The 61,708-nt window shown below is 36.5% G+C and overlaps 3 protein-coding genes and 1 long non-coding RNA gene across 4 annotated transcripts; 2 read left to right on the forward strand and 2 right to left on the reverse strand.

Annotated features, from left to right (window-relative positions):
• The first annotated feature begins 15,809 nt into the window (after positions 1-15,809).
• On the forward strand, positions 15,810-18,474 carry LOC139148664 (uncharacterized). The gene is made up of 3 exons (XM_070720158.1): positions 15,810-16,142; positions 16,630-16,728; positions 17,390-18,474. Exons 1-3 carry the CDS (start codon positions 15,831-15,833, stop codon positions 17,549-17,551), a joined length of 573 nt encoding a protein of 190 aa, XP_070576259.1. The 5' UTR covers positions 15,810-15,830; the 3' UTR covers positions 17,552-18,474.
• Positions 18,475-34,536: 16,062 nt separating this feature from the next.
• On the reverse strand, positions 34,537-38,775 carry LOC139148665 (uncharacterized). The gene is made up of 4 exons (XM_070720159.1): positions 38,659-38,775; positions 37,480-37,815; positions 36,836-36,934; positions 34,537-34,767 (listed from the first exon to the last, which is right to left on the reverse strand). Exons 2-4 carry the CDS (start codon positions 37,789-37,791, stop codon positions 34,606-34,608), a joined length of 573 nt encoding a protein of 190 aa, XP_070576260.1. The 5' UTR covers positions 37,792-37,815; positions 38,659-38,775; the 3' UTR covers positions 34,537-34,605.
• A 1,749-nt stretch (positions 38,776-40,524) lies between these two features.
• Positions 40,525-44,142, reverse strand: LOC139148666 (uncharacterized). The gene is made up of 4 exons (XR_011555960.1): positions 44,026-44,142; positions 42,867-43,202; positions 42,196-42,294; positions 40,525-40,831 (listed from the first exon to the last, which is right to left on the reverse strand). It is a non-coding gene; the product is annotated as an uncharacterized lncRNA (long non-coding RNA).
• Positions 44,143-51,218: 7,076 nt separating this feature from the next.
• LOC139148667 (GLIPR1-like protein 1) lies at positions 51,219-56,248 on the forward strand. The gene is made up of 5 exons (XM_070720160.1): positions 51,219-51,520; positions 53,612-53,854; positions 54,044-54,153; positions 55,307-55,395; positions 55,770-56,248. Exons 1-5 carry the CDS (start codon positions 51,254-51,256, stop codon positions 55,850-55,852), a joined length of 792 nt encoding a protein of 263 aa, XP_070576261.1. The 5' UTR covers positions 51,219-51,253; the 3' UTR covers positions 55,853-56,248.
• Positions 56,249-61,708: the final 5,460 nt, after the last annotated feature.

The following is a 61,708-nucleotide window of genomic DNA, read 5'->3' on the forward strand; positions in this document are numbered from 1 at the left end:
TTTTAGGCGGAAAACGTAAACGCAAACTGATAGGAAGCAAACGAATGTTTTGGTGTACAATACATATGGATAGGACATGATAAAATTTGGGCACTTTACATCAAACATCTGTTGCTTGAATAAATATGAAATAAATCGTGGTGTTTTGAACTTTTGGCCGAATAGTTATTTAATGACAAAATATTGCATGCAACAGAAAAAAATGAAAAAATTGCAATGTTTCAATGATGGTTACTTTAGGATTAATGTACTCCTGCCAAGGACACTTGGTTTAGTTTTAGCTTTTACCAGAACCCAAGCGTAATAGCCAGTATAACAAACAACTTAGATAACGTAAAATAGTTCGGTACCAACATGGTTTGCATAGTTATTAAGAGGCACTGTCTGTAAAACCTGCAGAGCGCCTATATGAGGTGGCCAAGGGTAAATTTCAAAAACATATAAATTATATACCAAAAGATAGGCCGTGACCTAACTAAAGTACCAGTATAATAATTTTGTTGTGCTACCTTCTGTTACCATAGTAACAGCGTTTGAAAAATAAGACGTCAATGGCGCAAATTTTACATCAAATGGTCAAAAACAACATTTCTATATAACAAATATACCAATATTTCACCAATCATTACTTGTCTTGTCTAATTTTCCAATTGTACAGGTACAGTAAAATAATTACGCGAATGGTCAAGTCAATTAAGACAATGGCTATTATTTGACCTTTGACCCCATCTTAAGTTCGTGATAGCGCCCTCAAGTGGCATGTTTTTCGGATTTGTGGAAAGAGAGGAAACTTCTCAAATTCAAACGTATTAAACTCAAAAAGGAAGCGGGACCGTAATAAGCAGATATAATATTTACTTTAACCCATGACCGATGTCTAATAGTCCAATTAAAAACGTGCGGGCACTCATTGTTTTTTTGCTTTAATTTTACTTTAAAATTATGGAAAATTAGAAATATTTGCTAAGCCTTCCCGTTTTTTAAAAAACTGTTTAGTGGAGAAAAACTAAATTGAATTAAGATATCTTGTATACTATGAAACATCATTTTCAGTTCTATCAAAAATATTAAAAATCATATTAATTTGGCAAAGTTTGTTGCCATGGCAACACTTCTAAAAATGGCGTTTTCTCGTCATTTTCAATGATTTTCACTGATTCTAGCACAATCCCGCGTGTCCCTGTCGGAATGGATAGTGCTCATATGTTATTATTCTTAAAATACGTACAATTTAGTTGTTAAATTTCCTTGTACTGCCTTTATTTCTGTTTCCATTGATATCGATCAGAGTAGTATAAATGATTGAAATTATTAATGTTTTTGTAAATTCTTGCAATAATTATACAATTAGTTAAATTATATTATACCAATTATTCTGCTGCATGCATAGTTGTTAATATGAATAAATATTACACACGTCACAAAAATAATATAAATGTTGTGTTATTTATTCGATATGGCACCAAATTTCGGTTAAGGTCAAAGGTCAAAGGTCACTGTTAAACCAACAGAAATGCTTGATTTTATTGGGGATCTATGGGGAAACGAGTATTTGGCGAACAGGAGTATTTTAGTGTTCACAAACATACAACCTTATGTCATCGAACACATACAAAATTATAACACGTTTTGGAAGAATCCAATGTGTATTAAGTCTTAATAAAGTATACTGCGCCTCTGTTATTTTTGAATTTTGCGCATAGTTCTGCGCATGCGCAGTATGTCACAGCTCATTTCCGGTATGCCAAAACAACCCTTTCTTTCGATGTTTGTGTACACATTTCTATCGCCACCATTTATCACTTGCAAATATGATTCAATCAGTCCAATTATGGAAGACTAAATCATATAAAGAAGTCATGGCTGCATTTGAAGTGTTTATCATAAAGACAGTGAGTGCATAGAAGCAGAATATGCCCTATGCTGTGAAATAACGCACTAACAGTGGAACTTTTAGAGTAATTTGGCATTTGAATAGTAGCCTTTAATTCCGTTCTGTTGTTTATGATGCGGTTATAATAAGACATTATTGTTTGTTATGTACACCCATGATATTCCCATACCATATAATCATTTGTTACCATAGCAACCGAACAAACAGGCATCATTAAACGCTGACTTAGATCAACTTAAAAGTTCAGCAAATGGCCTTATGTGAAGAGACTTGACTTCCTATAGACAAAATCTAATCCAAATGCCACTATATCGGAAATGCTTTGAACAATAATGCTAAGGAAAGGCTAGACGCTATTATCGCTAAAGAAAGACTGGATAACCATGAACACGAAACTACGTCTAGACTTCGGCTGCGATCTTCATCGTCTGTGAACGTAAATGATGAAACCAATGGAAAAATAACTAAAATGGAAAAAGCGCAGCAATCGTGTTCAGGAGAAAGATACCGATCCACCATTGTGTACGGAATTCTGTAGATTCGACCGCAGTAGTACGGGTAATATGGTAAGATGTAGTCTGTGCTTTATTTGGTTTCATCTTCGCTGTGTGAATGCTACTGAGGATGAAACGCAGCGGTACTTCTGGCCGTGTCCTGAATGTAGAACTATCACAAAAGTGTTGAAGTCCACTGAATTGAAACTAACTGAAATGTTGAACGAACAGGCCAAGTTCAGAGTTGAACTTTCTTCACTTCAGGCCGTAAACTTTGATTTAATAACACAGCTCTCTATGAAAACGACTGAAAATGAACAACTACGAAATAGATGTCATGAACTTGAATCTAACTGCGAGTCCATGCGACATCAATACGCCATGCAATACGAATACCGATGTGAACAATGACTCCATTTCTAATTACAGCGCAGATAACGGACAAGCTCTGCCCAATCTCCATCAATTCGATCGCGTACAAATTCCTCAACAGCCTACGAGGACCACTCTGCAGCTGGCCGCCAGAAAAATGTAAATAAGGTACTGTTCATCGGTGATTCGTTATTACGCAATTTTTCAAGCAATTCAACTGACACTATTGTCAAGTGTCTGCCAGGTGCTACCATAAACAGAATGCGTCACTTCATCGCCACGAAATACTCTGGCAACGATCCTTTCAAGGAGGTTATTTTTAGAAGTAGGTGGAAATGACTGCAGTTCACAAGACCTCACTGTTGAAAACTTGACTGCTGACTATTATCTACTTTTAAATGAAACAAAGAAGATTGTGCTTGAGAAAACTAGTATTCTCAGCATCTGTCCCAGGATTGACCAGTCAAATCCTGACCTTCTGGTCTGAAAATGGGGACCTTGCCGCTGCATTTATTGATAATGAGGCAACATTTTACAAGTGGTATAGCCACAAACTGATGACGTCAAATCGCCGTACACAAAACACAGATGCCTTGTAATTGCGGCACTGTGTATTGTGTATGTGATTTGACGTCATCAGTTTGTGGCTATACCACTTGTAAAATGGTGCCCTCGCATTATCCACATGTAACTTCTCATCTCATGGTCAAATTTCGTTCGTTTACCAACATTAACTATAGTCTTTTTCTCCGTGACCTTCATCATGCGCCGTGGTGTTTAGATGATTCTGCGACTGATGTAAATATTGTAATGAGGATTTGGGTTACCATTTTTAACAAAATTTGTGACATTCACGCTCCATTTATTGAAAAACGTTTTCGACGTGTTAGACAACCGCCATGGATGAACGACGATATTTTGAATGCCATGCATGAGAGAGATGCTTTTCTTAACCAAGCAAACTCTGATGCTAGCAAACTACCTCTTTATAGGTAATAAAGGAATAAAGTTGTCCATATGATTGAAAAGTCAAAACAAGAGTATTTTAGAGATTAAACAGAAAGGTTCGAATGCAAAATCTCTCTGGGATATTTTTAACAGCATTGTCAAACCTTCAAAAAAAAATACTACTCCGATTTTAGTTAATGGTATTCTTGTTTCTGACCCTTCTGTTATTGTGAACGCTTTCAATTCTTTCTTTTCTAATATTTCAAATACTTTAAATGTTACCGTCAACAAAGACACCGATATCTCACTGCTAGAAGATCATCTTCGTGGAAAACTTGATGATGCAGTTTTTAACATTCCGCACTTGTCTTCTGACTCAGAGTTTGTTACAAGGGCACTATCACAGGCGAAATCCACAGGTGTCGATAACGTTAATGCTAAGTTATTACGTGTGAGTGCTCCAGTTATTTCTTTTTATCTCACCAAAGTGTTAAATCTTAGTATCGATAATGCAACCTTTCCTGAAATTTTCAAGTGTGCAAGAATTGTTCCGATTTATAAGGGCACTGGTAATGTAAATGAAATATCGACTTTGGTAAAAGTGATTCGTTCACGATGGGTTCATTCTATAATGACCTGAAAACATGACAGCACAACCAAAACAATTATATTTAAAGTCATTCTGAAAGCGCATTGGGAAATTTGAGATGTGCAGTGATGTCTCGAGTACACAATTTCAAGGGCTGTTAGCGATCCATGGCATTCACTTGCTTTTCCGGCAGCAATGCCGACATCACAACCCACAGCTATGACAGAGATATCCATTTCATGACAACAGGTAGATCTGAAATTATTGTGAATTGAGAATAAAACAAAATTACGTTCCTAATGATTATTTGCTTGTACCTCTCTCAGACACTTGTACACACTCGCCTATTTAGAATCATGAACGGCTAAGCTCTCATACGCAGCATTTGATAATGTGATGCGACGGTAGGTCTAATCATTCGACACTCAGGGCATTGCTAGCAAGAGTTTCTCCTACTGCCTCCATGTTTCCAGGTAAAGCGATTGCTGATAATGTCACAGCAATTCAAGATAGCAGTACATTGCTAGGATTCATCAAGTCACCAAGCTGAAATATGACATTGACTGACATTGACTCATATTTTGATAAATAAACGTCAAGTCAACACACGGGATCGCTATCACCAATTTTAAAATACTCGCTGTTTCGACCGATGCAGGTTGCCTGGATTTATCACTGAATTTCACTTCCGATGTTTGTAAAACTAAAGAAACAAAACTGTTTGGTGTGTCGAATTTATTTTCGTTGATAATATCATGGATAAAAATGCCAATACTCACAAATTTTCTCGGAGTGCACCGGCGGCTGCTTCCGGATTGCGGCAAGTGCGTCTATTGTTTACGTTGGACTGCGTGTTGCAGCTATGGTTACGTAATGTCATTAACCTTTGACCCCACAGTGACAGAAACCTTTGGATTATTTGCTTTTTATGTCTTCACTTAGGGACCGTCTCAGATTGTCGCAGAAGTTCAAAAAGCGAAATTTATTCGTTTAGGGGGGGGGGGGAGGGGGTTTGACCTCCATTCAATTAGTGAACTTCACTTTCGCACTTTTATTTTGTGATCACAAGTTTTCGTGTGTTTATTTTAAATTAGGCCTAAAGAAAAACTGCACACTCGTGCCAACAAATTTGTAACTGTTTCCATCTCGTTTGTGCCCCAAACATAATTTACTGATAGGAACATTGTATTCTAAACATTTCATTCATCAAATTATGTACATAGACAAAAAGTATAATCTTTTAAAAATGTGCTATTTATAAGCGTCTGCTCTAACCACTAGATGTCTTTATTCTCACTTATTATGCACCTGGGCATAGTCGTTCAATATGATTGAACATGCCTGGGCCCGCTTGTCAAAGTTTCTCGCTTATTTACCGCCCCTACCAAGTACAAATTGCGTGTTCACAAAGACAAAGAACAGCACAAGAGATGCAAAAAGGGAAAGTAAAATAAAATGAAACTTTTATGCGGTAAAATGCCCTGTTAGTACTCAAATCTGATCGATTACTTTAATTATAATGTGGCAAGGGGAATACGTCTTTAGTAGCTATAGCAAAATGCAACATTGTACTCTCAGGCAGACATGAACATTTCGCACTTTTGAAGTTTCGTTTAGGGGGAGGGGGGAGGGGGTTTTGATCTAAACGAAGAAATTTCGTTTCTTGAACTTCTGCGACAATCTGAGACGGTCCCTTACAAACGTCAAGGAATCCCATAGCAGTTCCAATGACGGTAAATATTTTTATAATTGTAGAAGAAGCAGTGCTTACTTGTTTGCTGTATCTAAACACTTCCTAATGTCAAATATTTTCCAAGGCGACAGACTTTCAGTAAATACATACAAGAAGTCTAACCATTATTTGTAGTACTCACAGCTACTTCAAGCTTACAAGGAAATGTGTCATCGTATTTTGTTTAGTTTGGACTTTGAAATTTTTCAAACTATTTTTTTTGGTGTGTGTTAAATGTCATATTCCATTTTTTCGAAAGTAAACTGTTAGCAATAAACCGATGATGAAGATAATAACAAAGAAATTAATTTATGAATTCGTCACCCTTACACCCGGAGTATATGTATTCGTATGGTACAAAAAAAAAAACGTGTCACGAAGTTGCTACTTGTGTTGTTGTTGTTATTTTTGTTGTTTGTAAATTTGAAATCATGTTTTTTAGCTTTATTTTTTTGTGAATGGTATAAAAAATGAACTTGTTGATAAATGATTAAGACAGGCTTTAGCAAAAATCAAAATAAGAAAGTAGCAATATTTCATCACTTTTCATGACAGCATAACATAAAAAATAACTGTTTGCCCGCAAGTTTTAAAAGTGATTCACAAAACATTAGTCATGTTACGTAACATGATGTACATGTCACTACGGGATCTCGCACAAGGGTTACCATTTTTAATTTATAAATTGGAAGTTTTTAATGCTGAAATTTGCTCAGATTTCACTTCTCCGGCATTAGAGCGCCCTCTACGGCAGAGAAGGGTCAAAGGTCAATATAAGGTTACGGACGTACTGAGGGGACCTTACTCATGACAAATATATATACTGATACCGTCACTTTTTGTTAGATAATAATCTACAATATAGTGAATATGTTGCATTTTTACAGAATTTTCAACTTTTTAAAGGGGAAATCGTAAGGAAATATTAGGTCCTCACCATATCACGTGACATGGCCTGTAACATCAAAATGGGTCCGTTTAAACAAAAATTAAAATTCATTCCTTCTTAGTTAAACTATGCCCTATCATATGTGATATGTTTCGTCTTAATTTAAATTTTGACCTTGGCCACCTTTTGCAGGTTTTACAGACAGTGCCTCTTAAACTGTCTTCCCTGGCTCATTCTAGCAACCACAGTGACTATTTTGGCCCCGCCAATGCTTCTTGCAGCTTAAATGTTGATTTTTTGAAGCACTTCCTCATTCAAAGGGGGCTAAATTTCACATTTTGCCATATCTATGCTATGCCGCTTCATATAAGTATTGAGAGTTATTGGAGATAATGAATTATGATGTGTAAAATTTGGTTTGATGACTATACTGACAAATTATTTCAAGGAATGGTGTTTAATATTTACTTGACATTAACATTTTTCAGAAAATGGAACTTTAGTAACAACGTGTTTTCCTCAATCTACCGAATCAACACCATGACTGAAAGCGCCTATGAGTATTTGCATTTACCATGGCTGTTTTTTACTCTTTTTTCTCCCTTAATTTTATTTTTCTTTGCATTTTTATTTTAGTTTGAAGCACTTCCTCACGCTCGAGTGGATATCACACATCTCCTTACCAAGAAACCAACGCAATAGGCATGAGACTGAGGTCCAAACAGATAGGTACAATGTTACAACGCATATATTGTTGTTGTAGAAATTAAGATGGAATATTAAAAACATACGAAGACGCTGTATGACGAACATTTTATCCAAGTGATAGTTTGTAAGAAGTGCACATTATCACGCAAAAGTATTGGAATGTGTTTTACGATGAAATGAAATGGCCATCGACTCGGATTATTTTTGAACTTCACCGAATCTTTCTTCTTATGCTTTTTTGGCTGTGTAAGATTCAACATTACGTCTCATTAAGTACGTGTTTCATTTTTGAATTCAACAAAGCTAAGTTACCGCTGAAAATCAAACACAGTGACATTATAGCAGAAACAGAATATTTTAAACGGCCGAAACAGTTATAGTGCCATAACCCTAATTTGACTGTGCTAAACGCCTGTGGATTCTTTGCGAATTTCTATATGTGGCAGAAATAATGGCAATTCACCGAATTTGTACAAATTTATACAGAAAGAGAAAACAAATGATGATTTGTGTATATTCGACTACCTTTATTAAATAATGCCTTTCGTTGCCCTCTTTTGTTGCTTTTTTGGCATTATTGACGAAGATAAAAGAAACCTGAAAGCGGACCTCAAATGTTTTTAGTTTAGGTAGCAGAAAATGAATGACTAAGAGTTGCTACATGTCGTGAAAACGTGATCATAAAAGAGCCGTGCCGTTCTTGGAGAATAATAAGGTGACGACGATATCTGTGCCCTAGTTTAGTATAAATGTTTAATTTTGTCATAGATCTAGGTGACCATGCAAAACAGCTAAAGAGAATGCGCAACCCGTTTGAGAGTCCTCCTTCTGTATCCAGTTAACTAGACATCGTCGTAACATAGTCATAATTAATCGGGGAATGTTTCTTAAAATAATATACCCTATACAGCAAACTAATCCGCACTTGTGTTGATATAGTGTCAAAGCGCTTTCTTATCGAGTAAAAATATCACGCTTATTTTGAACAACAATCTTGATTGACAGGAAAATTGAAACGCAAAGTTTCAACATTTGTTACAATGTGTACATGTTTCGTCATTATTACACTGGAGGAAAATTAATTTACATCGATAATTCAACATATAATAATCATGATATATTTCATTAGCCTTATTGGATATTAAGGGTTTATTATTATTCGGGTTGCTAGTCATGACGGGCCCAAGCTAGACTGGGGTGCCTTTGGTGCTTCGTAATGGCCACGAAAAAATCAAAATCATACTAAAGTGGACACCATGTACAAATGAACGCAAATGAATCAAGGTATGGAATAAAGAGAACAAAAATATTCAATTTGATATTTTTATACAAGTTCGTGCATGCTATGCGCACTTGGTGCTTCTGATCCTGCTTCTAATGTTTGCAGTAAAGACAGGTCATTAATCATTTTTGTACAAGATTAAATTCAGAGTATTTCGCTTTGATATTTGGCCTAGAAACAGTGAGTCATTTATAAATTCGCAAATAAGCTACACATGATATGTTACACTCATCAAACGTCCAGCATGACCAAATGTAAGGATAATATAAATATGTCATCATCATCAAACTTTCCACATAGCAGAAGTAAGTATGTCAAATGTACTTTGGAAATCTGATCAAATCCACTGCTTTGATACCTGTCAACTTCAAGTATGACCATCAACATCAAGTATTACTTAAGGTAAGTAAAACTTCTGTAACCAAAGTCCAAGATCAGTAGATTTGCATTGATATATAGCTTTATTTAATATTCAAGTAAGCTATTTATCAGTTGTCATGGCCAGCAAACTTTCATCATTAGTATACTAAGTATGAAAGTGTACCATAGAAGTCTAATAAAAATCAGTTCAATCAGTATAAGACATTAATGAGCATGTCAGTGATGTCATACTGACCAAAGGTTCAGTAGAGTTAAAATAAATAATGCTTGTAATATACCCTTTAAGTCTGATTGGTTTCAGTGCATTCAACCTTGATATCTAAAGAAAATATATATGTTCACTTAATGTGTAAATGTGCTAATTATGAATGTCACACTAATCAAACGAAAAGCAGAAATAAATCTGAGGGAAACCGACGTATCTCAGAAGTTCAATCAAATGCATATCATTAAGTTTTTACATATGGTGTTATTACAGAATTTCATTAAAGATGAAAATTAGCTGGTCATTAGAGTGCCATGCTGATTAAAACTTACAAAATTAGGAGACCTAGTATGATCTAGGAATGACAGAGGTCTGGTCCAATTCGGTGAACAGAGCAATGATGTGAGGCTTATTGCAGAATTTCATAAGTATGCAAATTAGCTATTAATAAGAATCTCCTGTTCATAAAAGTTACAACTGAAGTAGACCTATGTATGATCAATATGTGGCAGAGAGCAAATCAGAATCAATGGTCTCAGTATTTATAAAAAAGCCTCATTACAAAAATTTATCAAAGATCCAAATGAGCTATTAATTAGAATTGGTGCTCACTACTACTTAAAAAATAATTAGCCCTACATATGATTAAGGAATCGCATAGGTCCGGTGAAAATCTGTGAACTCATTATTGATATAAAGCCTAATTATAGAAATGCATTTTATATGCAAATTACCTTATATGAGGTAAGGGAAATGTTTGATGTCTTCAAAACACGTAAAACTCTAGCAACGTGTCCACATTTTGACTCGTTTGACTTATTCTGACACAGCACTTAAATACGACGGGGAATTGATCAAATGTCGAGTAATAACCCCTAAGGAGCTCAATCGTCAGTATTTAAAGACTCGGATATGTCTTTTTCATTTTGAAGACGGAAGGCATGCCTAGAAATAGTCATAACTTCTGTATTTACAGTGCAGTAACAAACCTTTGGCAGGAGATAGGCAATTGTGTCTACAATGTTAATGTTGTATTTATATCTTAGAATTGGTTGTGTACACAGAGAGTTTCTCGCAGGAGTGCAAATTATCTGGATATGGTTTTGCATTCAAGTTCTATTACATGATATTTTATCCACAAATGGTTTTCGTTTCTTCAAAATGCAGCCGTGCTGTAATGGTAGTGAAAAGAAATATCTGGAATTGATTAATAGCGCACAAGAATAAAGCTACAGAAAAATGCAACGTGTTATTAACAAGATGGCACTAAATTGTACAATCTTCCATTCTGTTTCGCAGTATGATCAGTGTTTAGCACAGATATGTTTAATGAACTGTCCACACTGCTCCCTTGTTACTTCTAGACACGATCAGCCGTTACTATTAATATTTAGATTCGATGATTTTAAGAGCTATAGTATCCTTTACTTCAAGACGTTCAATGAGCAAATTAACTAACAGAATAAAATTTTAAATGGACAACGTCAACAAGACTTAATCCAACAACCATGAATTGTGGACTGCCCCTCTTACTCACTTGTGTTGATAGTAAGCTTGCCAAGATAAACAGCTGTCTTGTATTTTTTATTTCAGACATCTGGCAAGAATACCTATATTGTTTGGTGATCAATCTTCTCTATTTTGAGCAAAGAATGGTGCTTAGAAGAAAACCTTGATGCGAAAGTTCAGTGAAAGATGAATGTAGCATAGATTTTCCATCCTTTGAGACCGATCACAAAATTAGTATTTAAAACTTATAACGTATTTCCTGCATTGCTTGTAAGAATTACTTTAACAATGCATTTCATGTCATGAGAAATCTCTGGAGTTAAAATTGATTTGCGAAATTTCGACTTGTAGAAAGACACTTGATAATCCGCACATAAGTATCTCACATGCTAATATATCAAGCAATGGTACTGTTGACTGCTGGGTAGATGTATAATGGAATACTTAAGGAAAAATAACTGAATAGACAAACGCGCGAAAGAATGAATGAAAACCACACAAACAAATAAACAAACAATTGACTAAATTGACGATGATTAAATAAATAAATAAATAAATAAATAAATAAATAAACAGAAAAATCATCAAATGAACTACTATAACTCTTTCGATTGAAAAATAGAGAAACCTTTTACATTGATTTCCAAAATAGCTTGGAATTACAACGTGCTTAGGTGATTAGAAAAGCGTGTCTGATCATGACGCCAACCGCATCCATTGCAAACGTTCTCCTTTGATAAATTTTGCAACAATTTAACCCAATACGACGTCCACTGTTCTCACTCACATAACACGCTGAGTGTAGGAACCACCAATCGTAATACCGACCCGTACACATTGTACCGAGAAAAAACCTATCGTTAGCGTTCTGTGCAGTTTCATCGACGGGACATGTGATAAAAGCAATATAAGAATGTTCAAGCAGTCGATGGGGGCCTCATTTTGAAGCAAATGGAGTCAATAAAGTTTTTCCCTGCTTAATTTGGTGAAAATTGAATTTTATTTCCCCTTATGGAAATAGCAGAGGGATGGCGGCCATTTTGAGTTTCAAATATTGATAAATATCGAGTAATTTGTCTCTCTAGTGGCAAAATTTGCACGCTGACCTTCAGTTTTTATTCCTGAGTTTGAAAGAGAATTGTTGAATTTGCTTGAGGAAATTTCGAGCGAAAGTTTAAGTCTTTCAGGCAATATGACACAAACATATGTTTAATGGAACGCTATGTTATCGCTGTCCAAATGTTATTATCGGCGTGAAATTCAAAATGTTCATGCTAACAGCCATAGCTTATGTACGGTGCTGGCTATGAAATTACTGTTTGAAGAAAATCGCAATCAATGAAGTTGCAATACCTACAATCAGAAGTTCCGTAGGAAGTTCACTCACTAGGTGATGTTGATTAATCTACTGGTTCCAAGTAACCAACTGATGCGCCTAATAGAAATTGTGTAACAGAACGTGATTTCAATCATGTCTTTCTTTTGCATGATCATAACCATAAAATAACGCTGTTATTATGATTGACGATGAAATGTAAGAACCGAGGAGACTGGGACAAGGAAGAATAAGAACTCTTTTCATGATAATAAATAATGGAAGCAGAACACACAAATCCGAAATCAAAAGATTGAAATTGTTCGCACCACGTCGATCGACAGAAATAAAAAACAAGCAAAAGAATCGCAATACATACCCCAAACACCTAATATTCATCAGGGTGTCTACCCGACTGCATTCTGACTTTACAAACTTAGATTCATCGATTTCCATAATACAGCCGGGCCACAAATTTATTCGGAGACATGGTGGTGCAGATATGGGACAGAAATGTGTCAAGAGAAAATAAAGCACTCGATAACAAAGTTCGAAAATATAGACAACTGAAAATTTAAAACACCAAGAAATACATAAACTGTACAATGATGACAAAAACTAGGTGATATCGATTAAAAAACCTACGGTGCGGACTGATATAGTCGCACCGCAAGAGTGGTCAAAACAAGCACACGATAGTTTATTATAGTGCCGTCACAAAGAGTGCGGGTTTGTGCAAAGAGTAACTGAAAACATGAAAAGTTTCACTAAACCGATTGCTTACGCTGACTTCTCTTTGGGAACTACAGTATTTTAAGGGGTAAATATATGCTTTCAGAGTCATTTGTACATGACAACAAATTTAATGTATAAAATGCCAGACTGATGATATTTTACCCAGACTGAGAAAGAATTATTGCCGTGATGATATGAACTTACTTAACCTAACTATAAATATGTTTATTGGTCTTCATCAAACTTTTTCTAGCTTCATTCCGACAATTTGGTCAACTCATCACAATTCCGGGCCCCAACTGTGCTGTACCTTACACAATAACTAAGGAATCGGAAATTGTGAAAGTAATTCAAAGAAGGTGAAAATTCGTTTTATTTTAACTTAATTAATTAGTCAGCGATATTATTGCTAGGTGTCTGTGTTATGCATACGGTGATTTTGACGTCATTACACATTGGCTGTACCCTTTGCAAAATTGCACTCTGTGAAGTTTTAAACTCGAACCCTTCCCCCTTTGCAGAGGGCTATCTGACATTCTTGAAAGTTTAAGTTTACAATGTGCATGCTTGTTAAATATCCGCTTCTACACTAATTGCCACTTCAATTGACGCGTGTGGTTGATTTCTTTATATATATGTGACGTTTGACGGAAGTCACTGTGTAATTCGCCCCTTTTGATAGTTGCCGTGGAGATAACACCGATTAAAGATATGATGGCGTAGTTGGTACTGGTGAAGATTTTACCGAGGACGGCGACTATGGCTAGGACGACAACTACGTCGATGGTGATGATGTTGATGATAATGATGATAGTGGCATGGATAATGATGATTATGATGGTATGACGACAACGACAACGACGATGATGATCATGATGACGCAAGCCTATAATGTAAAGAAAAAACATTGTGTGTTTGAATGTTTAAATTTCAATTTATATGATGCAAATTTCATAAGGTCGAAAAATAGTAAATGAAAGACATCGGCATTTTGCAGGATGATCTAAAACAGGTTGGAGAGCTTCCTTACATATGGTAATGCGATACACAGAGTTTACCCTTTAATTTTATATGCATGCTCCTCCCCGTCAGGGACTTCGAATGACTGAAGAACAATTCTCCGCTTAAGCAACAGGATTGGATAAATCTGCATATGAATAATGTACATAATCTATTAACAAAACCAATATATAAGCGACAGTCAAGTATACATTGGACATTCAGCATCCTCAGCTCATACTGATATTGACAGGTAAGTCCTTGTTACAAAACATTACTGGCTACTGATAGGTTTACGTTTGGCTCATAAAAGTCAAGTCAAAATACTAGCTCAATATACCGTGGTGAATATGAAGATATACCTGTATATTTTCAATTCAATTCAATTCAATTCAATTCGATTCAATTCAAGGAAAAGGCGAAATTTGCCGGTCTATTATTTGTGTAATACTCTACTAGGGTCTCAACTAGCGTTTCATTCAAAGTAAATTACTATGTACCGTCTGCAGTGTATGGAAGTTTAAGCTGCATGAAGAACCTTGAAAACTGCACAGGCGTTTTCCAGCATATAGTCAGGAAACTGCGACCCTTGACCCCATTGAAGATGCTTTTAATTTGTTATTTTATAAAGCAACTTTTCTTTCTGTACTTGATTATTATTATATTGCGTGGAATAGTAGCTCTAAAACAATGTCCAAAGACTTAATAAACTTCATAAAAGACCTGGTAGGGTTTATTGGGAATTTTATAGGGGAGAATGTTTAAACTTTTTCATGTCCTACTTATATGTAACATACACTAAAATACTAATTTGCTTCCTTCAAGTTTGCGTTAAAATACTCGGCCTAAAAGCGAAACCGAGTTAAAGTATTCTTCGTCAGATTGATTTACATGTTTGATATTGTTTTGTTTGTTTATTTCTCAGCTTTAAGAGTTTATTTAAGCGTTAACGCTTCCTCCTTCCATTAAGTTACCATTCAAATCACCTAGCTACTAAAGCCACTACTTCACACTTTTATGAGCTCACTGCTATAGCATCATGTAAAATTGTGTGTTCCATGCAGACTGTGTGTCAGGGGAAATTGAAATAAACAAGACTTGCACATGGAAAAGTGCACGGTAATGTTACATTGTATCTCAATCTTAAACACAGGGTGCCAATCGTAAACTCTCATTTACAACCCCAGACAGAGCTAGTTTTGCCTTTGTACAAGTCGAATATCTTTCTGTATCAAGTAGCCTTGATCAACACTAAAGTAGCAACGGTTGTAATTCCTATCATTTACTTTTCATTGTGAGAGGGTGTAACTATTGCCCTACTGAAAGATGCATCATATGGACACCAATGACTTAGATTGTGCCTAGATTTGTTATGGTGTCATGTAACATAACCCTCCCTACCAATAGGCTGCTCTCATCTTGTTCTCTCTATTTACTTCATTAGTAATTATTGCTTCAAGGATCCTTTGAATGTACTGCTTTGTAAATATCACAAAGCTTGTTTACAGTGTGATAAAAGCTATTGATATCTGGTTATTTAGTCATTTGCATCAGTTATAGGTTATAAAGCAAGCATCTGCAGTCCTAGGATTTTTCCATTGTGCGATCGCCTACAACCTCACGCACATTCAATACATAATTCATCTAATATAAATCGTCATTTATTTATGCTCCAAGAAAAAACCTTCTGCATGTAAGTCCAACTAAGAAATACCAAAGCAAACATATGTATTCCTTTCTTTACATTTGTTCAGCACTTTTAATTTCCAAACACAGAAATGAAATCCATCATCGTCATAGTTTTCGCATTACTTGCTGCCGAGATTGGCGCCAAGGATGGAGCGTTTCATTCTTCCTCATGGGTGTGTACCTTTGTAAGCGTACGGGTGTACAACGACGCCATATGGAACGTGTATGTTACACAGGGTGTCGACTGTCTCGAAGACTTAATGGAGATACCTGACCTTGTTGAAAACGAAACACCAGCGAAGACATTCAATGTATACCATGACATTGGTCCATTTATAGAAAACACTCATACTTTCCGTCTGATGTCTGTGGTAGTGGATCAAGTGGACACGATCGATTTGGTATACGCGCTATTCTAAATAATCACCGGATATAACTAAACCTGTCATCGCTATGCTTTTTCTCCATCTTTATGCATGTTTTGCCCAACCCATGTGAAAACGTTTTCATCTGTACCTGTTTGTAACTTGTTTGTCCGCTACTTGTTTTTTCAATGCCTGGGAAATGTATGGCAAATTCTGTATCTGGTCCACATGCTTATTTCCCGCCCACATCTGAGAAGGTTTTTTTTATTATCTATACATTATAAAAACGCTGTGTATGAATGCTTTATAGTGCAAGACCTTTTCGCTTCTTTTTTCTATCTCCCTTGTTCTGCTCTTCACATTTTCTGTTCCTATCTGGTCTAGGTCTGTAGCTGGAATTATTTACTACTTGACAGTATAGAAGGGTAGAGTAAAGGAAATAGTTTCCTTTGACCAGTTAAATTCCACATATAAAATACATAAAATTCCAATTTCATTGCCATTATTTCCCACTCCATTGCAGGGTAAACTATTGCCTGAAGAAGGACATGATGATTGTTTAAAATGCACCCTGAACTACTACAAAGGAGACATGCTTGAAGTGATATGCAATCCGGTTGATGTAAGTTCACACATATATCATTTAATTCATAAATCGTCATTGGTTGATATGGAAATGATACGAAAATTAGTACAGTATCTGTAATACTGCAGACAGGTAGTGTAATTTCTAACAGCGTTTAGTGTTTGACATATATCATATTCGTTGTTTTTAATGCAGATCTGGAACGAAAGGTTCCGTAATTGCTATAGCTTAATATTTACTCGAACGTCGTAACATTTCTCGTACCGACAATGTATATTTCCAGAAAAAGATTCACCGATGTGTATTTCAAACAAAGATTAACCGATAATGTATATTTCCAGACACAGATTCCCACAAACAAAAACAGTTGGTAAATCGCTTTGTCGATTCATGCGTAATTACGAATACTTCAATTTAGGACACTTCGCTAAACTTCATGGCTTGAAGAACTCTTTTAGGCGTAGTTTGCCGAAGAGATTCAGTATCCCTTGCGTTTCAAGATAATTGGTTGCTGTGCTACTTTTGTGGATTAATTTTGAAGTGTACAGATTTCAACATTTTCAAATTTCTTCCGCCTTCTTTACGATTCAAATTTGCATGGTTTTGTCTTTTACAGGACTCAGCGACTAATGAAAACATACATTCATGACTTTCAATCACTCTGAATGTGTTATTCTCTCTGCTTTTTTTGAACCAGGTTTGTCCTAACCGTCTAACCGAGGGGCTGTATTGGGGTCAACCGGAAGGCTCGAGCATTACGTTCTCAAGTCCCGTCGAGTATTGCTCCTACCAGCGACGTGGAGTTACCGACTATTACTACTGTAAAGACTATCACCCTGACAACCATATGGTAGAATAAACAGCATAGCTACTCAGCTGTTTAGATATATTGCAGCGCTCTCTGGTGAGAGAAAAAAAAACAAAACTCCAGACAACAAATGTAACCAAGGTATGGGATGGTCTGACATCAAATTGCATTTTCAAGTTCACACTAATTTGGTGTTTGAAGTTTTCATTCTATTTGAATTCTAGGTAGCCTATAGACAATAAAACGGTGTAAATCATTTTGGCTAGCATATTGGTGATTGTGTTGTCAAATCTTCATTCGGATTAGGGGCATTTTCTTTAAGAAGAGACATCCTTACTTTAACATTATATGTTAAAAGCAATATAATTGCATATTACTGTTAGCAGATCGTTGACTCCCCAGAAACTTTAAAGCAAAATGTAAGATTGTTGTTCATTAAATGTTAAAGTTTACCCAATGGCCGTTATCAAAACAGTGAGAAATAGATCATAATGTTATTAAGGCAATTTTGCAGAAGAGAGACAAAAACCTGGTTTTAGCTCCAAGCTAGATTGATAACCTGGCGCCTGCCGAGCATCTGGAAAGTAAACTTTGTCATTTACTTTAGATAGGCCTAACCTCGGACAATACTGGTACAGTTCGATTCCTTTATATCGCACAGAATCGGGATATTCGAAGTCCTGTTACCTGTCACATTTTATGTATTTTCCTTCATTTTTTGATCTGTTTATAAAATAGTTTAGTGGAATGCCTGGTACTCAATTAGTCAAATCATTTCGTTTCTTTATAATATCAAACTTTACCAGTATTTATAACAGCGCTTAAGTCCTGACTATGGTTAATGTATCAACTATAACATTGCACATTAAACATTTAGTATTGATTGTGTTGGCATTGATAAGACTTTGGATTTCAACATACTTTTATTTGGAGATAATAAATCGTACTTGTTTCACGGGACAAGAATTAAGGAAGATATTATTATTATTATTATTATTATTATTATTATTACAAGTTTAGGGGCTATAAGTATTATATAGAAATCTAATAATAGTTCATTGTAGCTAAGGGAATTCTGATAAAGAGGTGTTGTTTATTTTAATTTTGTCAATAGGGGTGACTTCTAATTGTCGTACGTATATTCTCTCCGCCCAGTTAGGTGTTCCTTTTGACATCACTACCCTTATGAATATTCATATACTTGCAAAAACTGACAGTCGCTGTGTCTGACAGCGCGTGCTCACAGCTGCTGAGCTGCACAGCGTAGCCTTCGATCGAATGCAGGCCCATCGTGGCAGTTGTGGGCGTGCACAAAACAAGGCACAGCGACTGTGAAGAGTCTATGCCAGTGTAATTGGCCTTTAAACGTATCTTCAGCGTGGCATTTGTAGTTGTGGTGAAAACCATAAACCCTCTCCCTATGCTGACGTTGTTGGTTTTATTTTGTTCATGTGCATTAATGTAAGCAATCAAGGAAGTTTTGGGATGGAAATAGAGCAAAGGCATGAGTTTCCGCGAGATCTGTGCTACAAATATAACTTTACGCATGCGCACTCTTTTGCCAGTGTAGTCTGCCAATATGCATACATGCAATATGAGCATGCGCAATTGAGTGAACATGCGCGTGAATGTGTAGTCTGTACACTACGTCTCGTGCTATAATCACGTCGTTCAGCTTTGCATGTTGACAGAAACTGGAATAACTGCAGAGAATACTTTTCAGGACATCACATGTGAGTCTCTAAGGTAACAAGTAGGACGTTTAGGAAATCCTTTCAGAAAGTTCAGGCCGCCTGTGGCCATTTTGTGGAATATAAGCTTATAGTTATACGTACCTGGAGCGTATACAGTATTTCTACTGTACAGTGTACATATTGCCGGAATATGCGATGGAATTTCACGTCGTTCAATCATTCAGATGGAAATGCCGCCCTTCTCCAAACTTTGAAAAAACAGGGTGAAAGATTTGGAATGCTAACTCTTGTACATCAATGGCGTAATTTATGAATAGACATTTGTTTTCGAGCACGGCTACAGTTTTTGATTCGAAAACTCTCATCATGGACCGTGGTTGTATTAAACAATCGAGAGGGCTAGGGTGAGTCGAACTTTTTCCTATGTCCATGTAGCACTTGTGCAAAAATAAGCGAATCCACAGGCCTTTGGCGAATCAATTAATGCGTTTTTCACCAAGCTGAAAGGTTGAAAGATCCGTCCGTCACTTTGGGACGAGGTAGATAAATGCAGTCAAACCCAGCTGGGCACATAATGTGACTTTGTTCTGGAAATTACGAAGACGACCGGCCGTGCGGTGGAACTTTGCAACAAAGTTTCAATATTTGAACTGACGTACTTGAATGACAGGCACAGGAAACGATGGCCAATAAAAACGCATTCTCGTTGCATTTTGATAATAATATATCAATCACAATGACACAGAAATTATGCCTCCTCCCGGCAGAAGGGCCATGGTCAATTTTTAGCCCTGCTACAGTATGTCTCAGTGCTGAAAAGGCCATGTTGTTGTCAGGTTGTCATGGCGACTTTTAAAATTTGCATACAACTCTGAGAGTGAAACGGGTCGTTAATAGGTCACAAAACTTTTGAGTCCCACTGTCGTCCATTATACCTGTTTCCTTGGGTATTAAAGGTGTGCAAGTATACACATCAAAAGACTAGAAAATTCATTTCATGGGCAGAATCTCGTAAAATAGCCTTTTCTTGTCAGGTTAACGAAAAAAGATACCCCTGATCTAAAATATGCATGGTTTTAAATAAAAAAACTGTGGTTACCTAAATGGTTACCATGGCAATATGAAACAAAAATGAACATGGAGTTATGCGGTGATAAATACACTTAGGAGAGCATTTGCATAGTAAATGGGATTACTTTTAATGGACTTTGGAAAAACTTTGAAATTTTAAAACGCAATAGGTTACTATGGAAACATAGGGCAGTAAAAATGGATATCATGTTTTGTCTTTCTAACCCAAAATAACCCTTTGGTATAATATTTCTGTTGATTACTGGATTTTTACACTGAATATTTGGTCTTTCTAACCCAAAATATCCCTTTGATATAACATATTCTGTTGGTTACCGGATTTTAGGTGGAATCTTTGAAAAACTGGTAATTTTCATTCCTGAATGGTTACCATGAAAACATCTCATATTAAAATGAGTGTGATTGTTTTGGTGTGCTAACAAGAAAACCCATTATTATCAATTTTTTACATCAATCAATAGTTCTTTAATAGGAATTAGGGAAAAAGTAGCATTTTCAATCCCAAAATAGTTACCATGGCAACTCGAAACATTAAGATAAGTCTGGTTTTTGTCTTCTCTGACCCGAACTCCCTCACTAGGTAATTTTCATATCAATCAAAGTAACTTTTCATGGGATATTAGAAAAACTGAAATTTTCAACCCCTAAAATGGTTACCATGGAAACATGGGCAGTGAAATCGATATCATATTTGGTCTTTTCGACCCAAAATACCCTTATGGTGAAATATTCACTGAAATTGAACCTATTATTATTCGCGTTATTATTTCTATATAATACTTATATCAACAAGTTTAGGGGCTATAAGTATTATATAGAAATCTAATAACAGTTCATTGAAGCTGTGGGAATTCTGAAAAAGAGGTGTTGTTTATTTTAATTTTGTCAATAGGGGTGACTTCTAATTGCCGTACGTATATTCTCTCCGCCCAGCAAGGTGTTCCGTTTGACATCACTATTATGAATATTCATATACTTGCAAAAACTGACAGTCGCTGTGTCTGGCAGCGCCTGCTCACAGCTGCTGAGCTGCACAGCGAAGCCTTCGAATGCAGGCCCATCGTGGCAGTCGTGGGCGTGTTAAAAACAAGGCACAGCGACTGTGGAGAGTCTATACCAGTGTAATTGGCCTTGTAAATGTATCTTCAGCGTGGCATTTGTAGTTGTGGCGAAAACCATAAACCCTCTCCCAATGCTGGCGTTGTTGGTTTATTTTGTTCATGTGCATTAACTGTAAGCAATCAAGGAAGTTTCGAGATGGAAATAGAGCAAAGGCATGAGTTTCCGCGAGATCTGTGCTACAAATATAACTTTACGCATGCGCACTCTTTTGCCAGTGTAATCTGCCAATATGAGCATGCGCAATTGAGTGAACGTGCGTGTGAATGTGTAGTCTGCACACTATATGCACTACGTCTCGTGTCATTCAGCTTTGCATGTTGACAGAAACTGGAATTACTGCAGAGAATACTTTTCAGGACATCACATGCGAGTCTCTAAGGTAACAAGTAGGACGTTTAGGAAATCCTTTCAGAAAATTCACGCTGCCTGTGGCCATTTTGTGGAGTATAAGCTTATAGTTATACGTACCTGGAGCGTATATACAGTATTTCTACTGTACAGTGTATATGTACTATATTGCCGGATAATATGCGATGGAATTTTGCGTTTCACGTCGTTCAATCATTCAGATGGAAATGCTGCCCTTCTCCAAACTTTGAAAAAAACAGGGTGACAGATTTGGAATGCTAACAATTGTATATCGAGAATGACGTAATTTAATGAGAAGACATTTGTATTCGAGCACGGCTACAGTTTTTGATTCGAGAACTCTCATCATGATGGACCGTGGTTGTATTCAACAATCGAGAGGGCAAGGGTGAGTCGAACTTTTTCCTATGTCCATGTAGCACTTGTGCAAAAATAAGCGAATCCACAGGCCTTTGGCGAATCAATAAATGCGTTTTTCACCATGCTGAAAGGTTGAAAGATGCGTCCGTCACTTTGGGACGAGCTAGATAAATGCAGTCAAACCCAGCTGGGCACAAAAAGTTGCCATAATGTGACTTTGTTCTGGAAATTACGAAGACGACCGGCCGTGCGGTGGAACTTTGCAACAAAGTTTCAATATCTGAACTGACGTACTTGAATGACTGGCACAGGAAACGATGGCCAATAAAAACGCATTCTCGTTGCATTTTGATAATAATGTATCAATCACAATGACACAGAAATTATGCCTCCCGGCAGAAGGGCCATGGCCAATTTTAGCCCTGCTACAGTATGTTTCAGTGCTGAAAAGGCCATGTTGTTGTCAGGTTGTCATGGCGACTTTTAAAATTTGCATACAACTCTGAGAGTGAAACGGGTCATTAATAGGTCACAGATCTTTTGAGTCCCCACTGTCGTCCATTATGCCTGTTTCATTGGGTATTTAAGGTGTGCAAGTATACACATCAAAAGACTAGAAAATTCACTTCATGGGCAGAATCTCGTAAAGTAGCCCTTTCTTGTCTGGTTAACGAAAAAAGATACCCCTGATCTAAAATATGCATGGTTTAAATAAAAAAACTGTGGTTACCTAAATGGTTACCATGGCAACATGAAACAAAAATGAACATGGAGTTCATGCTGTGATAAATACACGTAGGAGAGCATTTGAATAGTAAATGGGATTACTTTTAATTGAATTTGGAAAAACTTTGAATTTTTAAAATGCAAATAGGTTACTATGGAAACACAGAGCAGTAAAATGGATATCATGTTTTGTCTTTCTAACCCAAAATAACCCTTTGGTATAATATTTCTGTTGATTACTGGATTTTTACACTGAATATTTGGTCTTTCTAACCCAAAATATCCCTTTGATATAACATATTCTGTTGGTTACTGGATTTTAGGTGGAATCTTTGAAAAACTGGTAATTTTTACTCCTGAATGGTTACCATGGAAACATCTCACATTAAAATGAGTGTGATTGTTTTGGTGTGCTAACAAGAAAAACCCTTATTATCAATTTTTTACATCAATCAATAGTTCTTTAATAGGAATTAGGGAAAAAGTAACGTTTTCAATCCCAAAATAGTTACCGTGGCAACTCGAAACATTAAGATAAGTCTGGTTTTTGTCTTCTCTGACCCGAACTCTCCCACTATGTAATTTTCATATCAATCAAAGTATATTTTCATGGGATATTAGAAAAACTGAAATTTTCAACCCCTAAAATGGTTACCATGGAAACATGGGGCGCTGAAATCGATATCATATTTGGTCTTTTCGACCCAAAATACCTTTATGGTAAAATTTTCACGGAAATTGAACCTATTATTATTCGCGTTATTATTTCTATATAATACTTATATTAATTATTATTATTATTGTACTTGGGCCTCAGCCCAAGTACATTTGTTTTCATTCCGTGGGAAAAAACTGTAAGGTATAACCATTTCTGGCTGAGACCAGGGAGGGCAAAATGTATTGGCTTCATCTTTCTTGGCATAATAAATGGCGTAATGATGTTAACTGAATGGAAGTGCTGCTCTCAGTCAGTCTTGAATAAGTGAGATGTGAATATAAATGCTTCTCTATCTGAGTTTTTGCCACAAAATCTTCTGAATATAATCAAAATGTGCATCGAAATGCACAATTAGTGCACCCTCCGTTTCCTAGGCGATGGCACGACCCTTGCTACATCCACTGGACGAGCCAAAGTGGGAGGGGTAATTTCGGTTTGGTCGAACAGGAGGGCTCGAGACCAGAATTTAACATTTAAACTTGAAACATGTTTAATCACTGACAAGATGTGGATTAGAGTTAATCAAAGTGAAAGTTTGAAAAGGATAGGTTTTATATCCCGGACACAATGAAAAACATTACGACTGGAAACTGTATCCCCGGTTGAGAATAGTAATGCCCACAGCGATGGCGAACACTTATCCTTGAGTGAGGAGAAAACCAGACCATCATTTCGAAATAGAGCTGCAGATTCGAGAAGCTCGTTAAAAATAGCTAGGTACACCCCATGAAGGGGTGGTTTCGAGTCTTGAGGGCAAATTTCGCCTCCTTCATATAGAAATCGTACGTTTGTTTTTCCAGAGGAACACATCATTTGACACAAAATTTGCATGAAAAGGGGTCGCCAGTAAGCACGTGGTCAAATCTGGCATAAGAAACAATATGAAATGTTGGGTAAAGCCAGTCCAAAATAAACTGATTTGAACTTTTGTGTTTTGTAATTTATACACTGCAGTAACATGACTTTTTTTGACAACATCACACAATGTAATACGTTTTGAAACTGATACTCCGACGTATTCTGTGTCCCCTTTGCTAAAAAATACGGTATGCCGATTACCATGTAAGGAGATGATGACGTCAAGACAGATTTGTAGTGCGTTTGGTCTTGGATGGTGCACGAAGTTTTGTCGAGGTAGCTTGTGTATTTATTTCCTAAATGGGAGATATTAGGGTCGATCTAAAAGAAGGCCGAAGAATGTTATGATACTCTAAGCTAGCTGAACTCCAATGCGAATGGTTGGATAATTTGGAGGATGTCTAGACTGATCTCGTCTCATTAAGATTATTTGGCGGTCAGTATTGAATTTCAACTGCGTCACAAGTTTGCGAAATGAGTATTCCGTCGAACGGTCAACGAACGATATTTTAGAAATCTGGAGACATGGCACATCGCAGTCTTATTTTAGTATTTTATATTTTACAAAAGATGTAAGAAGCAATGATTTTGTTGAAAATTCTGAAAAAAATATAGGAAGATTTGATCGCGAACACATTTTCACTTGGGGTCAACATGGGGTCGCAGCCATGTTGCCTCAAAACGTATTTCTGTCTGCACTCAAAACTCAAAAATGTCGGAGATGAACCTGAAAAATCGATGTAATTTTGTCAAATTTCGGCGAAATTTCAGCCTATAGACAAGATTTCATCTAGGTAAGGTAAATTTACTGAAATGTGGTCGACAAATTAATCCTGAGCTTGAACGTGACAGCTCGCCTTCTCCGGGAAGTCATGCATCCGGCCAGCTGCCCATATGGCTGGGTGCATGAGATTGTTTTCAAGCGACGGCGGCAGACCGTACGGGGCTCTGGATATGAACCTACCGCCGGTGTAGCTGTAATAACTGTTGCGTTGTTTTTAATCCCCACGGACGAAGTCCGAGGAGACTTATAGGTTTGGTCATGTTCGTCCGTCCGTCCGTTCACGCAGATATCTCAGACATGCCCTGGTCAATTTCTTTCAAACTTTGCACAAAAATAGTACCCAATCCCATACAGATGCACGTCGATTTGTTTCACAATGCTATCAAATTTGGCCGTGTTAGAGGACTTTTTAGTTTACACCTCCATAGACTCCCATGTATAAGGCAGTTCTCCATAGACTCCCATGTATAAGGCCAAGAAAAATAAAAATTTAGTTTCTCATCGTATTCATATTGCCTAAAGGATGCAGTGACACAGTTTTTGTCCCCACGGATAAAGTCCAGGGGGCTTATAGATTGGGTCATGTTCGTCCGTGAGTCCATCAGTGAGTCCATCGGTTCATGCAGATATCATGTGGCCTTGGTGACATTGGACCTAAAATATACATTATTGTCCATAACTCAGTAACCACAAGTGCTAAACCTTCATATTTGGTATGATGGGACACCTTATGATGCCACATATTGTACCTCATTAATTATGCGCATATCTAATTTTAAGCGAGCAAATACAGCTGGAGGTCTGATTTTTTGGTATATAAGGATAAGTTAATTATACAATTTGTTTGACAAAACGTCACGTGACCTCAATGACCTTTGACCTTGAATATACATTTTTGTCCACAACTGAGTAACCACAAGTGCTGCACCCTTCATATTTGGTATGAAGGGATACCTTATGACGACATATCCTATACCTCATTAATTATGTGCATATCTAATTTTGAGCGAGCCAATAGAGCTAGAGGTCTGACTTTTTGTATATAGGGATTACTTAACAATACAATTATTTTGACAAAACGTCACGTGACCTCAATGACATTTGACCTCAAATATACATATTTGTCCAAAACTCAGTAACCACAAGTGCTACACCCTTCATATTTGGTATGAAGGGACACCTTATGACACCACATATTGTTGTTCATTAATTATGCACATATCTAATTCTGAGCAAGCCAATAGAGCTGGATGTCCGATTTTTGGTATATAGGGATAACTATAGGGTAGAAATTTTTTGACAAAATGTCATGTGACCTCGATGACCTTTTACCTTAAATATACGTTTATGCCAATACATAAGTAACCACTAGTGCTATGTTCTTTATATTTAGTAGGATAGGTGACCTTATGACAACACACGCTTTACCTCATTAATTATGCACATATCTAATTCTGGGCAAGCGAATAGAGCTAGAGGTCTGATTCTTGGCATATAGGGATTAATTAGCAATACAATGTTTTTTTCAAATGTCACGTGACCTTGCACTGATCAAAATGCAAAATGCTTGATATACAACAATATATACACATATACTGATTCTGTACATGTGTCAAATACATTAAGTATACAGTACGTATGCTAATAAAATGCAAAACTACAGTGTACACTTAGTGTGCAAAGATCTGCATTACGTATACTCATGATCTTCATAGAAATACGCTACACATATAAGCGTATTTGAATGTTCCATATACAAAGATATACGCTGCATATGCAATTAGTATTGTGTTCCATATACGTCAATATACGTAAATATGCTAAGCGCATATCAAGCATTTTGTCCAGTGTTGATGACCTTTGACCTTGATTATACATATATCTGTATAACTCAGTAATCACAAGTTCTATACCCTTCAATTTTGATAAGATATTAGACCCTAAGATGTCACATCTTGTACCTCATTTATTATGCACATATGTATTTCTTGGCTGGACAGTACAGCTAGAGGTCTGATCTTTTTTCCCGATTTAGAACCAGAACTTAGACATGCCTCATGTTTCAAATTGGGAACAACATAGACCTATGTGCCCATAGATCTCAACATGTACACTTTACTGATACTTCTTAATGACCACATTTCCCTGCCCCATCAAGACTAATACTCCTATTACAAGTGGGGACTATGTCATTGTCAATGACTCGTTTTACAACAGCCTGCATGCATGCATGCAGTCACTTCAGAATCTGCGTCTGGATACACCAAATTAGTGCTAACTCTGCCATTTCCTGACAGTATTTTAATCAATAATCCTTCAGTGTTTAACAAAGCAAGTCTACCAATTGTGAAAATGCAGTGTAATCTGTTGTGGTGACATTTTGCTAATTGTCATAAAAATAACCTCAAAAGCCAATTATGTTGTGTTTTTCACTTCCTCTCATTGTTCATATAGAATGGCAAATTAACCATGTTTCACTGACAATTTCCATTCAAACAACTATTCAACTTGTATAGATAATGAATGTTGGATAAATGTGTTCAATAGTTTCATACATGTGTAGGTTACCAATCGTTTAGTGGATAAATCTTGTATTTTTTCCAAACCCAATTGTCAAGCGAGTTACGTGTAATAAGTGCACCTGTTGTTTGATAATATAGTTAATTCAGTTGTGTTTTTAATGTTACCTCAGGAAAAAACTCGCAAGTTGTGTTATTTTCAAAAAGGTTTCCAGATTGTCCTTCGATTTCTGGTGCTATGTTTGACACTTGATTAACAGTTCAAAAGTTTGTCTAGCAGTTCATAGATTAGTAGGTTATTTATATTCTTTAACCTGAGTGGACAGTATTGCTGGTGGATATTTACTTGTCCCCGAGTCTGTCTGATAGCTCAGTAAAAAAGCTTTTCCGATTACTATATGTGTGTGTACTGTGTCTGTGTGTGTGTGTACTGTGTCTGTGTGTCGTCTGCTCCACGCACACCGTGTTGTTCGGTCGCGCACAGAATTGCAACATCTAAGTCGGTTGCTGTGACCAACTCTTTTGGGTTGGAAGCAGTGGCCGACTGGTTTTGTGTGAGGCCTATCAGCTAGGCGATGTTGCCGTGAGTGTGGGGGGGTTCGAATCCCGTTTGGGTTATAGTAAAAAATTTGTATTATATCAAACACTCATTAAGTTGATGCAAATTTTGCACAACTTTTGAGAATATTTTATGATTTTATTATTATATTAAAGTTAGTTCATGGAAATGTTCTGACTCTGCGATGTTTATTCAAGTATAATTATCCATTGAGTTGAACTACATGGATAGATTTCTGTAAGGCAACCGGTTCTCCTCCCAAATATGGCCACAGTACTGCCATACAATTATGATAAACACCAAAAATGGTGCACGTGCAGTCTTTCCATCTTTACAAATACAACATGGTGCAACCTACTTCAGGATGGGACAGGAATCCCCTTCATTTGTACCCTTTTTTTTCAAATAGTATGGCAAGCTTTGGAAAATGGCAGAATTAACAAAAATCTTTTCTTTGTTTCGCCTATTCTGCCATAAGCAAAATTTATAGATAGCAATGAATATCTACGAAAATTAAATGGTAACTTGAGGTTGGTTAAATTTTGCAGTTACCTCTCAGGCCCTTTAACTGACTCTAATAAAATCCTGTAATGTTGAGTTTGCTTCCCAATGCCAGAACAATTCACTTAGGGACGCACCATTAGACTTTGTGAGGGGGTGGTCACGATCGGATTCTGACATCTCCACCATAATATAGATAAACAAACCATGTTATTTGTGCACATATTAATATTTATTAGACATCTACCATCGAGAACAAAAGAAATTTGCTGTAATTTGAATATTTAAGGAGTTAAAGCAATTTCCACTATTAATAAAGAACCCCTGCCTCAAACTCCACAAAAGTTGCTAGACATATTTTGCCATTGCCATGCCATTGCTTCGTTTAATAACCAGTTAATCAAATGCCTAATTGACAGGGGAAATTCGAGTCCATATTTGAATACTAGTATATATTGTCCTCAAAATTACTATATCACGGCCCAAGTACTCATTGCCTTCAGCAATACTGCCTTGTTATTATTATTATTATTATCATTATTATTCCCCTTTATTTCGGACTAAATATGTTCATAGAATTCTCAGTACAATAATTAATAAAGGTATAGATAAATAAATATCATAATACAGTCTGAAGAAGTGACATTTTAATGATGCAGCATCATGTAAAAATAACCACAACCGCTCAATGGAAAAGTGATTTTATCCACATTTTGCGGAGATCAGAAATGAAATACAGGTTATCCACTTAGCGTACACTCGTATTTCCACTGCTTGATAAACGGTATATAAAACCATACATTTGTTTTCTAAGAAGAGCATCAAAGTTGCACAACCCATTTGTGACAAACATGGAGCTGGCACTACTTCGTCTCTCATAACCCCCCAAATACGGGCGGCATTGTTGTAGGCAACTTTTAGTTTTCTCATGGCATCAGCAGAATATTTAAGCCAGAGCCTCCGTACAATTGAGAGCAATACACTTTAAAAAGTGTACATTTCACATGCAAAAGAGCACAAGGAAAAGTTCATTAGCAGTATATTTGCTGAGACATAGAATGCTCTCCTTTGTCGCTCAATATCGCTATCGTCTCTAAAGTTATGTGTGAACAAAACCCAAAGATATTTCTTTCTTTCGAGAAAAACAATTTTGACACCATCGAGGTAAACAGTAGGAATGTGCTTAACTTTAAAACTATCTGGCCTGACACACAAACATTCGGTCTTTTTCGTATTGAACACAATGTCATGGTGTTACTATAATTGCTACAAATGATGACTAATTTCTGTGTCCCTTTAACAAAGGGACTTATCAGACAGATATCGCCAGCATAAAAGAGGTGATTGATGAACATGCCACCAATATTACAACCTGTTCGTGAAGTTTCAAGCCTATAGCTTTAAATCATCAATATAAATATTAAAATAGTTTGGGTGACAATATTACACCCTGCCTAACGCCATTTTGCACCTTGAAATCCTCTGAAATGCAACAGCCCCAACGGATAAAAATACATAGCGACCTATACCAAACAAAGAGAAACCTGACAATGCAAATAAGCACTTTACGAAAAATCAACTTTTTAAACAATGTCCAGAGATTAACACGATCAAATGCTTCGGAAGCATCCATGAAAGTTAAAATTATGTTGCTACCATGTTTACTATAATAGTGAAAGATTTCTTTCAGAATGAAAATGCACATGTCAGTTGAATGTAGCTTTTAAAATCCAAATTGGTAACGTGAAGTTTCAAGAAAGGACTCAATTCTTTTCATTAAAACTTATTCCATAATTTTCGATGCAACAGTCGATAATGCAATAGACCGGTAGTTATTTGTGTCATTTGTATTCTTATTTTTATCTTTAACAATGGGGACTAAGATGGTGTGAGAAAGTCTATTAGGACAAACAGCATGAACAAGTATCGAACTGAAACACATGCTAAGCAAAACTGACACTTTGTCACAGGCGTACACAAAATGTTCTGCGAAAAGTGAGTTTTGGCTAGCAGATTTACCTGTTTGTAGATTACTTATTGCATTTCTAACATCATTGGGTAAAATAATGATATCCACATCACCTTCGCAGTTATCAATCATGTCTTAAACGAAATTCTGGTCACTTTTAGTATGGACAACATTCAAAAGATTACTGTAATGCTCACGCCACATTTCTGCAATATTTGCATCACTACTACAGCCACTTATGTTATTTTCTTGGACAAATGGATCTCTGGCCAAAAGCCCAAGAAGTGATTTCAGGTGTTTCGAGAATAGTAATCGCATACTTCCCCACATGTGGCACCCGCCATATATCAATCTGTAAGTCAAATAGGTAGTGTCACCAACTAAGGCCGAATGTCACTGATGCCACCAGCGATCATTTATCCAGCAGCTTGTGATACATGCCAAAAGAGAATTGAACGTAGAGACAAATCTTTCTCCGTATTTGGTATAGTACGCGGAGTCCCAAAGACGGGAGACGCGCGACGCGCTGTTTGACCTCTGACCTAGCGATTATCGGATGTAAACAAATTATTTTACGGTGAGTTATAGACATAATAACAACTTCAACCAAAATGTATTCGTAGTATTAGGTTTAAAACACGCTAAACACAAAACTGAGTCTAAATGCAATTGATTTTTATTGTAAAAAACTAATTAACTTGAAAACATTCAGCGAAGTTTCCTTGTACTGCACTGAAAATTAACTGGCTTCGTGCCAACGCAAGGGACTTGTACTACGGAGCAGTAGATCGCGCCCTTTCCACTCATATCGCGCGTGCCGCATCTCTCAAAATTTACCATAGAATTTACGGACGATTAATGGAGGGAGGTGTATAATACAAAAGGGTTATACACAAAATACGGCCCTGTATGGACTCTGGCTCAGTGAGTGACGTATTGGACTCACCTTCGGCTCGTCCAATACGTCACTCACTGAGCCCTTGTCCATACAGGGCCGTATTATGTGAATAACCCTATAATACAGTTTCAGAATGACCCGAGAGTGATTCAGAATATGGATTATAAGTATTTAGAAAAATCATATTGAAATGTATGGTGATAGGCTGACATAATTCAATAAAGGCATGAATGAAAATGACATTTGCAATCTGTTTTGACTGTTACTTCCTATTTGTATTATTTGTAACTCTGAATTGTACGTCAATTTAATTTTACTAATTATCTTCATGTTGTGAATAAATGTATTGGCTTCAAACACGGTATTGCAGAACTTCGTACTGTTTATTGTACAGATTGCTGTTTACTAGGCAAACTCAGCAACACTGCTGGAGTTTTTGTGTCTATACGAGAAAATACTTCCTCAACTCTATTGCAACATTCACATATTAATGGTTAGCCATGCCATGCCGCCAGTCTGACCAAAGTCTTGTAATAAGGTAGATAATGGCAAAAAACAATGAAAAGTGGCGATTTCAGTACGCCGTTAAAGTAGATAAGGACAATGAAGACATATGATTACATGAATTAAAAACTCATCATTACGAAGATTAAAAATTAGTAATTACGAGAACTAAAAGCTCCGGAATAATGAGAATTTTAACCTGTCATTACGAGGATTTAAACCTCGCAATTCAAGGACTAATAATCTTAATGACGAGAATAAAATAACTCGTAATTGATAGGGCCTTTTAATTACAAGAATTGAAACTTGTAACTACGAGAATAACAAGCTCGTAATTACGAGAAACATAAATTCGTTAAAACCAGTGCGCGCCAAGGAGGTATCCTGTCACCTGTGTTTTTCAATGTTTACGTGGATGACCTTAGCATTCGCTTACGTAGATGTAACAAAGGTTGCAATGTAGGCGGTTTGATAATAAACCACCTCATGTATGCAGACGACACTGCTTTAATGAGTAAATTGATTGCAGGTTTTCGTACACTAGTTTCAATTTGTGAAAATTATGGAGTGGAACATGACATTGTATATCATCCGAAAAAGTCAGAATGCATGTACTTTATTCCTAGTTCATTTCGACTTTCTGTTGACTTGGTTCCATCTGTCTATTTGAGCGCCAAGAAACTGAATGCCGTATAAAAACATACTTACCGGGGATATGTATTCCCTGGTAATTTGTGTGATGACTATGACATAAAGATACAAACACGTAAATTTTATGCGAACTCACTATTACGTAAATGTCATAGTTGTAATAATGCTGTCAAGGTGACTCTTTTCCGTACATACTGTACCAACATGTATTGTTCACAATTATGGTGGAATTTCAGTCGTCAGTGTATGAACAACCTCAGAGTGTCTTACAACAATGCGTTTCGTATTCTCATGAGTTTGCCTCGTGATTGTAGTGCGAGTGCAATGTTTGTTGAAAATTCTATTGCATCATTCCAAGCTCTGCGACGTAAGTATTTGTCAATGTTTAAATTCTCAGACCGATTAGAAAATAGTGACGATAGCGTGTTAGCCAAAATTCGAAGATCTGATGCATTTATCTATTCTAGCTTTAACGCGATATATAAAAAGTCGATGTTCTTTTTAACCTAGTTTGACTGTTGACTCGTTTTTCAACTGTTGTGGCAAGTTTATTTTCTTTGTCATGTCCTTTTTTGTTTATTCTTTTTATATGGGATGCAACAAATTGTATTTTTAATACAGTAAAACTGAAATTTTCACCCCTAAAATGGTTAGCATGGAAACATGGGGCAATGAAATCGATATCATATTTGGTCTTTTCGACCCAAAATGCCCTTATGGTGAAATTTTCACGGAAATTTAACGCATTATTATTCGCGTTATTATTTCTATATAATACTTATATTATATTAATAATTATTATTTTTGCACGAATAAGCTTACGTACTTGTTCCCCAAAACGTTCATTGGAAGGACTGGAATGTATTGTGGTGCAAAGAACATGTAAGCCACTTTCTACAGACAATAAACTAGTTATCATCTTGATTTACAGTCATATAATCACTCAGGTGTTGGTGAAATCTCTCCAGCATTCTGCGTCAATGAACAAATTTTCAGTCTTCCGGGAAAAGTTTTCCCTTAATAATATTCCCTATATAGCAAACTAACCCGCACCTGCATTGAAGTACGGACCCACTCTCTTAACATTTAGATGTCGGCTTTAGTCTGCGTAACAATCTTGAGAGCCATGACGATTGACAGGGAAACGCAAAGTTTTAACATTTGATATATTGTGTACATTTTACATCATTATTACCATTTTGCAATCATTTAACACTGATAATCCAAGAGCTCTATCAACGAAATAAATGTACCTCGCATGTTGTCCCAGTACTCAGGCATTACCGGCAATATTTTTGTACGATAGTGCCCGAATTTTTCCAGCAATGTAGACGTCCACATTAAATTTCGGCATTTGAATTTTATAACATGATCATCGTATGCACCTCTTCTGTATGATTTAACATACTTAAGTTTCAAAATCCTAGCATGTACTTCACGTGTTTGGTAGACATTACACCAGCACGCCTCCTGTTTTCTGTTTGGTGTGCTCTATTCGTTCCAGACTTAACGTTCAGGTCAACTCTTACCTAGCTCAGCCAGCAAGATTTTCACTTTGTGGCTTGCTTATCAAGACCGTTCAAGCAAAAAATGCATGGGAGAAATTAGAACCTATGCAAGGGAGAACAGTGTTTGAGAGTGCCGTATTGTAATTTTAATGCATACACATCAGCGATCTTCAAAAGCAATAAGGAACATCGACATTTGCCACTAACAGATTTCATTTTATTGCCAATCAAATTCATTCATTACACATGTCAAAGCAGTAAGTGTTACTCAATCTACGGTACGATATGGACCTCAGGGAGATACTCTTTGCAATAGTAATATTCCGTATCTCCACGTTTCTGGTAGAAGCAGTACACAACAGGACTTGAGTATGTTACTGTCGAGCCTTTTGGTTGACCCCAATGCAGCCCACCAGTTAAACGGTCCGGGCATTCCTGAGTGATTAAAACACACAGGACAGGTAAAAAGTTACTGACTAAAATGGGCAGACGCGACAAGCTACAATCTTTTAGGTTTGTTCATTCCAGCTTTCGTATCGGAAGACCAAGGTGGCAATAGTCGAATTGTCTAGTTTTTAAAATGTTACTTGATCAAGTTAGAAAGTTTGCAATTGTTTAAAAACGTAATAACATATTTTAAAGAGGAACCTATTTGACCTGATAAAGGTTTGTAAATTGCTTTAAATCATTCAAAGCATACTTGAAGAAATGCATGATATAAAAAAGTGTTACTTAAAAAGGATTATGTGGAAATCGTGAAAAGTTTGCACAATGCTGTCAATCAGACTTCACAATTGTCAGTTCCAGAGGGCAAGCAATGCGCCCTCTTGAACTCTTGGTTTTGCTCGACTTATTAGGTCTATTCATTATTAGTCGGAATTTGAGCTTTCATATTTGGGTTATCCACCATCGATTGCCTCGGATTACCCATAATTCATCGCGATTACAGGTACCCAATGAACGGTGCTAAGAGACAGCCTATGCTAGGCTATAGGCCTCTAGCATCAAACCAAATATAGGGCCGGGCACGTATCTAGGTACAAAAAACCAGGCAGCGTGGGCTTATTATCGAATATCAGCACACATTTTTATAAAATAGGAAATTATTTATCATTGACTTGTTGAAAAGTTATATGAAGATTTTAATACGAATTCTTTGATTATGTTAACATCGGGCAAAGTCCCTCCGTCAATATTGGTCAATATACACAGCTGTATAAGTAATAAAACTCCTTATATAAGCGTCCAGCACTGTTGGGTATTATGACACTGTGATAAATATATGAAGGAAGTTCGGTGCAAAGGTAATGCAGAAGAGTTATAAGTGCAAGTTGTTACAACATATATGATTCACTAGCACAGACTAATTTTATTCCCCCTCCTCCCAACTCTACGTCATACACTTATTTTAAGACCAGAATCTTACCTCACGACTATCAAAAATTTTTCTTTTTTATCACGGAGCCGAAAAATTATTGATACTATTTTTAATGAACAAAAATTTAGCATTATCGGTAATTTTATTACTTTTAGACGCAATTTACATAAGCTATTTAATGATTTATACCTGATGTTATCTGTTGTTGTTTCTTGTCTTAGCTTATATTTTGGTTTCATTATCAATTTTTGTCAGGGTTATACGTTCTTGTTTTTCATTTTTATCACGTTTCTCATTTCTGTACGAAGTCTACCTGTAACTAGGGCAACGTTTCGGTTCATAAACAAACAAACAAACAAACAAACAAACAAACAAACAAACAAACAAACAAATAAATAAATAAATACATAAATAAATAAACAGATAAATAAATAAATAAATAAATAATAATAAAATAAATAAATAAATAAATAAATAAATAAATAAATAAATAAATAAATAAATAAATAAAAGTCTGTTGACAAACACTAAGACGGAGAGTGTTTGTTATTTGAGCGTAATCTCTACAGGAGAGAAATCAATTCCAACATTTGGTCTCCAACTGCATGAACAATTGAGCCTCTAGTAGTAGTAATTGAGAGGCGTTGTTAAAATTTGTAAATAGTTGTACGAATGTTGATGGATTTGATGTTCATGGCTGGATGGCTTAATTGTGATTATTTCCCCTTTGTGAGTATATGGGGCAAATAAAACGCATTGAGTTGGTTGACACAGGTTTAGCTGAGCTACTACACTGTACAAACTAGAGCTGTGTTGTGAGTTTTAAAATCTTGTCAGCTATAACAATGCTTAATAAACTAGGAATGGCCTTACGACAATCTCAACGTAAGATGCTGTAAGTCCTAGCGCATTCAATCAAGAAGTGGGACATCGTTTCGAATTTTTCCCTATGTGCATTGGTTGTAGAAAACTATAATACGACTAAAATATGGTCAGGTCTGAACTGGAGTGTTGCAGTAGCTGTTTGAGGAAACATCCGCCAGAACATTATTTATATAGTGTATTTTGCAAAATCAACCTGACTATTCTAGGAACACATGTCACCTGCTTATAATATGTACTCACCACAGTGCCGTTACAGATCACCTCAAAAATGTCACCTTTGTAGAAGTTCGCTGTGCATTTTAAACATTCATCGGTTAATTCATCAAGCAAAATTGGACCCTGTAATTGAGTGAACAAAAAGAAACCATTGAGTTTTCTGTCTACGTTCAAAGAGAAAATTAGAAAAATAAATAGATGAAAACTTATAAATGGATAGATGGATAAAGCATATATACATACAGTCATACATACGTACGTACGTACTTACGTACGTACGTACGTACATACGTACGTACATACGTACGTACATACATACATACATACATACATACATACATACATACATACATACATACATACAAAAATACATACAAAAATACAAAAATACATACATACATACGTACATACATACATACATACATACATACATACATACATACATACATACATACATACATACATACATACATACATACATACATACATACATACATACATACATACATACATACATACATACATACATACATACATACATACATACATACATACATACATACTCAGACAGTGATGTAGACTATGAAAGAGGATGAAAGAGACACATGTGGCCATAGTCGTATTCACAATAAGTAGAAAAGGTACATGGGATATTATAAGCTGTTTACCAAATCGATCGTGTCAACTTCTTCCTCTACCACGGCCAGAATTCGGAAGGTACTTGTATCACCAATGAATGAACCAATGTCTTGGTAAGCAGTAAACGACTTCCCTGGAGTTTTATTTTCCAAGAGTTTCGGTATCTCTATCAGTTCATCGAAGCAAGGAACACCTTGTGTTACAAATGAGTTCCACACGGTGAAGTCGTACGCCTTCATATTTACAAAGGTGCATACCCATGGGGAGGACTGAAAAGCGCCATTTTTGGCACTAACCTCGACCGGAAGAAGGATGAACAGCAGAACGATGACGTAGTTCATATTTGTATCTGGTAATTAGGAATGCTTTGGAAGAACAAAATTATTCATTTATATTTTTAACGATGCTAATACAATGAATTGTTAAACATCTGCGAGCAACCTATGTCGTCCCTTAATGTTGCGGTGTTTTATGAAATCAAAAATACAAAGGCAATGACGTGGATAGTGATAATATAGTTAGAGTGATGATAAGAGTGGAATAACGCCAATGCGGTGAAAATTACGAGGAAATCACGACTGCTACAGTAATTACGACGAGGACGAATGGTGTTGAATAGCTATGTCGGTTATGGTAGTGAAGGTGAAGATGATGATGATGATGATGATGATGCTGATGATGATGATGATGATGATGATAAAACTAGCTACTGAATGATAGATGCAAAACTTTAAAGTGATAAATATCATTCCAGGCAAATAATAATTCCAGAGCGACGACATCACTTGACCATGGTTATTGAATTTCCTTTTTGAAACAAGACTTGATTATCAAAATGGCCGCATTTGCCAGTTTTCTCAATACCTCTTTGAATCCAAGCCTTTGTAATATTTATAATCGACAGTGATTGGGAAAATGATATGAGACGATGATGATCATTAATGAGGAGACGCAGATCGTCTATAGTAAATTTGATGAAAAAATATTGATGACATGACGATGAAAATGGATCAACACTTAATAATAATGGAAAACCAAACTAACGAAAACGAACCACGTAAGACATATCTGAGATTGCTAAATATCATTTTGTTTCAGAAACGTTGATGAATTTCACTATTGATAATGGTTTGATGTGCACAGTTTTCACAATTTGCATTTTTCAAGTTTCAAACGTTATTCTGCTGAAAATTTGTTTAAGCACCTACCAGACAATCGGTAAGCAACACTCCCCTTGCAGGAAACTACTTGTCTGTATCAATATGCCCTGTCGTTGCGAAAGTTTGAATGCAGCTGTTCCGTTTCTGTAAAGTGTCTGCGACAAAACAAAGCTATCCACATCTTACCAGTGTGCACATTTGACTATAAATAATTTTCTATAGATACTGTCACTGATTTATACCTTGCTGCTACAGTAAAAATAATTCAACCCAGAAACATTGTTATCGATTTCGAACCAACACCCCACTGTAACAGGCGACACTGACTAATGTTTTTCAGGAGACTTGACTGCTGTTTTCTCTGCACAACGCCAGAGAAAATTTCGGCCAATTTTTTGCCATCGCAAGAGGCGCAGAAAAAGCAATGGTGTTAGAAAGCTTTACATTGGGCATACAAAGTTAGTCACACACGCATCTGACGAGTAAATTATTAAGAAGCACAACGTAACTTAAAATGATAACATTTTCGATGGATATTTTCAGTGTTTGAGATTTGCTTCCTTATCACAATTCTGGCCTTTAAGGCAGCATTTTCTAGATAAACTAGCGAATGCTAAACAAATATAAGTCACACTGGGTATTGCTAGAGAATGGTGCAGCGGTAGAATATTTTTTGCCCGTGTGCGAGATTATAACAAGCATAATTTAGAAGCAGTAATTTTAATTTCCGTTCAATGGCCACAAACCTCATTATTAAACAAAGTCTGTCGTATTATTCAGGTACAGAGCAGCTTCAGCCATAAAAAGCGGCAAACTCACACAAACTGTACGTTTTAGGAATTTTTAGATTAATGACACCGATATAATAGCAGATGTACCATTATTTTTACCCAGTTTACCGACATGTGCCTTTTTACTACTTGACAATTATACCTCTAAGACATATATTTAGTAGGTTTTTATCGTGTTCGAACTTACAACGTACGGCACCCGGTCACCTTGCGAAGACCTGACTGTTGAGACCGCTTGGTCAATTTCCCACCCTTAAAAAGAGTGGTCCAATAACGGTGCTATGATGTTACAATTTTTCTGACCGCGACCCTACCAGACGCTGTAGAGTTCTTGAAGCACTCGCACTCACAGATATTCACAGAGATATTCTACTAGCATCCTTTATATTTACCCGACTCCAAGAAAAGGAATAACCCAGGTATCCTTTTGAACTTGTTCGTCTGCATATATTGATACTACAAAGGACATAAATTTTTCATATTTTCCCGAAATTTCAGGTGTTAAATGGTGGATTTATATTCCATGTAATATTCAAATTATTGTTTACAGGCGTTCACGTTAAAATTTATTTAATATACTCAAAGCTCGAAGGCTGGGCGTATTCTACTTGTTCTTTGTCATATAATGTGTGTTTTCCTGTTTTCGTGTTTTGTATTTTTTGCCTATTGAAGTTTTGTATTTTCGTTAGAGTTGCTTAGATAACGTGACTTAATTGTGTATTTTACTTTGAGGACCAAGATGGAAATAAGTTTCATTAAACTTTCTTGTGTAATCCTCGGCAAGTGATTTTTAATTTTTGTTTTCAATGAGGCCTTTCAGTATTTTATATTTGTCTTTGTACTGAATAGTTTGTCAAATAAACCAAACCAAAGAGAACGCCCGGGTTGCTATGTAGTGTGTTCAAATCGATCCAAGAATTAACCTTTCGGTCAACTGTCATCCTGCACAGCCAGTTAAGAGTTTGATGCGTAATTCACGTTAGGCCTTGCTTACCATGACAGTTCAAACACACTAACGTGAGGGAGAAATTAGAACCTACGCAAAGAACTGTTTTTGAGAGTGCCATATTGTAATCCATGAAAAACCATCAGAGATATCCTACCTTAATAAGAAACATCGACATTTGTCACTAACAGATTTCATTTTATTGCCAATAAAATTCACTAAAATAATTTGTTTAGTACACATCACCTTGCAATCTGGTAAATGTTATTCTAACAAAACAATGAATAATCGGCAAATGGCAAATGAGTAAGTGTTGCCCAATCTACGGTACGACATGGACCTCAGGGAGATAATCTTTGCAATAGTAATAGTTCGTATCTCCGCGTTTCCGGTAGGAGCAGTAAACAACAGGACTTATGTATGTTTTTCTCGAGCCTTTTGGTTGACCCCAATGCAGCCCACCAGTTAAACGGTCCGGGCATTCCTGAGAGATGAAAAAACATGGAACAGGTAAAATTTTACTGAATGAAAAGGTCAAACGCGACATTCTACAATCTTGTAGATTTTTTCATTCCAGCTTTCGTAGCAACTGACCAAGGAGGTAAAAGTCGAGTTTTCTAGCAATGTTTCAAACGAAATAATATATTTTAAACTGCAACTTCTTTGACCTGGAAAAAGTTTGTAAATTGCTTAAAACCATTCAAAGCATACTTGAAGAAATGCATAATGTAAAAAGTGCTACTTCACAAGGACTATGTGACAATTGTGAAACCTTAGCATAATGCTGCCCAAAGCGAGTTTACAATTGTCAGTTCCAGAGGGCCAGCAGTGCGCCCTCTTGAACTCTTGGTGGTTTTGCTCTAATGCTTCGGTCAATGTTTTTATTTGTCGGAATTTGGACTTCCATATTTGAACTCCCCATCATCGATTGCATCGGACGTTTTTATGAAATAGGGAATTATTTATCATTGACTAGTTGAAAAGAAGGATTACAATTTAATAAGTTTTAGTTGAAGAATTGTTTGATTGTGTTGACACCAGGCAAAGTCCCTCCATGTGTATCGAAATTGTCCGTATATACAGCTGTAACACTGAGAAAACTGCTTAAGCTCCAGTACTTTTGAGAAATATTACACTCTGATAAATATATGGAGTAGGGTGAAAAAAATAATATAGACTATTTTTTAATACATGGCTGTCAATAGACGATTGAGTACAGTCGTCAGTAGAGAGAAATCAGGTCTAACATGGACTCCAATTGCATGAACAATGGCGGCTCCAGAATCAGTAAGTGAGAAACGTCGTGAAAATCTCAAAACTACTTTAAATTTTCTTAACATGTTGTAAATAGTTGAATGAATGTTGACGGAACTGGATGTTGATGAAAGAATGGATGATTGTGATAATTTCCCCTTTGAGTATATAGGGCATATAAAAGGCATTGAGTTAGTTGTCATAGAGCCAGCTGAGCCACAACACTGTACATACTTCTGCTTTGTTGTGAGTTTAAGACATTTTGTTAATTACCACCAGTGCACGTTGTGAATAAACGCGATATGGCCTGATGACAATCTCAACGTAAGATGTTTTAAATGGTAGGGTATTCGTTTCGATTTTTCCCCAACGTGCACTGGTTGTAGAAAACTATAATACGACTAAAATATGGCCATGTTTGATCTGAAGTGTTGCACAGCTGGTTTAGGAAACAACTACCAGAACATTAGTGAATCGTGTATTTTTGCATTGACAATCTGACCATTCTAGGAACAAACGGCACCTAATGCGATTTGACAAGCAGGTAAGGGAGACATTTAATAGATATGTAAAATGTCACGTGCACGTACTCACCATAGCTGCGTTACAGATCACCTCAAACATATCACCTTTGTAGAAGTTCGCTATGCATTTTAAACATTCATCTGTAGGTTCATCAGGCAAAATCGGACCCTGTAATTGGGAGAACGAAACACTCTATGAAGTTTTCAATGTTATGTACAAAGAGAAAAAAAGTGAATCAAAAGATAAAAACAGACAAAATGATAAATGGATTAATCATAGATACATACACAAATACATACATAGATACATGCATAGATACATAGATATATAGAGAGATACATAGATAGATAGATACATAGATGGATACATAAATAGATACATACATACATAATATATAAACAAACAAACAAGCAAATAAATAAATAAGTAAATAAATAAATAAATAAGTAAGTAAATAAATAAATAAATAAACAAGATAATTATACTTATAATATTACTAATAGAAAGAAAAAACATTTAAGATCTTCAGAGGAAAATGCATACCTGAATGTTACATTATCAGCACCAATTAATATACCGTAAAATGGTTTTTAACATACCTGAGCCCTCAGACAGTGATGATAGATGTAGAGTATAACAGAGGATTAGAGAGGTACATGTGGCCATAGGCGTATTCAGAATAAGCAGAAAAGGTACACGGGATATTAAGTGGTTTTAAAGTTTTACAATAAGCTGTTTACCAAATCGATCGTGTCAACTTTGTCCTCTACCGTGGCCAGGAGTCGGAAGGTACTTGTGTTACCGATGAATGAACCAATGTCTTGGTAAAGAGTAAGGGTCTTCCCTGGAGTTTGATTTTCAATTAGTCCAGGTATCTCCATCAGTTCATCGAAGCAAGGGACACCTTGTATTACAAATGAGTTCCATATTTCGAAGTCGTACGTCTTCATATTTGCAAAAGTGCATACCCATGGGGAGGAGTGGAAAGCGCCCTTTTTGGCACTAACCTCGATCGGAAGAAGGATGCACAGCAGAACGATGGCGTAGTTCATATTTGTATCAGGTTTTCCAGAATGCTTCGGAAAAACAAATATATTGATCGTTTCTTGAACAATGTAAATATAATGAAGTAACATCTCCGTGCAACCTATGTCGTCCCTTAATGTAGTTGTGGTACTTTATGAAATGAAAAATACAAACGTAAGCAATGACGGTGATTGTGATAATTATAGTGATAATGATGATAAAGACTCATGATAGTCATTCTGGTGAAGATTAAGAGAAAACGACGATGATATCATGATGTCGGTAATGGCAGTGATGATGATGATGATGATCATGATGTTGATGATGATGATGATCATGATGATGATGATTATGATGACGATTACGATGGTGATATAATGATGATGGTGATGATACTAGCCGCTGAATGCTAGATGCTAAACTTTGAAAGGTCCAATATCATATCAGGCAAATTCTAGAGCACCATAACGCTTGAAAATGGTTATTAAATTGCCATTATAAAACAAGGCTTGATTTCAAAAATGACCGCATTTGCCAGTTTTCTCAATACCTCTTTGAATTCAAGCCTTTGTAATATTTATAATCAACAGTGATTGAGAAAATGTTATGAGTCGATAGTGATTGTTGATGAGAGGATACAGATCCCTATAGTAAATCTGATGAAATTGATGAATTGACAATGACGGTGGATTTACGCTGAATAATAATGCAAAACCAAAGTAACGAAAATTATCCATGTAAGACATAACTTAGATTGCCAAATATCATATAATGAATTTCACTATTAAAAATGGATTTATTTGCAGAGTTTTCACAAACTGCATTGTTACAGTTTCAAACGCCATTCTGCCGAAAAGTTGTCTTAGCACCTACCAGACAATCCTTCTATTGGTAACCAACACTCCCGTCGCCGAAACCTACTTGTCTATATCAATACGCCCTGTTGTTACAAAAACTTGAATGCAGCTGTACCGTTTCTTTAAAGCCTCTGCGACAAACGAACCTATCCGCAACTTATCAGTATGCGCATTTGACTATAAATAATATTCTATATATACTATCAATAAATTATATCTTGCTGCTACAGGACAAATAGTCCAATCCAGAAACATTCTTATCAATTTCATATCAGCAACCTACTATAACAGGCAAGAAAGACTAACGTTTTTCACGAGGTTTGAAATAGGTATTTTCTGTATTACGTCAAAGAAAGTTTCGGCCAATAATTAGTCAGAGGTTTACAGTTGCTGAAGGTGCACAGAAAGTCACGGTGTTACAACGCTTAACATTTAGCATACAATGTAATTCACACAAACATCTGCTATATTTAACAAGTAAATTATTTACAAACATCGCATAACTTCAACTGATAAAATGTTTGTGGAATATTTGCTATGTTTGAGATTTGCTTCCCTGTCACAATTTCGATCCACGCATACTCTAGATAAACTAGCAAATGCTAAACGCATATACTGCTTATTGCTAGTAAATGGTGCAGCGGAAAAATATCTTTTGCTGGTGTGTGAGAGTATAAAGGTCGCTGCCAACCTTGTCAAACAAGCATATGCTATTTCATACTGCATTTTTAATTCCCGTTCTATGTCAACAAACCTTATTATTAAACAAGGTCCGTAATATTATTCAGGTACAGAGCAGTTTTGAGTCATATATAAAGCAGCAAAACTCACACAGATTGTATATTTTAGGAAAATTTAGGTTAGTGACGCCGAAATAATACATGTACATGTTGTAGTGACGTGGAAAAACGAGTGTCAAAAACAACCAATCATGTAAAAGAAAGATCAAACGCTCTGAATTGGTTGTCAATCCCAGCCGGTGCTAGGGTGCCTAGTTTACAAATTTGGTCTGTCCGAGTTTGTGTAGGGTAGGTCGTTATTTGAATCAGCGCAGTAACAGCCATATCGGAACGGCCGCGAAGGGGTCGTGTACACAAATGTTTAGCCTAGACACTGGGTATGCAAGTTTTTGTAGGTCACAGTGCGAAGGCGTTCAACAAACCTCTCGCACTTTGCTGATTTATTTACAATATTAACCAATTTAGCTAAACTATAAATATCAGAACGTCTATACAATTTCTTTAATAAACCAAAACAGGCATCATTTATACACTTTGTTTTACCAACTTCCATAAAGGCTAATGTGGTATTGTCATGTATTCAAACAAAATCATACTTTTCTTTGTCAATGTTTTTCAAACGAGGTAGCAGTCAAATGTTTTTCCTTTCTCCAACCATTGTACTATAGCCGCATGTTAATTAGGAATGCACGCAGAGTAAAAATAAACATGTATTGTGTAGTTCTGCACGCAGATGTTCGACACTACCTCTTATTAATAGGTTGTAGAGCCATATTCCTTAGGCAAGTTCTGACATTGATTTATTTTAAATCCATCAGTGGACTTTTTGGATTTATCAGCTGAAGAGCATACAAAATGACGATCACGAGAGAGTATGCAAATTGCGAATTCCTGGCTACCTTTTGCCAAAGTGTGAAAAAGTGAGAAGAGTGACCTACCGATAAAATATTTTTTTTCAAAAGTACAAGACACATACAACTTAGATGCTACTTATAAATATTTTTCAAAATTGACAATACCGGAAAGTTTAAATATCCAATCAAATAAATGTTTTAATCTCTAAAAATTTGGGTGTAATAATGGCAAATTTGGTAAAAATAAATGACTCTATTTTTTAAATTTAAATAAGAGTCTTTACTGTTCAAAATTTTACTTTTGTCATATTGTTCGATGAGATGAGAAAATTTCATTCACTGTATGAACTTGAAATGAATGGTTTTATACATCAGTACATTAATTTTAAGTGATTTGAGAAAACTGACATTTCATCGCACATTTGTATAAAGTCAAAATGATAACCCAATAAATATTTGATTATTCTCTATTTCTCATATGCCAGAATTCAAAAATCCATGTTAACTGTTAAGTTCCTAGTCTTCTATGTGTTGCTCTCTCGTCTGATCCTGTGTACATATATGTTTCACTGTCAGTTGGGTGTCCTATGACCCAAACTCTTCTTCAACTACGTCAGAGTCAGAGCTATCATTGTCACTGCCGGCATGCAGTAACAGTAACATTGCCTGTAGGCAGTAGCAGGGAAGTAGCTGTAGGCCTATAAACTTTGTATCTTGACAATATTTTTGTTCAGTTTATACAACTGTGTTTTTGTTCTACTCCCTACAGCATGTTGAGCTGTCCAGTATTCAGCTTGCTAACACAGCCTACGTGTACCGTGCACTTGTATCTTTGACAAGCAACTTTCAGTCTGCACTCTAATTCAATTATCACTAATATTTAGACAAACAGGCTTTGTTGACAAACTGAATATTGTGTTTTTCAGCATGCTGAAGAGAGACACCAAGAAACTGTGTTTGATACATTGCATAGAAACATTGACAAAATTATCAACAGTTGCAGTTCCTGCCCGTTACAAGCTTTAAGGCCGACTTGTTGTTTTTACGAAAATTTAAAGGCATTCATACATTTTTAGATTTTTTTTCGAGATGAAAGTCATAAAATGCAACAAAGACTTCTATATTTTGTTTAATTACTAGTAACATTAGAACCATTGAACGACATCAAAATGTTGGGAACCAAAATATTTTCAGGTCCCCTATATAGGCAGAGCAAAACTTTCAAGTCCGTCCTCCACTTCCCCCAGAATTTTCGAATCTCCCCTGAATTCCTCCAGCCCCCTCACCATTTTTTGAACGCGCACGCAGCCTTAATGCCTTATTTGTTTACATTGCAGAAAAATCGCGAAGTCAAAATGTTGTTTCGTGCGTTTTGACAGAAAGTACAACTCATTGACTCCTGAATTTTCAGGTTGTGCTCCCTACATTTTTCTTCTCCAAGTTTGATTTTGTCACTGTTATTTTACTCAGACATCAAACGTAAACGCCATGCCCTCAGTTTTGGTGATAAGATCGAGAGACGGAAATGTTAACTTGAAATAGCACCGGCGGGTACAGGTAGTCCTTGTAAATACCCAAAACAACAGCTCAAAGCGGATGCTTGAAGGTTGCCCTCTAGCGACGATACTGTCCTGAACGTTTTGCGCTGGAGAAAGTATCTCCCCTATAAAAGTGCAGAGGGGATTCACTGAAGCCTTGTATCTCTGAAGTGGTCATACATCATTACATATAGGAACTATTACTGATCGTCACCGATTGTTTCTGAAATGTACGCTTGCATATTGAGCCAGAAAGGAAAAAATAATATGAATCACACCTTCACCTCCATGCTCGCAGTGCGATGTTGAATTAGACAGTTGCCGAGAAAACCAGTGCTGTGAGTACCACATAACTATACACCTTTCTCAATAAATGTACCTCCAGGCTGTCACTGCACTTATTCTTATGATAACCTGTTCGTTTCCATGGAGAAGAAAAATTGCAATTCGCTCGTAAAATTTTTCATTTAATCATTTTGAAGAACGTTTAAATTTCGTTTCCTTTGTTCATTGTTTTTTTATGTTAATTTGTCAATATAAAGTACCCTAAGTTTATGATAGCGATGTTATAAAGACTGATTGGATGATCAATGTCAACGTCACTTCAATATTAGTCGTTTGAATGAACAGTTTTTGTCGTTGTCTTCCACCAGATTCCGGTACAAGGATGGGTAGAGCGACATCTACGGCGATTCTACTGGCAAGTTCGGCTCTCTGCGACGTTCTGTATTTGCTAAGCAGAGAAAAGGTGTGATATATATACAGGCACTAGCCCTGTGCGCGGACATAAATACACGGTGACAGCAATAAGTTCAGTAATCACAAATTAGAAATTTCGGTTATCTATATATCAAATAAAAGCCAGTAATTTACTAAAGTGGCTTGTAAGAAATTCTGCCGCCATGTAACATTCAGATGATGTTCCACAAGTGATCATGGAGGACACACTTCTCTCACACATAGCAATATTTCGCAATGCAAAAGTACGATAATCAAGTAACTAAGAATACATTGGGTAAGATTTTTTCTCCCGGATGTCAATGATTGGCATGGAAAAAGAATGTTGGGGGTTTCCTGGAAATTGTTATAAGAATTATTTTATCGCAGGGACATACGATCTATAGCTGGAGTCTTGCTCGTCAAACTTTAACAAATTCATTCAGTTCGACAAAAATGTGAATAGAAAGAATATATGTTGAAAAAGCTCAGGATATAATTTCAAGGCATATTGTGCCTTTAGAATTTATCTCAAATAAAGTCTTCCTTTAATTTCATTTCTGTAAATTTCTGTAAGATTTTATACTGTCATTGCCTGTTTTTTCTCACATACAGGCAAGTATCATAGAAGTTCTATACACTAGTATTTTTATAATTAAATGCAGTATATGTGATTAAAATTCCTGCTAAATTTAAATAATCATGTCTTTACTATTTTTATTTGGTAGAAAATGTTTCCTTGTTTGTTTGTTTGTTTGTTTGTTTGTTTGTTTGTTCGTTTGTTTGTTAGTGTATTTGTGTGTGTGTGTGTGTGTGTGTGTGTGTGTGTGTGTGTCTGTGGTTGTAGTCGCGTCATTGATGGTTGCCATCGTCAAAATCCTGTATTACAAGACTTCGTACATTTGCATGTAAGTCTGTAGTATTGTTGATCTTAGAAGTCTCAGATTAAAAGTATTATGTAAAATCATAATTAGAAGGAACTCAAATCATAATTTGATCAACAGTTAACCGTATCAAGAGAAGGTTATGTATTTATTTTTCCCTGTATGTATGTAGAGCCTTGCTGTTAAATCAATTGTTGACAAGGATGTCTTTTTGTTTACATTGGTGTCTGTTAATAAATGTTCAAGTTTGGCTATCTTTTGTGACAAATGTTTTATAGGCTATTATTCTATTCTGACAACCCGTGACAATAAGTAGTCACGTAGAGTTCATTAATCAATAGTTTTTAATTATTCAAATCTTGTGATAATGACTCATGTCAATGTTGCATCTTGATGTACCGTAGATCACACACTGTATATATTTGAACAGTTGTTGCAGTGTGACTTACAGTCAAACTGCAAAATTTCGAGTGGTAAGTGTAACACTTATCAACCAGAAATCTTCCCAGTAGTATCTGTACAGTATGTACGTACGTACACGAACGAAAATGTTCGTCATCAAAAATATTGTATGGCTGCGTTTGCAGTGACCCACTCTGGTTGAACTGTACACAACCATAGCGATGACATCAGCCTTTGCAGTGAATCACTCTGGTTGAACTGTACACAACCATGGCGATGACATCAGCAACATGATGCAGTCTTGGTCATGAACATGGCCTGTGGATGTGCATTTACAACTTACATGGTGCATGATGCATTTGCTTGAAGTAAGGAATTAACTTTGATATACCATAGTTTACTTGATAACTGTATACCAGAAATAGGGATCACTGACATTTAATTCTCACGACATCCAAAATTATGACTTGACTGCTTATACAGTGTAAAGTAATGTCATATGCGGAGAGCGCATCAGCCGCACAAAACGTTTGACCCGCAGTGTCACCTTTACAAGACAATGCAAATCAAGGCAATTCAGTTGCGTTTACTTCACAAAAAAGTCAGAACGTTTTCTATTCAGTTTTTCAGCTTATTTTTATGTTATTGTATGCCTAAGTTTTGAACTACCGTTTAGATAATATGAGGTGATATTACGTGAGAGTGGACGATGATACATGCGTACGTTTGTATGTGCGTGTGTGTGATAGAGAGACAAACAGAGAGATACGGATATCCAAGTCATGAACAGATGACTCAGCAAATATGGCTCTTTGTAAACAATCTTAATCTTTTGAGAGTCGGCTGAGTCGCGTTTTTATTTTTGAGTGCTTCGCTTTTTGCTTTGCTGAGACGATAAAATGTATAGCGTTGACCCAATAGGAACTAAATATTTATAAGTAACAGATTTGTTCGGGTCACTTAACGGGATGGTACGGTAAGTAAAGTAAAGTAAGAAAAGTAACTTCAGTCACGGTAACTCCACAATTTGGCTATCCAGACATCCGTACATTAATCTTTACGGCCCTGATACGGCTTTTTCGGACCGGGATCGTCGGCGGAAGGGCCCGAGCGTGCGAGGACCCGTTCGCCGTACGACCAAGGTCCGCAAAAGCCGTATGGCCGTAAAAGTTTTACCATATACCTTATGGAATGATAAATATGTAATAATAATATTCAGCATTGTTTTGAAGATAAAATGCTTGCGATATAAAAATTAATCGCCATTTGTGTCAATTTTTCAGAAAAGCGATGGTTGCTTCCCCCGGCGTTGCGGATTGACAAATATAATGACGTCATTTTTTTACCTGCAGAATTCTAGAACGCGTAAAAACATGCATACTAATAAGTGACCATGAAATCGAGGCGTAAAAAGGACAAAAGCGTGATGTAAATTTATTTTAATTTGTACTGAATAGGCACGCACTTAGTATACACAGGATTTCACAAGAATTTAGAAATATAAGCCGATGTCACCAGCAAGGCTCCACTGTCGCCACGCGCAACTACTATCTGAGCTTTGTGTACGAATGGAAAGTTTGCGGATAGCAACGCGCGTAGTAACCAGAATCGAGGTACTGTAGTTCAGAAATGCATGCGATTGCCCATATTTGGGCACTGGGTGTGATACGTAAAAAATGCATGGATGTGAGGGCGCTTTCCCCATAGCTTTACACAGGCACGTGAATGTAGCAGACTACAGGTATATGATAAGGAACTTAAGTGGAAGATCCTAAGGTTGAGGAACTTTACTGAGTGTAAAGGGGTACCAACGCTATTATCGTTTAGTCAGACGTCAATTGTGTTACATCACTGATGTACATGTATACAGTGCTCAATTAGAACCAGACTATTCAGTGTAGAGTTTTTCAAATGTCAAAATCTCTACACGTCAAGGACTGCAATAATTATGTAAATGACTCGAAGGGTATAGTGCGGTACACAAAAGATTTGATGAGTCGCACCCCTCTGGCGATAGATGTCCTGGACGGTTGAAACATTTGTTCACATATTAAATACACTTCCTCGTATGAACTCACGTGAATCCTTGGTTCAACTCACCGACTCAAAATGACCTCAAGAATACATTGGTGGATTGTGCTGCTTTTGGCTGTGAACACTCTGTCGCTGATCTCTGCAGATAACGAACCCAGTGTTGAGAAGTCAAGCAAGTCATTTTTCAATGTAAGAAGCCAAGAAAACGGTGAGGGATCAAATCACCTTGGTCGTGCTAAACGTTCCACCGACTTCACTTCGGATGAGATCAGCACCATGTTAGCACGGCACAACTATCACAGAACAAACGTCAACCCCACAGCAGCCGATATGAAGTACATGGTAAGAGTGTCCTCTCACTGAAACTATGAATGGTATACATGTATAAAACAAAAATGTAAGCTTTTTAGAGCTGATCTACTTTGGCAAATTTAATTCTTTAAAGTGGCGCTATTAAAAAGGGGGAAACATTTTGAGAGATATCGTCTCTGACAGATAAACATGAATAAACATGAACGGAAATTGACACTCTGTCAAGATTACTTGTAAATGCAGAAACTGACACCGAAACAGAAAATTCTGGCACACAATGAACATTCATACTCAATTGACGCAATATTGTAACTCGGCCATAGATAGATGTATATCTCATTAGCTGGGTTGTCACAACACAACTTTGTTTTGTGATACAAAATGTAGCTGGGTGTGCCAAGTAGACCAAAAATGTTTCCCGAGATATCCAGGGTAACTACAGTCGCTAGTTGGAATTACTCACATGATATTCGGGGATTCTTTTTCAAAGTGATACTCTTTCCGAATGGTTTGAACAAAATCTAAACACAGTAAGACGTCGAATTTCCTTCATATTGCTTTATACAGCAGTTAGTAAGTGCGATCACTTGTGCATGCTAAAGGTTGTGTCAGAGACGCTAGGAGATAGGGGCTGGTCGCGATGACAACAGATAGTTTTGGTCTGGCATTTTTAAGCGTCCATGTTGACCTATTGGCCATGGCATGTAGCATCTTTTCATGTGGGCGGGTCGTCGTTTAATATATTGAACAGTACAGAAGCAAGAAAGAGCATTAACTCGAAGTGTTAACAGATTTGTCGATAAATTAGCCATTGTTTTGTTGCCAATGTCGTCGATATAGCTGTTGATTAACCGTGCCAAACTTCCCCCCATCTTCGCTTGCCAAGATCCCTTGTCCGGGCAGCTAGATGCTCCCCGTTGGTTAGAAGTAACGGACCCGTGCGAGCGGTCGATAACTTGCCCCCCCAACTCCTTCATGTGTAGTTTACAGCTTTAAAACGGGAAATTTTCTGCAACTCGCAATTACTAAAATATCTAGAAAATTAATCCTCGCTAATGAACTTCATTAAACGCAACATAGCTCACAACCCAATACCATAGTGATATAGAATAATGGAATAGGTGTCGAAAATTTCTAATACAAAGGCCTGGCATGAAATTGTCATCAACTTAGAGTGACTCGTGTAAAACAAATATTTGTCAATTTGATTAATATTCTTTAGTACTGAGGTTTCTGTAAGAGGAGGCAAGTATTCCGACATTTACACTGCGTGGAAGGCGAGTCTGAAACAGCATTTCAAATGATAAAATAACGAATGCACGTGCTCATAATTTCAAATTGAACGATTGCTGATATGTCGGATTTCTCCGTATACTGTATCACTAATATAGGACTTCAATGAATCTCGCTTTTCACGATTATCTGATAGCGATCGTTGTGATGTCACATGTTGATCAACTGCTGTGCAACGACAAGTCCTCAACTGATTTCCAAAATACAGCGTGAAAATCACGGCAAAACTTGGTGATAAGTTCGAGACTTTGGAGTCAAGCAAGCATTCCTGGAATTCGTATTAAGTAATTGGTCTTTATCACCCATCTCCTGGAACTAATACACCAGCATCGTCCGCTCGCACGGTCGTTAGTTCGACTACAGTCTCCCAGTAATTAATTCAGGGAGCATTAGTGCCCGGACAAGAGACCTTAGCAAGCGAAGATGCGACACGAGATGGATGACAATTGCCAATCACGAATCCGCGGAAATACTGACCATGGACACACACCACGAACCAAAAACTTATGAAGAGAAATGTATAAATCTATTCCAACATATATATATATATATATATATATATATATATATATATATATATATATATATATATATATATATATATATATATATATATATATATATATATTATATATATATATATGAGTGATCTCTGTCAGTTGTATAGAAGGATAAATAGTTTATTTTGTTTGTTTTTGTGTCTTTGACTTGAAAGAAATGGCACCATTTTTGCAGAGATATAAAACTGAGTTACTTGACAGAAAAATCAAACAAATCAGGGGAAACTTCAAACGTTTCTAAAGTACTAATGAAAGTTACTTTTTTTAGTCATGGGACGATGATCTGGCAGCTATGGCTCAGGAATGGTCCGAAGAGTGTACGTGGGCACATGGTAACCCGCCAAACATCTCCCCCTTTCCCACCGTTGGTCAGAATCTTTGGCTTGGCGGGCCGTACTCCCCTTCGGACTCGATCGACGTTGAGGGCGTGGTGGATAGTTGGCATAGCGAAGTGATTTATTACGATTACGACACAAACACATGTTCCAAAGTATGCGGTCATTACACCCAGGTAGGTCACGAACATATTAAAACTGCTGTGTACTATGAAACTTTGCGTTAGGTAGATAGAACAGAGGTGAGACAAGATATAGAGTAGATAAATATACCATGTAATCACCCGTAATCATATAACTTAGGGGTTTTGGTTATGTTTAGCATTCACTTTGGGCGTTTCGTTGATTTCACTTTTTCTTCACAGCTGGTGTGGGCTTCGTCGTATGCTGTTGGTTGTGGCATCGCTCACTGCCCGACAGTGACGTCATCGAACATCGTGGACGCCTTTCTGGTTACCTGCAATTACGGACCTGCGTAAGTATACAATAGAGAGATTTGAGGAATTGTTTGTGACGTTTTCAATAATTATCTCGAAAGGCTATCCGCGCTCACTTTACCTTCTGTACAACTCGGTATACTTATTTGTCTATGGTGCGTAATAAAGGCACTATATAAAAACTCCTATTTTGGACTCGTAGTGGCATTTTCAACATTCGAACTCTCACTTTTGATTAACTTCCATTTTTGAGTAACTAGCATTTTTGAATAAATCCCATTTTGATCTCGTAGCACAGGTAACCAGGAAAAATAAACAAACAAACAAACAAATAAACAAAAATATACAAACATTCAAACAAGCATACAAATACATAAATAAATAATAAACGAAAATACAGACAAACATAAACAATTAGACAAACAAACAAACAAACATTACAATATCATAAATAACCATACATACAAACTTCCATATAGGGGGGAGTGGTACCGCCGTGGGTGGATATGTCACATGAGCGGTTCAGCCGATCATTTGAGTCTTTCTTCGATGCTGTTGTCCCTTACTATATATATATATATATATATATATATATATATATATATATATATATATATATATATATATATATATATATATATATATATATATATATATATATATATATATATATGTTTGTAGGTTTTTTATTTATTCATGATATTGTGATGTTTGTTTGTTTGTTTGTTTGTCTATTTGTTTATGTTTGTATGTATTTTTGTTTATTATGTATTTATGTATTTGTACGCTTGTTTGTATGTTAGTATATTTTTTGTTTATTTGTATGTTTGTTTGTTTATTTTTCCTGGCTTCCCTGTGGACTAACTCTCACTTTGGACTTGCAGTGTGATTTTCAACTTTCGATCTCCCATGTTTGACTAATTCTTGCTATGTGCAGACATTATTGTTGACGCCTAGCTTTCAGTCCGGACTAGAGATTTCATTTATAAAACACTGACGTTGCATATAGCGGTATAATGGAGTAGCTTACACTGATCAAATGATGTAAACTACTATTGACTCTTAAAACACTTTCTTGGCAAACATTTGGTCATCAATAGAGATAAAATACAATTGTATGCAAAAAATATTCAATCGGGATGAGCGCTGCAATTTTACATGTAATATGCACGTGCTTTTGGCATTTCTCAGAGGCAATTATAACAGGCAGCCTTACACAAGCGGAACTCCATGCTCGCTGTGCGATGATGAATTCGACAGTTGCCGGGAAAACCAGTGCTGTGAGTACAACATAACTATAAACCTTGCCGCAGTAAAGGTACTTCCTAAATGTCAGTACATTGATTCGTTTTGATAACCTTTTCGTTTCAGTGGAGAGAAAAATGCCATATTAAAGTGGGGGAAATGATTGACAATAAATTACAACCAATATTTTGTGTGATAGTAAGCTGGTAAAATTTCTCATTTGATCATTTTGAAGTACCTCAAAACCTCGTTTGCTTTGTTCATTGGGTTTTGGATGTTAATATGTCAAAATAAAGTACCCTCAGTTTATGATAGCGATGCTATAAATACTGGTTTGATATAATCAATGTCAACGACACTTCAATATGAGTCAACTGAATGAACGGTGTTTGTTGTTGTCTTCCACCAGATTCCGGTACCTGGGTGGGCAGAGCGACATCTACGGCAGTTTTATTGGCAGTCCTGCTCTCTGCGGTGTTCTGTATATCCTAATGCACAGGATCCAGGGGTGTCGACAAGTGTAAAAGAATGCACGTATTTTGTTTTTTGTATGCAGTCATGAGCAAGTGCATGCGCAAACTTCTCAGTAAATGAACGGTAACAGCAATAAGTTCAGTGGTCACGTACAGGAAGATGTCGGTCACGTGTATCAAATAAAAGCCAATCATTTCCTTATTTCGCTAGGGCGCCACCATACAGCTATAGTAAATCTGCTGACGTTTCCTAAGTAAACATGGTTGACACCCCTTACCACGCAGTGATACTGTTTATAGTTATTGACTAGCTGAAGAAGACGGTCCAGGGCAAATATTCTTTCTTTCGCACACCAGAATTTCGAATGTGAAAAGAATGCTTGGAGTTTCCCGAATATATAAATTTATTGTAATTCGGTTGCGACGGAAGCGAAAGCGTCATGGTCATGACAAAAAGGAGGTGAAATCACGAAATTGGGAAAATAAGTTAGAAAAAATAGAGGCGTTACTGAACAGTTGGAAGAAAAGATACTTATCCTTATTTGGGAAAATAACAATTTTGAAGAGCCTTGCTTTTTCCAAAATCACCTATATTGCGTCTATGATTGATACACCAAAAGACGTAGTAGTTAGATTAAATAAAATATTTTATAATTTTTTATGGAGCGGGAAAAAGGGTAAAATTCGGAAAGAAATCACTTGGAATAAAGTTGAACAGGGAGGTATACAAATGATAGATATAAGTTCAAATATAAAAGCATTGAAATGCGGATGGGTGAAGAGGCTTGTAAACAGTGAAAATGAGACATGGAAAGTAGTCATTGATTATTATTTTGAAAAAAATTTGGTGGTATCAGTGATGTTTTTACATACAATCTTGATAAAAAATGCTTGAAATATGTAACAAAAAAACTACCGACTTTCTATGCAAGTGTCCTTGATAGTTGGTATGAAATTGTGATAAATGACCGTAAAATAGAGTTAACGCCAAATGCTGTGGGCGAGCAAAAAATTTGGGGCAACCATAACATCACAGTAAATAATCAGCCTTTATTTTTTACTGATTGGATGGATGCTGGTTTTATGTATATTTCTGATTTATTTACCAATGGTCATTTCATTCAGCAATGTGATATTTTGATTAGATTGAAGAAAAAAAGAAACTGGATTATACAGTATATAAAGCTAAAGAAAGCAATTCCATACCAATGGATGCAATGTATGAGAACTCTAAGAACTAACTTAGTGGTAAATCGACAGAGAAAAACTATTTTGAAACAGAATCACCAAGGAAAATATGTAGACGTTTATATATTCTCTTGTAAAGATTTTTACTGGAATATTTTGACGAGACGTGTAGGGACATCGTATGCAAAAACAGTGTGGGAAAACAGAATTGGTCAGTGTGCCAGTTGGCAGCTGATATGGTCAAGCAAGGTGAAAAACATGACAATCAAGAAAATCGCTCAGTTTAATTTGTTTTTGCTGTATGACAAACTACCTCACAGATCAAATTTATTTAGATGGAAGAAGGAACCTTCTCCAATGTGTGAGCAATGTATTTCTCTTGAAGACTCTGAACATTTCTTTTTGAATGTCCACGAGTAAAGCATTTTTGGGCGTCTGTTTTTCTGGCCCTTAACAAAACATATGATATCAAGTTGAACATGCGATGGAAACATGTTATATATGGTTATTTTCTAGGTATGCCTAAGTTTGAAGCCTTGAATATGATAATTATGGTTGGCACTTTTTCAGTATACAAGGCAAGAATTTTAAAACAAAACAACGTGACAAGTTTATTGATTGAGGAATTATATTACATTAATTATGCCAAGAGAAACAGAATTATTTCAGAGTTTATAAATCACCTGTAAATCACTTACGATCAGTTGTATGTTTAATGTCTGAAGAAATAAAGCCGATCTTATAAAAAAAAAAAAAAAAAAAAAAAAAAAAAAAAAAAAAAAAAAAAAAAAAAAAAAAAAAAAAAAAAAAAAAAAAAAAAAAGTAATTCGGTTGCGATTTTGGTCGTGAATGCTTGGCCAATATCATTCATTACAACATTAACAGTATAAAACGCATTAAATCGAAGTTTCCAGAGTTGAAAATACTCAGATTTTGTTTTCAAGTCGAGTTCTGTCTTAAGAATATTTAACCAAGTGGCTATCTTAAAAGTTAATTTTATATTTGTAATTTTTTTTTTGTAATTTTAATACATGTACATTTGTCGCCTGCATTCTCTTGAATAGAATTATTACAAAAGTCGATAGTTCAGTCTTCGATAATTTTATCATTAATGGCAGTCCAGTGGTTAAACTTGAACCAACGGACACTACTTTCAAATTTTTCCAGTACTTTTCTACCGCTTATGTCAGATCATTTGAAAGCTCTTGGAGTAAGACGACAAATCAACGTCGCAGTGTTTTGAAAATCGAACACTTTGTTCCTTGAACATTTAATACAGAGATGGCGGCCATTTTGATATCAAATATTGGTAAATATTGGGTAATTTGTTTCTAAAAATCCAAACTTTGTACGATGACCCATGATTTTTGTTCTTGGTTTGGTAAGAGGATGATTGAAAGTTTCTTTAAGGAAAGTTTGGCAAAAGTCTTTCACTTGCGAAGTGCAAATTACGTTATTGCGAATTAAAGTGTTTAAATAGTTTTGTCAAATGCTTTCTCGCTGTCGACAAAAACGGAAGGTATGATTAAAATCTGCAATGTTTGATTGATATAAGGAATAAAATCGCAGCAGATTAATAGAGTGTAACGCGTTGCCAAACAATGCAAATCGACAAACAGTGCAAAGTATTGCAGTATTGATTTCATTTTCGATGCGTTCTTCACATTTTCCTCTATGTCCGGGGAACGCAATCCTAAAATATTTGTAATACCAGATACCGAAAATATATTGTGCTACAAATAGTGGTAACATCAAGAAAGCTAAAGTGTCACTGATAGGAAATATGAAGTGATACGAAACCTCAATCTGAAAAAAAATAACTAGTTCGCTAATTCCTGTATCCAAATGCAGTACATACAACATATGTAGAAACAACGCATTCCCAAATGCAGTAGCCAAACTCAAAATTTATCTTCACTCTGAACACAGTAGCCGTTGAACCTGACCTCATCCACCCAATTACTTCATTCAGATTGTTACGTGGACCAACCACGATAAGACCGAGACTTCAATGAGTCCTTTCGTTCACGATATCTCGCAGCAGTCGCAATTTGATGACTCGAGAGGGGTCACATTTTTATCAACTGCGAAGCTACGATAATTTTCTGAACTGTTCTCTCCAAAATACAACGTGAAAAGGACAACAACCCGCTTGTGGGGGGGGGGGGTTATCATGAGACTGCAGAGTCAAAGGAGTCTTTTTGGAAGTTTTATGGCATTGCTGGTCTTCATCAAACCGTTGGACTCGATCAACGTTGAGGGCGTGGTGGATAGTTGGCAAAGCGAAGTGAGTGATTATGATTTTGACTCAAACACGTGCTCCAATGTGTGCGGTCATTACACTCAGGTAGGTCACGAACATAACTGCTGTTTACCATCTTCGTGTGAAGCTTTGCGTTACGTAGATGGAACAGAGCCGAGACAAAGTAGAGATCAATTTATAGTGTAATCACCCATAATCACAAATTAATTAAAGGTTTTTGGTTCATGAATTCAACCGATTACCGTGGCAGATTTCAAATTTACAGATCTATGCAAATGTAAGAAAGTCACGCTATTGATCGGACGTGCCGTGTTTGGTCCCAGAATCTAAATACTTTGCCATATTACTGGCGTTCATTGTCATTGAATCTTGCATATGATATCTGTGAATATATAGCGACTAAACTTGAGTCAAAAATAAACTGAAAAATGTTCCGGTTTTTTTTTTGTCGGAGAATGCATATGTTTCAAAATGTGTTTCCTGTAGACCATTTGACTCCCATCATGACTAGACTCCCATCATCATGCCTATCATGATTATTCAAATTTATCATACAGTCAAAGCGATGCTATGAGAATTCCAAAACTTCCGTCATCAGTAATCCCGTATTGTGCGTCCACGGTCCTGTAACTTCCCGTTTAAACTGTTGCCGAAATTTATTGTGATTTTACAGAAGGTAGCGATTAGTTTTACAATTTATGCCAACAAACTATAATATTGAACAATTTCTTTGAAGATCAGCCATTCGGACAAGGTGTATAATTATTAAATCTATTCATAAGTGAACATATACCTCATTTGGCGATTTTCGTCGATTTCCACATTTCCTCTACAGGTGGTGTGGTCTTCGTCGTATGCTGTTGGTTATGGCATCGCTCACTGCCCGATTGTGACGTCATCGAACTTCGTGGACTTCTGGTCACCTGCAATTACGGACCCGCGTAAGTATAGAGAGATTTGCGAGCATGAATTACTTATGACGTTTTTAGTTCAATAAAAATCCCCACATTTTCCCCGCGCTCAGTTCACTTTCGTTCACTACGATTCGTTGCCCGTCTTCCGGTAGAAGCAAAATTTTACAACCATGTGAATCAGATGTTATTAAACTCATTCGCAATGCCCTTATTTTGAAATAAGAACCAGTATTCTATCGGTATCGTGAAACATCGTTATCGTGAAACAACTTACGGTAATCCTCTCTGAAGAGATGCAGACTTCTTTCACAAAATTTAATCTCTTCTTCAAAGTTTGGCTGTCGCTTGTGATTTGTGTTCCGTTATTTTAATCCTGATTGTAAATTGCAGTGTCTTTCTCTGCTCCCAAAAAACGTCATATACACATCTTCTCATAACAGCCTGTGCTATTTGCGTACGGGAAAACGTTAGTGTTAACGACTGAATTTCAGTCCGCACCAGATTTCATTTGTGAAACACTGACGTTTTAAGACCTCAAAAGTGTCCCGACCTCAAAGTGGTCCCCATGCTAAGTGTCCGGTAAGATAGGGGGTTAAACTCAAGTCTGACCACACCTACCGCATAACGGACGCTTTTGTAGTCACGTTGACATTTTTGATGTAATATAAGCTGCTATTTAATACTTAGAAGTTGGAAAAAAGTTATACAAAATCAGGGCTGAACACAGAATTAACAATGGGGAGGGCTAGTGTCTATATAAATCATTACTTATCTTTAAAATTACGCATTTGAAGTCATATCGACATTTGGAAGTCATTCTAAGCGCTGCTCTTAAATACATGTTGGGTATGAAAACAATTTGCAGCAGTGCTGTGGCATATCAATCGCGCTCGCGGGTCAAGTGTTCATCACCACAGAACTGTGCACTGTCAAGCCAGGCCATCGACGCTTTTGGTAGTTTACTTTGACCAGGACTATGACACCGCTCAGTTCACGACCCACTGTCTACTTCTGCTAGCTACGTCGATGATATAAACATGTTGCATATATTGGTGTGCAGGAGCAGCTATTTCTAATCAAATGAAGAAAAGCAGTTTTTATCGTAAAAAAAATTTCTGGGAAAACATATAATCATCATTAGAGATAAGATATAATTTATGCAATAAATAAGCAATGGGGATGAACGCAGCAATTTTATTATGTACGTGCTTTTGACGTTTCACAGAGGAAATTATCCGACACAGCCTTACACAAGCGGAACTCCATGCTCGCAGTGCGATGTTGAATTAGACAGTTGCCGAGAGAACCAGTGCAGTGAGAACCACATCAATACAAACCTTAATCAAGGTACTCACAAGTTGTCACTGCAATGATTAGTGTGGTAACGTGTTCGTTTCCTTGGAGGAAAATATTGCATAAAAAAATGGGGAAGATATGAGAGAATAAATGAGACCAAGATATGGGAACGATTTATGATATGACATCCGCTGGTAAACTCATTTACATATTT

Source organism: Ptychodera flava, chromosome 13, assembly GCF_041260155.1.
Source record: "Ptychodera flava strain L36383 chromosome 13, AS_Pfla_20210202, whole genome shotgun sequence".
NCBI lineage: Eukaryota > Metazoa > Hemichordata > Enteropneusta > Ptychoderidae > Ptychodera > Ptychodera flava.

Coding starts and splice junctions, on each gene's coding strand:
- LOC139148664 (XM_070720158.1), top strand. CDS start 15,831: ATGAAATCCATCATCGTCATAGTTTTCGCATTACTTGCTGCCGAGATT. Junction 16,143..16,629: donor AAGTGGACACGATCGATTTG/GTATACGCGCTA, acceptor ACTCCATTGCAG/GGTAAACTATTGCCTGAAGA. Junction 16,729..17,389: donor TGATATGCAATCCGGTTGAT/GTAAGTTCACAC, acceptor TTTTTGAACCAG/GTTTGTCCTAACCGTCTAAC.
- LOC139148665 (XM_070720159.1), bottom strand. CDS start 37,791: ATGAACTACGTCATCGTTCTGCTGTTCATCCTTCTTCCGGTCGAGGTT. Junction 36,935..37,479: donor AAGTTGACACGATCGATTTG/GTAAACAGCTTA, acceptor ACTCAATTACAG/GGTCCAATTTTGCTTGATGA. Junction 34,768..36,835: donor TGATCTGTAACGGCACTGTG/GTGAGTACATAT, acceptor TTAATCACTCAG/GAATGCCCGGACCGTTTAAC.
- LOC139148667 (XM_070720160.1), top strand. CDS start 51,254: ATGACCTCAAGAATACATTGGTGGATTGTGCTGCTTTTGGCTGTGAAC. Junction 53,855..54,043: donor TATGCGGTCATTACACCCAG/GTAGGTCACGAA, acceptor TTTTCTTCACAG/CTGGTGTGGGCTTCGTCGTA. Junction 55,396..55,769: donor TTGCCGGGAAAACCAGTGCT/GTGAGTACAACA, acceptor GTCTTCCACCAG/ATTCCGGTACCTGGGTGGGC.